Here is a 72,089-nt window from a genome sequence, read left to right on the forward strand (position 1 = left end):
TTAAGTAGTCCCCACCCGGAGATCCGAATGGGGGACTATTTTACCTCCGGAATATTTTACCCAAGAGGACGCCATCATCATTTAACCATACAGTAAAGCTGCATGCCCTCGGGAAAAATTACGGCTGTAGTTTCCTCTTGCTTTCAGCCGTTCGCAGTACCAGCACAGCAAGGCTGTTTTGGTTAGTGATACGAGGCCAGATCAGTCAAGCGTCCAGACTGTTGCCCCTGCAACTACTGAAAAGGCTGCTGCCCCTCTTCAGGAACCACATGTTTGTCTGGCCTCTCAACAGGTACCCCTCCGTTGTGGTTGCACCTACGGTACGGCCATCTGTATCGCTGAGGCACACAAGCCTCCCCACCAACGGCAAGGTCCATGGTTAATGGGGGGAGGACACTTAAAGTAGTAAATAAGTTTTGCGATTTGGGAACCAACATAAGCTTTTCCGAAGAAGAGAAATTTGTTAACTTCAAATATAGATTTAAGTGTCAGGAAGTATTTTCTGAAAGTATTTGTGTGGAAGTGAAACATGGACGATAAACAGTTTAGACAAGGAGAGAACAGAAGACTGCTCAATATTAGACGGGTAGATCATGTAGCTAATTAGAAGGTACTGAATAGAATTGGGGAAAAGAGAAATTTGTCGCACAGCCTGACTAGGAGAAGGGATCGTTTGGTAGAACACATTGTGAGGCATCAAGGGATCACCAATTTAGTACTGGTGGGAAGTGTGGGGGGTAAAAATTGTAGAGGGAGACTAAGAAATGAATACACTAAGCAGATTCAGGAGGACGTAGGTTGCAGTAGTTGAACGAATCATAAACACAAATAATTAAAACGATAGCATACTTCTCAAGATGATGAAGTTCGAAATAGGACGAAAGGAAAAGTGTTTGAAGACGACGGCGTTTAATCAGGTATTGAAGCTGGAGGAAAAATAATTCAAAACAAACGTGCATAGTCGTACTAACCGTTTTTGGAAAACAGGGCACTGATTCAAGCAGTGGTACTGTTCTTCCTATGTGGGAATAATCACAAATTCTGACTGAAAGAGGAGTCTGTCAAGGACATTCTTTATTACCAGCACTGTTGTTAGCAGCCTTAAAACGAAACGAATGGTAATAATAGAAATTTATTAATGGAACTTACCAAAACACCTTCCTTTCTCTCATGAAATTATATTGTTCGACTTTAGCGTGGATTAACAGCAGCTAATGGCAAAACTTTACTTACTAAGTTTAAAAGTAGCTTCGAAAAGCATATATTATGGAAATAATTATGTATACTCGACATATGAAAATGAAAATTGTTCATATTCGCAACGAAGTCACAGAACCAGTTGATAGAGTTTTGTGTTTATAACAGTGAAGGAGTGAGATTGGATGGAAAGTTTGAAGATTTAACAGGAGACTAAATATGGCATGAAGTGCATTTACGCTGCCTGACAAAAAAAGAGCGAATCATCCAGAAGGGAGGAAGAGAATGAAAGCAAACTTCACGAGTTGAAAGGGTATGTGTCGTTATTGAGACGATCACAAATTCGAGCCAAATTTGAAAAGAAAAAGGCAGTACAATCCCTCTTTGCGCACCCTCTGGCCTGAATGAATGCTCTGATTATGTCGGGAAGAGAATCGTGAAGCCGTTGTATCCTTTACTGAGGTAAACTGTCGCACGTACCTGGATAGTGGCTCCGGGACGCAGTCGGTGCCCTAGATGGTCTCACAAATGTTCCATAGAGGACAAATTTGGGGATATTTCTGGACATGGGAATACCTCAGGATCATGCAGTTCATGAAGATACGACTCATGTCGCTGCCATAACGGATGGTCTTCCAGGAAACTGCAGAAACGCAATTTATCGCTGAACACACTGCGGAGTCAATCATCATTCCAGGGTTCCCGGTCACGACACCACTCCGAACGCAGATGTTTGTCTTGTTGTGAGAAACCTTGTCCTGTTGAAAAATAAGACGACGATACACGAGTGGTAACGCATGAGGATGTCCATGAGGTACCGTTGTACTTTCAGGGTTCTCTCAGTCGCTACTGGCCGAGACCTGAGGTCATACCCCACTGCTCTCCACACCATGCTGCCAGAAGTAAATCGCTATGTCTCTCGAAAATATTGGGAGAATGAGACCTATCCCCACGCTGCCGCCATACTTGCTGACGATGGTTATCCAGGTATAGCAGAACCGCAGTTTACCGCTGAATACAATGCGACGCCATTCAGCAGCAGTTCATGCTTTCCGGTCACGGTAGCTGTGGTGTCACAGCCAGACGCCACACTTGCTAGGTGGTAGCTTAAATCGGCCGCGGTCCGTTTAGTACATGTCGGACCCGCGTGTCGCCACTGTGTGATCGCAGACCGAGCGCCACACAAGGCAGGTCTCGAGATACGGACGAGCACTCACCCCAGTTGTACGGACGACATTGCTAGCGACAATACGGACGAAGCCTTCCTCTCATTTGCCGAGAGACAGTTAGAATAGCCTTCTGCTAAGTCCATGGCTACGACCTAGCAAGGCGCCATTAGCCTTACCTAGTTTGAGAGTTATCGTATAAATGTCTCAAGAAGAACGTTGTAAACCAACAAAGAATAAAGTTAAGTATATTCCAGAGCTACGTATTTACTTATAGCAGTCATAACGTATCCTGTTCCAGACTTGACGCCAGTCGGCGTGTGTGTACGCGTGCCTTTCGGCTCCCTTCTCAGTGTGGCGTAGCTGGCTTGTTACGCCACAACAGTAGCACTCCAAAAGTCGGTGTTGTGGTGCTAACGGCATGACACGGTAATTCCCTAGTTCAGCCGCTGGTCTCCGACCAATGATGGGGAATGGCAAATAGAATTGCTTATTCCCGGATGGCTGTCGTAGATGAGAAGGGGCTATGATGTGCCTGCGGCACAGTACGGCGACCCTCCCTTGTGATGGTCAGACGTGGTTGACCGGAATCTTGACGACGAATACGGTTCAAATGGCTCTAAGCACTATGGGACTTAACATCTGAGGTCATCAGTACCCTAGACTTAGAACAACTTAAACCTAACTAACCTAATGGCATCACACACATCCATGCCCGAGGCAGGGTTCGAACCTGCGACCGTAGCACCTTTTTTGTTCCGGACTGAAGCGCCTAGAACCGCTCTACCACAGCGGCCGGCGACGACAAATATGCCTGCCCCCATATTGCCATGCAATACAACATCGGCCATTGTCACAGCCGAATGCCCCACGAACCTCAATTCGACCAGCCGGCCAGAGACCGAAATGAGGCCACTTCCAAAAGCTGACAGGTGCTTGTAACACTGTCTCACTCGAGAACTCTGCTTCTCCTTGGTTTTCACAGTGATCGCTCAATATCTAACATTGTTCACTCCCTAATACATGATACAAGGCCTTGTAAGAACACGAACAACATAACGCACACTCGTGGCCGTTGCAACTGCTACAGAGAATTCCAACTCTAATCATTTACAAACTTGCGGATGACGTGTACGTGTACGAAGTTACACAGACATCCAACCATGACTTATGTGTGCTTCACTTCATTTGTCAAGCAATGAATTACACTAAAAATGGTTTTTTAAGCCAAGCTTCAGATATGTCTGAAACGAAAGATTATAAATCAATATTCGTAATAGTTTTGGTCTATGACACTAAACATTGCCTGTTAATGCGAAAACTACTTGAAAACCAAATGTTGCTTGGCGGCTAATAAAGAATGAATGTTGGGTAAAACAACCAAATTAATCAAGGGTGGGACTGGTGCAAAAGATGTAATTACGACTTACTGAAAATGAAATGACGGAGGACGGGACATTTAATCATGAGATTAGTATATTTATGGAACAAGGTAGTTTTTTGTTTGGCTATGAGTGATAAGAAGACTGAGAATACTACGTTGTTGTTGTTGTTGTGGTCTTCAGTCCAGAGAGTGGTTTGATGCAGCTCTCCATGCTACTCCATCCTGTGCAACCTTCTTCAACCCTGAGTAACTACAGCAACCTACATCCTTCTGAATCTGTTTAGTGCATTCAGGTCTTTGTCTCCCTCTACGATTTTTACCCTCCACGCTTCCCTCCAATACTAAACTGATGGTCCCTTGATGCCTCAGAACGTGTCGTAGCAACTGATGCGTTCTTCTAGTCAAGTTGTGCCACAAATTCCTCTTCGCCCCAATTCTATTCAGTACCTCCTCAACAGTTACGTGATCTACTCATCTAATCTTCAGCACCACATTTAGAAAACCTCTATTCTCTTCTTGTCTAAACTATTTATCGTCCATGTTTCACTTAACTCCATGCAAATACTTTCAGAAAGGACTACCTGATACTTAAATCTGTAACCTATGTTAAGAAATTTCTCTTCTTCAAAAAGACGGCCAGGGTGGTCGGTCGGTTCTAGGCGCTACAGCCTGGAACCGCGCGACCGCTACGGTCGCAGGTTCGAATCCTGCATCGGCCATGGATGCGTGTGATGTCCTTAGGTTAGTTAGGTTTAAGTACTTCTAAGTTCTAGGGGACTGATGACCTCAGAAGTTAAGTCCCATAGTGCTTAGAGCTATTTGAATCTTCTTCAAAAACACTTTCCTTGCTGTTGCCAGTCTACATTTTATAACCTCTCTACTTCGACCATCATCAGTTATTTTGCTCCCAAAATAGCAAAACTCATCTGCTACTTTAAGTGTCTCGTTTCCTAATCTAATTCCCTCAGTATCACTTGATTTGATTCGACTACATCCTATCATCCTCGTTTTGCTTTTGTTGATGTTCATCTTACATCCTCCTTTCAAGACACTGTCCATTCCGTTCAACTGCTCTTCCAGATCTTTTGCTTTCTCTGACAATTACAATGTCGTCGGTAAACCTCAAAGTTTTTATTTCTTCTCCATGTATTTTAATTCCTACTCCAAATTTTTCTATTGTTCCCTTTACTGCTTGCTTAGTATACAGATTGAATAACAGCGAAGATAGGCTACAACCCTGTCTCAACTACTGCTTGCTTTCGTGCTCCCCGGCTCTTATAACTGCCATCTGCTCTCTGTACAAATTGTAAATAGCCTTTCTCTCCCTGTATTTGACCGCTGCCACCTTCAGAATTTGAAGAGAGTATTCCAGTCAACATTGCCAAAAGCTTTTTGTTAGTCTACAAGTGCTAGAAACATATGTTTGCATTTTCTTAATCTATCTTCTAAGATAAGTCGTAGGGTCAGTATTGCCTCACGTGTTCCAACATTTCTACGGAATCCAAACTGATTTTCCCCGAGGTCGGATTTACCAGATTTTCCACTCGTCTGTAAAGAATTCATGTATTTTGCAGCCGTGATTTGTTAATCTGATAGTTCGGTAATTTTCACACCTGTCAACACTTGCTTTATTTGGTATTGGAATTAATATATTCTTCTTGAAATGTGAGGATATTTTGCCTGTCTCATTCATCTTGCTCACCAGATGGTAGAGCTTTGTCAGGGCTTGCTCTCCCAAGGTTATCAGTAGTTCTAATGGAATTTTCTCTCCTCGTGGGGGCTTGTTTCGACTTGCAGTGCTCTGTCAAATTCTTCACACATTATCATATCTCCCATTACATTTTCATCTACGTCCTTTTCCATTTCAGTAATATTGCCCTCAAGTACAGCGCCCTTGTATAGACCCTCTATATACTCCTACCTTTCTGCCTTCCCTTCTTTGCTTAGAACAAGTTTTCCATCTGAGCTCTTGATGTTCGTACAAGTGGTTCTGTTTTCTCCAGATACTACGTATCTGTACAGAAATGACATCAAATAAACGCAAAAGAAACATGCATGGTTACAGCGGAAGACCATAAAATTGGGGAAGTCTCTATCCAACAGTAATGTCAAATAGCTATCGTTAATGATGAAGCCTCGAAATCAGCCGCTTTCATTTCTGTAGCAGCCATTACTGTATCATATACCGAAACCTCACCAATGCAAATGTTTTACCGGTAGACAGTAGCGTTAATTGCAGCTCACTAGTTTCATTCTCACCAACAACCATCTGCCACAGCGGCATCGATCTCCTCTATACCGGAGTCATCATTCACCAGTGGCTGTATTTCATGAAACTGACCACAATGCGGGCAGGTCATCTTGCTGTATGAAATTCTACTCCAGCAAGCAACCGTGTTGTTAAGTTATCTTGTCTAAACCTTCTAGCAGAGCCACACGTCATACGACATATAAAACAAGCAGTACCAAGTTAATTGTGTCCACAAGCAACAAACTTCCACACAGTATTTTATCACATACGACCTGATACAAAGATCGTTAATACAAACATTTAGAAATAACAAGAAATATCTTTCTGACTTCAAAACCCAATAACAAGACTGTCTCATGACGAAAATGTTCAATTCTCAATTTCCTCCTGTTGCACATACTGTACTTAACAGCATAACCTCTGGTTCCCACACTTGCTTGTTACCCCTTGATCCCTTAGATCCTGCACTGATACAACCTCTCACATTTCCAACTAACACTCTCTGTTGTGATTAAGGGTACAGACCCAGACATCATAGCTCAGAATGTTGAAAGGGAACTAAACTCCAATCCTGAATTACAGAGCAAAACACAATGTGCACCTGTAACAATTCTACTCAGATATTTATTGTACATGCATTCTCAAAATCCCCGCAACTGTTGATTACTTCTTTACGCATGAGGATCAAATGTACCATTATGCACAGCGGTTTCCCGATATCAACCCTTTGCTGTTATGAAAAATAGCTTAGAGGCAGTGGCTGCTGCTGCTGTTGATTAACGATCTGAAGAGACTAGACAACTTTCATCAGTCTCTTATTACACCCCAAAATTAAACCGCATGTCCCATCTGTCTGGACATAGAGCTAATCCTACGTGAAAATGCGTGAAAGTTTTCTACATGCACTGGCGGAAAGAAATCACAGCACTAAAAAATAATTAATGTAGCATAATGAAATTTCAGGAATACATGATTCTAGGTAACATATTTAAGTGATGAAAATTGCAAGTTCACCGGTTAATGTAAGCGCGAGACAAGCCTTTGTAAATGTGCAATTCTACTACATTAATAAATGGTGTAAGGCCAGAATACTGATTGAAAGCATGCAAACGTGCATGCACTGCGTTATATAGCTGAAGGATGCAAGTTTGTGGGATGGATTTCCATGCCTGTTGCACTTGGTCGGTCAATACAGGGACGGTTAATGCTGTTTGTGAATGACAATGGAGTTGTCCGATGATGAGCCACATGTGCTCGAATGAGGACATACGTGGTGAACTAGAAGGCCAAGGCAACATGTCGACACTCTGTAGAGCTTAGCTTCAACAGCGGTATGAAGGCGAGCGTTATCCTGTTGGAATACTGTTTATGACTGGCAGCACGACAGGCCGAATCACCAGACTGACGTACAAGTTTGTAGTCTGTGTGCGTGGGAGTACCACAAGAGTGCTCCTGCTGTCATACGAAATCGCACCCCAGGCTATAACTCCAGGTGTAGATCTAGTGTGCTTAGCATCCAGACAGGTTGGTTGCAAGCCCTCAGTCGGCCTCCTTCTAACCAACACACGGCCATCGCTGGCACCGAAAGAGAACCCGCTTCTTCAGGAAACAATAGACCTCCACCCTCCCTCAAATGAGCTCTAGCTTGACACCACTGAAGCCGCAAATGGCGGTTCTTTGGGGTCGGTGGAATGCTCGCTATAAGGCTTCTGGCTCAGAACTACCCTTGAAGTAACCGATCTGTAACAGTTCGTTGTGTCACTGTGGTGCCAACTGCTGCTCAACTGTTGCAGATGCAGTACGTTGAGCCAGAGCCATACGCCGAAAACGATGGTCTTCTCTGTCGTTAGTGCCAAGAGACCGTGTGGAGTCCGGACTTTTGCGACTGTACATTCTCGTGATTGAACATGTACAGTGGCTACACTCCTGCACATTCTGCAGTACCACATAAGGAAGATCCAGCTTATCGTAGCACTTTTACGGTGTTGATAATGGCGTCCTTGTCGCCGGAAATTTATTGTTGACCCACATCAACTCACCATAGCAATGTCAAAGGTAACTAACGCTCACGGCCGTTACAGCGTTTGTTTAAAGCAAACCCGATTTGCATCCTCATAGTGGCGCTACTACCATCACTCTTATGCGACTGGTGTGAGATTTGAAAAGAAAGAGGTCTACCAACTTTCGTTTATGGTGCACAGCTCCTTCTTGGTGTTGCGATTTGTTTGCCGTCTTGGTATTTGCTTAACGTGTATTTTAAGTGGGGCACAGGTATCACCTAGTATTCACCTAGTCAAACCCACAAACAAGCTGGCCGGCTCAACACCCCTCGTCGTTAATCCGCTAAGTGGATTCAGACTGAGCCACACTCCCCGCTCCGAGCCCTGGAAGCGACGCGTCAACGATCTTGGCTATCCTGGGCAGGTAACAGACAATGGCCCACAATTGTGAACCGCTCGCCCTTTACTCATGGGGGATACCAAATCGCCTTCTGAAACAATATTGAGACATTAATATCTGCCTCCAGAGACGTATTGGTAACCAGTCATCCTAGACTAAAAGTGTAAGGCAAAACCCAGTTTTATAAAACTGGAACTGACTATTCCATCCACGCCATCAATACACCCCTCCACACGGAAAACTCCATATGTTTTACCCCACCACAGAAGATAAAGCCCATTTTGTAACGATATTACTCCAAAATATTTATACCAACCTTCCAACAAACCACACTTGCCACTTAATCTGTTTTCACCTGAAGCCCGCCGCCGTAAACACGCACAACCTGAGTAGACTTTATTTTATTTTTTTAATTTTTTTGGAAAGTGAGGGGCTGGAGATGGTCATCAGTCTTCTGACCTGTTTGCGGCCCTCCCTGCACCAACCTATTCATTTCAGAGTAGCGCTTGCACCGTACTTTCTCAGTTACTTGCTGGATGTATTCCAATCTCTGTCTGATCTTCAGTTTTTACGCTTTACAGTTCCCTCTAGTAACATGGGAGTTACTCTTTGATGCCGTAACACATGTCCTATTATCCTATCCCTTCGTCTTTTCAATGTTTTCCACATGTTTCCTTCTTCGCATAATCTGCGGAGAACGTCCTCGTTCCTTATCAGCCCACCTGAATTTCAAAATTCTTCTGTAGCACCGCATCTCAAACGCTTCGATTCTTTTCTGTTCCTGTTTTCCCATAGTCCATGTTTCACTACTGTACAATGCTGTGCTCCAAAACTACATTCTTAGAAATTTCTTTCACAAATTAAGGCCCCTATTCGATGCTAAGAAACTTGTCTTGGCCAGCAATGCCCTCTTTGCCTGTGCTAGTCTGACTTTGAGGTCCTTTTTGCTCCGTCCATCATGGATTGCTGGCTGCGTAGCAGAATTCCTTGACCTATTCTACTTCGTGATCCACGATTCAGATGATAAGTTTCCATTTTGCCTTATTTTGTCTCAAGTCTTCCAGAGCACCGTTAAATTCCGACTCTAATACTGGGTTCCTGTGTCTTTCTTGTTGCTGTTGTGGTCTTCAGTCCTGAGACTGGTTTGATGCAGCTCTCCATGCTACTCTATCCTGTGCAAGCTTTTTCATCTCCCAGTACCTACTGCATCCTACATCCTTCTGAATCTGCTTAGTGTATTCATCTCTTGGTCTCCCTCTACGATTTTTACCCTCCACGCTGCCCTCCAATACTAAATTGGTGATCCCTTGATGCCTCAGAACATGTCCTACCAACCGATCCCTTCTTCTGGTCAAGTTGTGCCACAAACTTCTCTTCTCCCCAATCCTATTCAATACTTCCTCATTAGTTATGTGATCTACCCATCTAATCTTCAGCATTCTTCTATAGCACCACATTTCGAAAGCTTCTATTCTCTTCTTGTCCAAACTATTTATCGTCCATGTTTCACTTCCATACATGGCTACACTCCATACGAATACTTTCAGAAATGACTTCCTGACACTCAAATCTATACTGGATGTTAACAAATTTCTCTTCTTCAGGAACGCTTTCCTTGCCATTGCCAGCCTACATTTGATATCCTCTCTACTTCGACCATCATCATTTATTTTGCTCCCCAAATAGCAAAACTCCTTAACTACTTTAAGTACCACATTTCCTAATCTAATTCCCTCAGCATCACCCGACTTAATTAGACTACATTCCATTATCCTTGTTTTGCTTTTGTTGACGTTCATCTTATATCCTCCTTTCAAGACACTGTCCATTCCATTCAACTGCTCTTCCAAGTCCTTTGCTGTCTCTGACAGAATTACAATGTCATCGGCGAACCTCAAAGTTTTTATTTCTTCTCCATGAATTTTAATACCTACTCCGAATTTTTCTTTTGTTTCCTTTACTGCTTGCTCAATATACAGATTGAACAACATCGGGGAGAGGCTACAACCCTGTCTTACTCCCTTCCCAACCACTGCTTCCCTTTCATGTCCCTCGACTCTTATAACTGCCATCTGGTTTCTGTACAAATTCTGTCTTTCTTACTGACTCTAATTTCTCCCTCTATCAAGTCATCAGCCCCCTCATAGAGGCCTTCAGTATATTATTTCCATCTGTCCGCTCCTTCCTCTGCGTTTAACAGTGGAATTCCCGTTGCCCTCTTAATGTTATCACCCTTGCTTTTAATTTGACGTGTGTTTTAGCTTTTGTGTGTGCTGAGACACTCGTACTGACGATCTCCTCATTTTCGATTTCTTCGCATTGTTCCTGCAGCCATTTTGCCTTAGCTGTCCTGCACTTCCCATTTATTTTTCTTCCTAGGTCTGTTTTATTGTTATATTTCTTTCTTTCCCTGAATATTTTTGTTCTTCCTTCTTTCGTCGTTCAGTTAAACTATTTCTTCCGCTTCATGCGGTTTTTTTCGAAATTACCTTCCTTGTTTCTATGTACAACTGTCGAACATTTTAACTGCCCTCTTTAGAGATATCCCCTCCTTTTCAGCTCAACTGCCTAGTGTGGTATTCCTTATCGCAGTATATACATCTTTAGTCTTCTTCACATGCGTCTCATCATTCCTCAGTACTTCCATATCCCACTCCCTTTCACACTGTCTCTTCAGTACCATTCCGTTAATCTTCAGTTCGTTCTTCATCAGAACTCAGTTATCATCAGTGTCTATATCTGCTTCTGGATACACCTTACAGTACATATCTGACCATGATGTGATCCAGCTGGAATATTCCCTTGCCTCCGGGTATGTTGCAAGTAAAGCTCCTCCTTTTGTGATTCTTGATCAAAATATTCACTATTGTCGTCTAAAATTTATTGTAGAACTCATTTTCTTCTCTCAGTCCTACTGCCTAGCCCATATTCTCCCGTAACCCCGTCATTATATTCCTGCCCCTATAACCAAGTTCCAATCCTCCATGATTATTAGATTTTCATCTGCCTTTGCGTACTTAATTACCTTCAGTCTCCTCAAATTCTTCCTCTGTTTCTTCTTTTTCTACTTGCCTCGTCGGCCTGTGTACCTGAACTATCGTTGTCGGCCTTGGTTTGCTGTCGAATCTGATGAGAACAACCCTGTCACTGAACTCGTGACTGTCCTGCATTGGAGTCTAGTGAAGAAAATACGAGCTTATCGTGTATTGGACCAGATTTGCCACAGGACTTCCTTGCGGATAGAACTCAACGCGTCGCTCTTAACAGAATAAGATCGACAAATACAAAGGTAATTTCCGGAGTACCCCAAGAAAGCGTGATACGACCGGTACTGTTTCTAAGAGTATAAATGATCTAGTAAAAGGCGCCGTATAGTCTTTAAGACTATTCGCAGATCATGCTGTTGTCTATAAAAAAGTAGAAACATCATAAGACAGTATCTGTTTGCAGACTGACTTGCAGAAGATTGATGAGTGATGCCGGCTCTGGTATGGCAGTTGAACCTGATCGTAAATAAACGTGACATATTGCTCATACAGAGGAAAAGAAAGCCAGTACTGCATAACAAGAAGATTGATGAGAAACTGCTGGATCCAGTATATACTATAAAATATCTAGAAGTAACCATCCGGAGCGATTCTGATGTGGAATGATCACATAAAACAGATAGTAGGAAAAGCAGGTGCCAGACAGATTCATTGGAGGAATCGTAACTCATCCATGAAGGAAGTGGCTTATAAGGCGCTTGTTCGACCGATTGTTGAGCTTTGTTGATCGGTATGGGATCCTTATCAAGTAGGAGTGATAGAGGAAATAGAGAAGACCCAACGAAGAGCGGCGCGTTCCTTCAGGGGATCGTTTAATATGCGGGAGGGCGTTACCGAGATGCTGAACAAACTCCAGTGGGAGACGTTGCAAGAGAGGCGTTGTGCATCACGGAGAGGACTACTATGGACATTTCGAGAGAGCACTTTCCGGAAGAGTCGGACAACGCATTGCATCCTCCGATTTACATAGTGCGTAATGACCACGACGAGAAAATTCGAGAAATTAGAAACAATACAGAGGCTTATTGACAACCATTCTCCCCAAAGTGCCATTTGCAATTGGAAGAGGGTAGGAGGAATTAGAGGTACCAGAAGTACCCTCCACCACACTCCATTAGGTGGCTTGCGGAGTATGATGTAGATGAAGCTCAATCTCTGCCTACTTTCATATCCATTTTGTGCTTATGTTGATTTTACCCTGTATTCGGATGACTAGAGATCCCTTTCATCTTCCCACTTTGTAAGTAGGCTGCTTATGTTTTCTTATTGGCAACGTTACGTAGCGCCCTGTATAAAAAATCACTGGCTGTGCTGTGTGCAGTCTGTGTCTAGTTTGCGTTGTTGTCTGCCATTGTAGTGTTGGGCAGCGGCAGCTGGATGTGAACAGCGCGTAGCGTTGTGCAGTTGGAGGTGAGGCGCCAGCAGTGGTGGATGTGGGGGGAGAGATGGCGGAGTTTTGTAATTTGTCATGAACTGCTATATATATTATGACTTTTGATGATATTAAGGTAAATACATTGTTTGTTCTCTATTAATATCTTTCATTTGCTAACTATCCCTATCAGTGGTTAGTGCCTTCCATAGTTTGAATCTTTTATTTAGCTGGCAGTAGTGGCGCTCGCTGTATTGCAGTAGTTCGAGTAACCAAGATTTTTGTGAGGTAAGCGATTTGTGAAATGCATAGGTTAATGTTAGTCAGGGTCATTCTTTTGTAGGGATTTCTGAAAGTCAGATTGCGTTGCGCTAAAAATATTGTGTGTCAGGTTAAGCATAGTCTTGTATAATTTTCCAAAGGGGACGTTTCATATGTCGACCCTTAGCCGAGGATACCTCACTGGAATCTTCTGATTTTTTTCTTGTAGTTTGTGTAGTTAGTGTAGCTATTGTTTATTGCTAGCGCGTAATTTTAGAGAGAATCTCCTTTGTAGTTGCAGTCTTTCATTGTTGTACAGTAAAACAGTTGTGGCATGCATGTAGATTTGCACCAAGTATTTCGCAGCTGCGCTTGCAATTAACTACATATTATTTTCAGCGTTATGTTAATCTGTTCTCTTATTTTTACTCTTCAAATTGTGCTTTTCTGTGTTATCGTGTGAAATATTGTGACAATAATGGCGTGTGAAAAACGTAACACTAGGCTCCAAAGTAAACTGAGAAATAATAGTGACGACGAGTGTAGCTTACCAGCACCGCTGTGTAATGAATTAACAGACATTGAAAGTAGTAATTTGGTAACTGTGCATAAGGAAATGGAGCGGGCGTCAAATAATGGTGTAGACAGTGAAACAGGTAGTGAACAGGGAAGCATTATCGATCGATCGGTCGGCAACAGCTCTCCTCAGGAATCGGGAATGACAGAACACAATATTGCAAATACTGTAGACTCAGGTTTTCGGTTCTCACCGTTTTCTCAAATGAGTCAAGACACATTTTCCGCTTGTCAAAATGTGAATGTTGCCGTTGCAAATTCACTGCCGAAAAGCACTGAGGAACATGTTTCAGACACCAGTGCGCTGTTATTACAATTAATGCAACAAATGGGACAAAAGCTTCAAAAGTTAGACACAATGGAACAAAATCTTCAAAAGTTAGACACAATGGAACAACACCAGAGACAAACACAGCAACAGTTAGACGCAATGGAAGAAAAGCTTCAAAAGTTAGACTCAGTGGAACATACGCTTGAACAAACACGTGAAGATTTAACTACTGAGTTACATAACATTGAATCGAAATGTCAAAAAGTCTGTAATGACGTAAAAACACAAATTTGTGAGCATTTCCAACCTATTTTTTCGCGTCATGAAAATGCATTACAGAATCACGAAGCAGCCATAAAAGAACTGCAAACTATTGTTCATGAAAATCACGACACCTTGCAAGCTAAAATTGACTCAGTTGCATCTACCGATTCGGTTATGCAACTTGCAAAAACTCAAGAAAACTTAAAGGCCACAGTAGATACGATTTCAACACAAATGGACACTCTGAAACTTGGTTCAGAAAAACACACTGAGGAAATAAGTACACTATCGGAGAAAGTAGCAGAACTTTCGGATCAGCTCACTAACTTATCTGCAAAGGTAGATGATGATCTGAATGACACAAGACCTGTAGCCATCACTGACACAGAAGAGTATGAACAAATTAAGAAATTCAAACAAAATCAGAATCAAATTAATACGCAATACAGAAGAGAAATCCGGGAAGTACAAGATCAGTTGGCACAAGTAATACAAAAATTTCATATTTCAGAGGACACTCGCGCTCCAACACGGGAAGAGGAACTTAGAAATACGGAAAAGCCACAAAAAAATAACACAGGGCATTTCGGAAATTATTAAAGAAATTGGCAATGTGCACCGATTTTTGAGATGGAACCGCCGACACGACGTAACAATGACCGATATGCGACTCGCCGACATGATGATTTTGACTATAAGCTGTTCATTACTACACGTAAATTCAAAACATTTAAGAATTCTGGCAACGACATTCATCCACAAGCGTGGCTTCATCTATTCTCTCATTGTTTTCCTCCCAACTGGTCATTAGAACACAGATTAGAATTTATGTGTGGCTACTTAGAGAATGAACCAGCTGTAAGAATGCGATCGGTCATTCACGATTGCCACAGTGAAGGAGAATTTTACCATGCCTTCCTCTCAGCATATTGGTCTCAAGCCACACAAGACCGAGTAAAACATGGCATCATAATGATGAAACATTTCGAACAATCTGAATTTTCCAGTCTTGTGAAATATTTTGAAGATATGTTGCACAAGAATCAATATCTTTCAAACCCATACAGCCCTTCAGAACTCATCCGCATTTGCTTAATCAAATTACCTGAACATTTACGACATATTATTTTAGCAGGACGTTGCAAAGAAGACATTGAGGCTTTTCAGGGACTGTTACAAGAACTGGAAATTGACACTGACAATCGGGGAACGCGGAAACAGGAGCACAACAATTACAGGTCACATCTGTCACAATTCCGCGATGAAAGAAATAATAACTGGACACGACAAGGCTATTCTTACAATGCAAATCGTGACCAAAACAGACACCACCCGTATGACAACCATTGGCAGAATAATAGTTACAGAGAAAGATCGCATTTCCATAGTAATGAATATGACAGAGACAGTAATAGAAACAGACAATATGGTAACCAGAACTATTATTATCAAGGGAGACAGAATAACTTCAGATGCAAGATTCCGGGAGAAATTCTCCACCACAAGACCGACAAAAAAGAAACCATGTAAACTACCGACAAAACGACAGACCTGAATTCAATCAGAACTGGCGAACTTCAAACAGAGCAGGGCCTTCTCGTCAAGGTGAATTTGTAGAAGTTAGGTCTCCTAATCCCAATAACGACGCGCGCCAACAAAGAAACAGACAATGACCCGCACCGCAGGCAAGCACGTGCGCCAGCTGGCTCAGAGAAAAATAACATAGACGCTAACCTTGAGAATAATTCTAGTATTCTTTACCGACGTATACCGCATGACAATTGCATTCAAGTTGAAAATCTGAGTACTATGAAGAGTAAAGGATTGCACCGCATTTCACATGTAAAACCGTTTATTGAAAGATAATCTGCTTTTTAAACTTTGTCTTTGCCATAAAACGTTTCACTTCACGTTACTAGTATGCTTTAGAAACTGTTACCATGCAACAATGTTCGAAGTTAAATATCCAGTCAAGAACCAAGAGAACTTATTTAAAACAGAAATTGCGAATGCATTGTTATTGCAAACAGACGACACAGTTTTATTGTGTGTGTACATTCTTGCTTGTTAGTTGCACGATTACATAACGACTATAAGGCTCACATATTTAGAACATATACTGGTACTGCTAATGAGATTCTAATGCAACATTTTGGTTTACTTGAAAATACATTCTGGATTTAAGGTACTTTCTGTGAGATACCAGATGAGACAGTGGTTAGTTTATGTGACAGCTACACGATTTTATCATGACACTACTAATGAGTGACAATTTACAATGTTGCTTTTGCAGTGTTTCTGTTTTATATCTGCACAGTTTTTCTGCATTATTCTGGAAAGTAAAACATGTTTTAGTAGTAACTTTTGTGGTATAGCTACAATGAGACTGCCTTTTCCGTAGCACAACAATGCGTTACAGCACAGTACTTTCTTCATCATGGCAATAAGCGTAATAACTAAGATATCTATACGCAAAGCGTCTCACTTTTGTTTATCATGAGGTAAGTACATTGACTTCTGCAGAACTTAGCTTTTATTTTTAAAGGTTTTTGATTTACAAAGAAAGTTTTCCGTGATACATTTTATTCCATTGCAATAATCTGTAACACCTGAAGGAATAATTACATTAATCCTCAGGGGGGTACATGCCTACTTTGTGTACCATGTGTTTGGCAAGCACAAGGAGCCCTAGGTAATATGGTATTTGCTTATACAACTTTATACATCGGTACCATATTTCTCTAACACACAAATTACACAGCTATCTGATCATTTAACTGAGAGATAAACATTTTTTTTTACTACATCAGTGACAGATGTTTACGTAATTACACAGTTGGATAACTTCACACTTATGAAATTGTATTTTGTCTGTACTTTGTGAACTGTTCATATTTTTTTTTGGAACCATTGTGATACTGTGAGAGCTTTGAATGACATATTTGGTATGGGATCACGATTTTTAAAGTACGTTTGAGGCAGATGACACTTTTGACATGAGCAGAGAATTTTTTTAGGTTTTGAAATTATTGGAGGAAGCTACGACGATTTTGAGAGTTGACTGAGGTGTTATGACGTTATTATTACGATGACTATGTGTATTATGCTGTTGTGGTATGTTTATGATCAGTAAACTGATGCTATATGAGTTATTTGATTATGCTACATATCTGTTATGATGAAATATTGAAGAAGTGTCGACGAATAAGGTAGGGAATAATGAATAGTGGTTAGGGACTCTGGTTTGTGAAAAAGGTTGTTGGAAACCAAGAATCGTACTTTAAGAGTTATGAAATGTGTGTATATGCGTGAATGTATCACAATGCTGGCAACAATTTTTTGGACGCTGTTATATTTACAGGATTTTGTTTCTACACATTTGTAACGCAAATTTTCGACAGGTGAAATTTTTATATAGACTGTCACTGTAGCGAAAACTGCTGTCGTAAATATTTCGGTAAGAAAGGTAAGTGACCGTGACGTAATTCGTTGTGAGCAGCCAGGTGTGCCAGCCGCCTTGAGAAAAAGCCATTAGGTGGTAGAAAAAAAAGGGGAAGCCAATAACCTCGCTATTGACATTCCTTTGTAGAGAGCATCGCAAAAACGACATGGTCGAACTTGAAAACATATGATTACGCTGTGGAGCTCTTAGTTTATGATATTTAGTAAAATGCCTAATGAAATGATGAGAAACATTTTACATCTATTGTCTTTCTAGTTGAGAGAATTTTTTGCCTTTGGAGACGCCATTTGCCTAGTGGATGACGTTTCATATGTTGCTTTATATATAATTGCTCATTTTGTTTAATATCTAGTTTCTAGCTGCACTGCACCATTGGTTAAAATAAAATTTTATAGATGTACTAATATAGATATTTTATGCCTACAGATCCAGTAAAAAATAACTTTATGATTGATGTACTCCAAAAAAATGTGGGAGCACAAAAATACATTTCCACTTCACAGGAATTGCATACTTAATTTTTGTCAGTGACTCGGTAACTTGTCTGCCTGAGCAAGTTACAGTGATGCATCACTATAGTGTTAAGATGTGACATAGGTATTAGCCATGGCCATTTTTAGTGTAATATTCTTTCTGCTTGAGCTTTGTCATGTTTAGGTATAAGTTATTTCATTTTCTGCTGCTGTTTGCCAGGCATAATGTTACTGAATTTGACTTTGTATTACGCTGTTAAGCCAGTTTTACTACGCATTTATTTTTCTTGTTTGCTGCACAGTGCCTTATATTAGTTGTAAGATTGCAATTGCTTTGCCAGTTTGAATTTTTTGTCGTTGCTGTTTGTGTTAATTGTTTTGTGCTGCTGCATTGCCTCATCCCTTAGTTTAGCATCTGAGCTCAGTAGATTTAAGTTAGCTTAAGAGGGGGTAGACTATATAAGAAACTGATTATGGACAACAGGGAAAAATGCATTGAGAAGTTATATGAAAAAGATTTGGGCCAAAATGAGTATTGTACACTGAGAAATAATTATTTTGAAAGAAATATGAATAGAATACAGAAAGCAGGTATAGATAGCACTTTTTGAAATAATGAAGAACGAAGGGAGATCTCCGAGAAGTAAAGAAAGTTTTGTTTGCAAAATACTGCAGTAAAAGAAACCCTGTCTTTTCCTTGTGTTATCCCACTATGTGTTTGTGTTCCCTTGTGTATTTGTGTTTTTCCTGTCTTTGTGTGTTTAGCTGATGTTGTTATGTTGTAGAATTTTTCTAATAATATGTTATTTACTTTGTAAAGATGTTTAGACATTATCAATTCTGTTTTGTTTCAATGCTCATGTGTGAAGTTGATGTTTCGAAAGTTATTCTGATCTTTTATGTATGTACTCATGTCATAATTCCTGTAACACTGACGTATATGTTATTTCGATTCTTTTGTAAAGCCTGTACTACAAATGTTATCTGTATTGTTATGTTTTTAATGATGTGTTTTGTACCTTTGTTATTGTGTTCTTATGTTATAAAATTGTACTTGACACCAATTCATCAAATTAATTAACTTGTAAGTTACATTTCACTGCACACATTTCTGTTGGTCATATTATATGGACAATATGTGAAAAGTAGGAACTGATAGTGTTTGCACATGTGTTAATAATTCAGCAAGGGACTGTATAACAGCATTGCTGGTTCTAAGGACATTTCAAACAAATTTTTTGTGAGTGGACATGTGGTGGTTTATGGACTTGCTATATTCTCCGCAAGACTCTTCGATGGTTATTGTGCACCTGCACAGTCGCAACAGATGGCTGCTGGCCGTCTCTACAAGGACTACAGTGGGTATGCACCTTTGATGACCCACCAGTACCGTTATTTCTACAAGGACTGCAGTGGGTCTGCACCTTTCATGACCCACCAATACCATTATTTCTACAAGGACTGCAGTGGGTCTGCACCTCTGGTGGCCCACCAATACCGTAATCTCTACCAGGGCTACAGTGGGTCTGCTCTGTGATGACCTACCTACCAATATTCTTCAAAACTTCGACTGACTCTGCTGTGGGATTGCTCTGTTGTGGCCTATTACCTGTCAGCATGTCAAGAGTCAGCACTGTCTTTCCGTTGGAAGGACAACACTACTTCTTCAAGACTGCATGGAAATCTACTATTTCCGTGTGCATTTTCTTTTACTACTCAGACTTTGAAAAAAAAAAACACTGTAATTTCACTGTGAAGAATGATTAGGACTGTCTTTATGGACTGTGAGAAAATTTTAGCTTTTGACCATCATTGTATTAATAAGTGTGTGCATTGGATATCTTTGTTATTGTAATTATGAAAAATTTTATCAGATCATTATTGGCCAGTGCCCAAAACAATTTGTAAAATTTTTTGTGGGGAGCATGGGGGTTATGTAAGTAGGCTGTTTATGTTTTCTTATTGGCAACGTTACGTAGCGCCCTGTATAAAAAATCACTGGCTGTGCTGTGTGCAGTCTGTGTCTAGTTTGCGTTGTTGTCTGCCATTGTAGTGTTGGGCAGCGGCAGCTGGATGTGAACAGCGCGTAGCGTTGTGCAGTTGGAGGTGAGCCGCCAGCAGTGGTGGATGTGGGGAGAGAGATGGCGGAGTTTTGTAATTTGTCATGAACTGCTATATATATTATGACTTTTGATGATATTAAGGTAAATACATTGTTTGTTCTCTATTAATATCTTTCATTTGCTAACTATCCCTATCAGTAGTTAGTGCCTTCCATAGTTTGAATCTTTTATTTAGATGGCAGTAGTGGCGCTCGCTGTATTGCAGTAGTTCGAGTAACCAAGATTTTTGTGAGGTAAGCGATTTGTGAAATGCATAGGTTAATGTTAGTCAGGGCCATTCTTTTGTAGGGATTTCTGAAAGTCAGATTGCGTTGCGCTAAAAATATTGTGTGTCAGGTTAAGCACAGTCTTGTACAATTTTTCGAAGGGGACGTTTCGACTTGACTTCACTGACCTCCACTATATATACTCTAAGCCTTCACATTTCTCTGTTGAGATTTTCTAGCTTTCCTACTACTTCCAAACTTCTGATATTCCATATCCCGAAACATAGAATGTTATCCTTTAGTTGGTTGCCCCCTCTTCTTCTCATGGTCACCTCTTCCTTGACTGTTCCCTCCTGGAGATCCGAATGGGGGTTAATCTGGAATCTTTTCCATTGGAGAGACCATCATGATGCTTATTTAATTACTGGTCGTATGTTCTGTTGATACATATCATGCGTCTTTAATGCCGTGGTCTCCACTGCCTTCTGTATCCTCATGCTGATCATTGCTGATTGTTTCGCCATTTGGCTCAGTCTCCCACTGTTTAAGCAGTGGTTGTTTTTTTACCAGTCAAAGACGCTAATCCTAGATCACGGATTAAAATGTCCAGCGCCTGTGAGAATACCCTTGTGTAATCACACCTACACCGCAGATTCCTTCTTTCGAAGCATTACGTGGTAACCAGCACAATTGTTACTGCCTAGAAAATTTCCTATTGATATTACATCATTTCTTCATACAGATTTTTTATTATCACATTTTCAGTTTATTGTTCATCACTTGTTCGCTGATCCTTCGATGCACGCTAACAGACTAACTAGATTAGCGTACAGTCACTGGAATCAATCAGAACGTCGAATACGTAGAAGTATCACCACTGAAGTATCACTGGAATAACCAGATACGTCTGGTTGTGGGGAAGCTATTTTATAGGCTTGTATGAACCAGAACGAAGTGTATTCCAACCACTTACAAAATACCTACTGGTCAAGTCGTAAGAGTTGTCCGGTAGTTAGCGAACACCACCTAGATGGATTACGAACATTTAAACAACAGATGCATATTTAGGCACGGACTCTTTTTGTTAGTGCCTCACAAAAATGCTCAACAACCGTAAAGCGAGACGTTATTATAAGAAATGTGCTTTAAGTCATAAAACATTGTACAAAAAATACTGAGAAGGTACCATTAAGCACAGGTTCAACGTCTCGATCATAATGGTAAAAACAGAGAAAAAAAACAACGCCCTGTCGCAGCTGTTTTCCGATGCACCATCACTGAGTGGAAGGGAAAAGAGATGAAATCTATTATTAGTTTACTGTGTTATCTCCAATACGCACCACACAGTGGTTTGCTGTAGATGCATGTGCAGGAAATAGTAAGGATCTTGGTTTATTTTTTTTTTATTTTGCGAGTTATTTACAGCTAATACCGTCTATCGCTTCTCCATCTCTGTACTTTACGGTCCTGCCAATCTCCTATTGGAGATTCCAAAAGTCCAGAGTTTCGTTGACATATCACACACCGGCAAGATAAGTGACACAAATCAAAAAACGGCAGTTTTAGTTTTGTATCACTGAAAAATATGTGTGATATGCCTCAGCTTGCACGAAAAGTATAATGGAATTTGATGCCAACAATACTTACATGATATTTAAAGGAAGTTTATACTATTTCAATGGAAGCTGTATAGAATTCTTTAAGTCGTTATTCCTAAATATTGGATTTCTCAGTTGTGTTCCTGTTCTTGCCGGAGTGACATGCATCATCCATTATGTTCCTCTCAACTTCCATATTTTTCCTATTTCTTCATTTACGAAGTCGTCTAACCTTGAGATTCCAGCACTTCGTCTCCAGTAATCTATTTCTATGGCTAATAGCTAATTTTTCTTTGTTCCTTATATCCCAAACTTCCCACCCATATGTATAACGATATTTCCTTGTCCAAAGTTATTTTTAATATCTTCTACAATCTGTTCGTTCGCTTGTATAGCTATACTTAATATTTAAAAGAATAGCATCTAATACTAAAATCCCAAATATCTAAATCACGCTGATCGTTACATCTACTATAATATAGTCAGTTATGTTTGTCTTTGATATATTGAAAGAGAGCGAACAGTCCATTTAACATTCGCAGACTTAGTAAGTGGCGCTACGTGAGAAGTGGCTGGGCATGAGGAATAATGGCGTGTTAATACCCTACATTAATGCAGTTACATCTTTATACCAACAGCTCAGTGAAACTGGGTAATGTTCCATCAGAGAATTCCAAATTAGCGAAGGGGTTCGAGAAACTTGCCCACTGCCTCCTCTGTTGTTTAACATTTATTTGGTAGCAGTATTAAAGACACTGAAAAATAAATGTAAGCCGAAGGCAATTTCTGCGGCAGTCAATGAACTATCCTCTCTGCTAGTCGCTGATGAATAGGCAATAATTGCCAAAGGTAGTGAGAGCTACAGCAGTATGGTGAAGAAGCTGATTGAAGAATATGACAAGCGGTTTTAAAAATGAACACAAAGAGTCAGATTAACAATGTTAATTACTTGGAGTTGTTCACATATACAAACTAAAAATGTAATACGTTCACAAGAAATGTATGCGTAGTTGCGAATATTAACCATCTTTGGCTGTACTTTGGAATGATAACAATGAAAATTTGTGCTGGACAGGGACTCGAACCCGGATCTCTCGCTTTTGCTAGCGCTTGCCATAACAGCTCCGTCCAGCTGAGCACCAGTCACGGCCAGTCCCAAACTTCCAATCGTCGTCGTCCATGTGTCACAACCTGCACTCATACATTACATATATTCCGAGGAAGGACATATTTATTGCGAATCGAGGGCCTGGTATTAGCGAATAAATACGAAATATCAGTACCTGTGTTATTAAGAAGCACAATGCAAAGTTATTTCGGACGTGCATGCATGTCCAATGGAACAGGCACTGCAACTACTACGGCCATCAACAAATACAGGAAAAGTATTCACAGCTACGAATATCAACCAACATCGACTGTACATTGGAATGACGACAATGACGGACAGGGACTCTACCCCGAATTTCCTGTTTTATGCGGACTGTTGCCTTCACAGCTTCGCCCATCCGTGCACAAGTTACGGCCAGACCCGGAAGGAACATTGCTTCGCTCTTCTTGATAACACAAGCACTGCTATCTCGCAAGACGTTCTTATCAACTATGGATCATTGTGATTAAGCACCATAAGTGAAGGTTGTCTCACCTAGGGCTCCGAGGCGGTAGTTGACAGTGACCGCAGCGATACCTTCTTCTATGAGGAGGTCTGGCCCATACTGAGAGATGGTGCCACTGCCAACAAAGTAGGCGCCTCCCGGCATCCAGACGTACACTGCGGGCGGCTCAGTGGTGTTGAGGGGCACGTACAAGTTGAGGACGAGGCAGTCCTCGTCGCCGGGGTCTCTCGCCGTTGGGACATCCGGAAGCGGCACCTGTGTGCAGGCCGACCCCTCCTCCAGGGCGTCGCGAACGCCCGACCATCTCGCGGCCGGCTGCGGCGCCTGCAGGACATAAAATGTAGTTCCTCACTTGCAAAGCCTAGTCTCAGTGCTGCATAAACTGACATATAATGGTCGGGTAAGAGACATAAATATATCAGTTTCATCCCTATGAATGACGATTTGATCTGTCATCAATGGCCACATAGGCGCAAATTAAACTAAATGCGAATAAGTGCCAAGTAATTATAGTGTCCCATCGGAAATTAATTAGTTCTTAATTCCGTGAATGATTGTTTCCTAGTTTCATCAACGATATCCGAATATCACATCAGTAAACAGTGAAGAACCTGAATGTACACTACTGTGTGGAAAAAAAGAAACACTTAGAAGCAATGGTCTACAACACTCCACAATAAGAGGACGTGTAGAACAGTGTAACCATAACAACTGACTTAAAAGGCAGAGAGGTGGCGTGCACGTAGGCCTATCAGCGCCCTCTTGTATGAGCGGACAAGTCAGTCTTACGCAGCGCCCCGTTGGTGCGGAGCCGTCGTGCCCAGTGGAAACGTGGAATCAACTGCCACAATGCCTCGCTGTCATGACGGGATGGAATATTGGTATGCTGAGTGCATTCGGACTGGAGGCCGGTCTGTCGTTCCACGACACTGAGGCTCGTACAAGGCACCAGTTTCAACAGAGAGGCGTATGTGGGGCCTGTGCAGAGGCAATACACAGCACCTAAAGGCTACTGGGTGACACAATATCACACTCCTGGAAATAGAAATAAGAACACCGTGAATTCATTGTCCCAGGAAGGGGAAACTTTATTGACACATTCCTGGGGTCACATACATCACATGATCACACTGACAGAACCACAGGCACATAGACACAGGCAACAGAGCATGCACAATGTCGGCACTAGTACAGTGTATATCCAACTTTCGCAGCAATGCAGGCTGCTATTCTCCCATGGAGACGATCGTAGAGATGCTGGATGTAGTCCTGTGGAACGGCTTGCCATGCCATTTCCACCTGGCGCCTCAGTTGGACCAGCGTTCGTGCTGGACGTGCAGACCGCGTGAGACGACGCTTCATCCAGTCCCAAACATGCTCAATGGGGGACAGATCCGATCTTGCTGGCCAGGATAGTTGACTTACACCTTCTAGAGCACGTTGGGTGGCACGGGATACATGCGGACGTGCATTGTCCTGTTGGAACAGCAAGTTCCCTTGCCGGTCTAGGAATGGTAGAACGATGGGTTCGATGACGGTTTGGATGTACCGTGCACTATTCAGTGTCCCCTCGACGATCACCAGTGGTGTACGGCCAGTGTAGGAGATCGCTCCCCACACCATGATGCCGGGTGTTGGCCCTGTGTGCCTCGGTCGTATGCAGTCCTGATTGTGGCGCTCACCTGCACGGCGCCAAACACGCATACGACCATCATTGGCACCAAGGCAGAAGCGACTCTCATCGCTGAAGACGACACGTCTCCATTCGTCCCTCCATTCACGCCTGTCGCGACACCACTGGAGGCGGGCTGCACGATGTTGGGGGGTTTGAGCGGAAGAAGGCCTAACGGTTTGTGGGACCGTAGCCCAGCTTCATGGAGACGGTTGCGAATGGTCCTCGCCGATACCCCAGGAGCAACAGTGTCCCTAATTTGCTGGGAAGTGGCGGTGCGGTCCCCTACGGCACTGCGTAGGATCCTACGGTCTTGGCGTGCATCCGTGCGTCACTGCGGTCCGGTCCCAGGTCGACGGGCACGTGCACCTTCCGCCGACCACTGGCGACAACATCGATGTACTGTGGAGACCTCACGTTCCACGTGTTGAGCAATTCGGCGGTACGTCCACCCGGCCTCCCGCATGCCCACTATACGCCCTCGCTCAAAGTCCGTCAACTGCACATACGGTTCACGTCCACGCTGTCGCGGCATGCTACCAGTGTTAAACACTGCGATGGAGATCCGTATGCCACGGAAAACTGGCTGACACTGACGGCGGCGGTGCACAAATGCTGCGCAGCTAGCGCCATTCGACGGCCAACACCGCGGTTCCTGGTGTGTCCGCTGTGCCGTGCGTGTGATCATTGCTTGTACAGCCCTCTCGCAGTGTCCGGAGCAAGTATGGTGGGTCTGACACACCGGTGTCTATGTGTTCTTTTTTCCATTTCCATATGTGTCACCACAGCGCCGGCCAAGATGGCCGAGCGGTTCTAGGCTCTACAGTCTGGAACCGCAAGACCGCTACGTCGCAGGTTCGAATCCTGACTCGGGCATGGATGTGTGTGATGTCCTTAGGTTAGTTAGGTTTAAGTAGTTCTAAGTTCCAGGGGACTGATGACCTCAGTTAAATCCCGTAGTGCTCAGAGCCATTTGAACCATCACAACAGCGCGAGATGACCTCCATATTGTCTGCTTGGCCTTAATGGATAAAACAGCTTCGTTAACAGTGTTGGCGCGACGTTGGATCACTGCAGCGGATCTGGATATGATTGCGTCGACATTTGACTCCGTAATTTGCAGACTGGACTGGTGTCAGGCATGCAATTGCGTCAGCTTCCATTGACTGGAACCGACCAAAGCTACTGACTACAATGGGCACGTGAGAGCCGACACTGCAGTGCTGAGTGGCAAAAATGTGTTGGTTTTGGATGACTTCCGCTGCGGCTTGTCTTACCGTGATGACCGAGACTGTGCTGCTCCTGCAAGCCGTTCGACTTGCCATATTTCAGCAGTACAACGCCTGGCAGCAAGTGGCGAGGAATCTGCAAGCCTTCTTCGAGGAACGACGGGTACCACTGCTTCCCTCACCTGCCCAGCCCTGACCTGCCGTCCAGCGAACATGTCTGATATATTGTCGGTCGGCAACTTCTTCGTTCAGGTCCCCCAGCAGCCATCGTTGATGCTTTGTGGACGCGCCTACAAACCGCGTGACAGAGTATTACCCAGCAGCATGTTTCAGGCGCTTTTTGAATCCATACCACGACGCCGAGGGCTCAGACTTTAGCATACGGTTGCGCTCCTCCGTGCTGAATTTCCAAGTCACAGTGCATGTACAGATCTGTAATGCTAACCATGTGCGTAGTGTCGTGTCTTTAATAGGTGGAATAAATTTCATTTTGATCACATCTCTCGGTCGTTGTGTTTCACTTTTCCCAAAAAATAGTGTAGCTTTGGATAGGCACCTCAACTGCGCAAAAAGTACTGTTGCCAAGTGCGGGAAGTCTTCTGGTTACCCGTATTTCTTTCAGAAGATTCGGAACATATTTCCACAAGATCTGAAACGTAAACTTGGACAATGACTCTTTCTACCGAAACAACACCAGTGAGATATGATTTAACATGTGTGAGTAGTGAAAGCTCTGGACGGATAGAACTAACACTATGCTTGTGTGCGTTACGTCTGCAACATCTATTTGTTCATGTCAGTATTTCACACCGCCAGTTAGTATCGCTGAGGTTGGAAAGATACTTGACTACCAAACGGAGTGTTTGCTTCATAGGCTCCTCACTGTGCATGCACGCCAGTACTTGGCATCGGAGATCAATTACATATCATCTCGTCATAGTCACAACCCAACATTTCACTTATCTACTATGCTAGTTGTGCCCATTCATGAAACAAAAGCTTCTTCTTTGTTACTGATGTCCGCCTCTAGACAAAGCTACCCTGCACCCTGCGCACAGTTCAGCGCCCTGTTACATTTGAGAAAAACTGAAGCACTTCATTTTGTCGGTCTCATTATCCATAAAAATTAATGTATGGCCATTTTTCATCTTTCAAACAGAAGTGTAAATGCTTATGTCTTCTCCCAGTTACACGTATTTCTCTTTTCGTTTCTCAATCACTCATGCCAAAATCCACCCCCTCTTTTTATTACCCGTGTTACACAACGTTCTTGTCTCTCACTCGCTCACTCCCTCCCTTTACCCCTCCCCTCTGACATCCATTGTTGCGTGTGCCACTAATTTTACTTAGAAATGCAAATCTTAAATATAACCTAAAATTATTCTTCATAAACAACTTCTATTCCTAGAAAAATTTCTATTTAATAGCCGGTAGCCTACAAAACGAATGTAGTTGCATGAGTAAGACTAAAAAATTTGTTCATTAATGTTCGCACTAAACATGTATTCATCTCCTGAAAACTGACTCGTTCCATATCATTTCGGTAAAAGAATCAAGTGGCCTATGGTAAAAGAATTACTCTACTCGTCTTTGTTGCTCTAGATTTCATGGTCAATATAAGCTGCTTTTTTCTTCGACTGTAGCTAGTACCTTTTTCAGTGGTTGTGTTACACTTAATTCTAATTGTTGTATACTACATCGACTATCAGACTTACTAAACACGAGTGTAGTAATGAACACAGCGTATTTGTAATGACCGTTTGGATGTAAGAGCCGACCGAAGTGGCTGAGCGATTCTAAGCGGTACAGTCTGGAACCGCGCGACCGCTACGGTCGCAGGTTCGAATCCTGCCTCGGGCATAGGTTCAAAATGGCTCTGAGCACTATGGGACTTAACATCTATGGTCATCAGTCCCCTAGAACTTAGAACTACTTAAACCTAACTAACCTAAGGACACAACACCCAGCCATCAGGAGGCAGAGAAAATCCCTGACCCCGCCGGGAATCGAACCCGGGAACCCGGGCGTGGGAAGCGAGAACGCTACCGCACGACCACGAGATGCGGCGCCTCGGGCATGGATGTGTGTGATGTCCTTAGGTTAGTTAGGTTTAAGTAGTTCTAAGTTCTAGGGGACTGATGACCACAGCAGTTAAGTCCCATAGTGCTCAGAGCCATTTAAACCATTTTGATGTAAGAGGGGGGGGGGGGATGGTCCTGGTCTTGCCAGGATAAATAAATACATAAATAAATAAATAAAAATATTAATAAATATTTGTGTATGAGTGTCTACAGAACTTCTGCTCGAAAACATTTATGAAAATCAGTAAGTTCAGTAACAGTGGATGAGCAAATTAGTGCGAACATGTTATTTGATATGTGTCTTCCCCGTCAGTACTATGGTTTTTCCGTTTAGTTTCACGGGAGATTATGTAGTTTCATGATGATCTTTTTGTAGTAGGATGCTAATCTCAGAGCACGTGTATCGCTGCTGCTTGTATCCTCTTTTGACTGATGCAGAAGAGATAGCCGTCTTTCGTTTCTGGGCGCCATACAAAGACTCACGATATGTATCTTCCAGGGAGCCACTACTCGATATTCTGAACTGTAACTTTACCTCTGAATAAATAAGTGAGGTCTTTATGTAAATACCGCCTTCCGCATTTTTTGTATTAATTAAATCCCATATATTTTCCTGTTGCAGACAAATTTACGGGTGGATAGACGAGGAAAGGAAAATGTGGAAAATACTGGAAGGAAGAAGAGACAGCATAGGATGTGAGTTAAGACACTTGAGAGAGCTGTAAAGATTGGCAAATTGAGTACGTTAGGTGAAAGTGCTAATCTGAGATAAAGAGGTTGGACAGGAGAGGATTTCGTGGCTGCCCGCATTAAACAAGTCAGAAGACTAGTGAAAGAAAAGCTATAGCAGTTGAGTAAACAAATGAGAAAGTATATAAATTCAAGTGGGGCCTATGTCCTAAACGACCGCCTCTAACTGAACATATTCGTTAACGATGCAAATTTTCAGTACCATTTTGGTACTTTCTTGTATCATATCACGTATCCAATATTTTCCAGTGGAAAAGGACATGTCACTACCGAGCTGTTGCTCAGCTGATGAACTTTGGCGAAGTTTGTGGCAAAGTAAGGGCATAGTTTTGTGTAGACTGAAGCGATGAGTGAAACTTTGTACCAAGGCCGGGAATAGAAGCCGGATCTTCTGTTTACTAAGCAGGTGCGCTAGCCACTAAGCCACGTTGGCATAGAGGTTCGCACCACTGCACGGATTATCCTGGCACGCCTCCGTCCTCGATCCAATCCTCACTGGCGCCTCAGTGTAAATTCAGCAGTACACGCTAACAGAACTGTTCATATGTAGGGGGAATTTAAAGTACAGTGAGGTGACACTGAGAATTTGGATCGAGGAGGGAGGGGTCCCAGGGTAATACGTGCAGTGGAGCGAACCTCTGTGGCTTAATGGCTAGCGCAGCTGCCTAGTAAGCAGAAGACCTGACTTCGATTCCCGGCCTTGGTATAAATTTTCAGTCGCTGCTTCAGTCTATACCAGGGGTTCCCAACAAAATTTTCTCGAGGACCCCCTCATCGGGCATGATTGGTACTTTGTCATATCACAGTATCAAGTACCTAAAAAAGCCAAATGAAGAGTCTTTTTATACGTCTTCTATTTTTGGTACTTAAAAAAACATTGACATATTCACTATCGAAAAAATATTGAGCAGCCAAAACAAAAAATCTGTTATCATATATTTAATATATTTTTTATTCTAATAGCATCTTGCGGACCCTCTGGAATAGCGTTCCTTAGCTAAGCGAAAAATTCTGTAAATCCTTTCTAGTACATTCTTCACACGATATAAATACAAAAAATTCCGCGTAACAGAAATACAATGCGCAACGATCAAGTCGTAAAGCAAAATACTGAGAAGAAATTACAAAATTAATACAGGTGTACTGGTTTTCATGGCTTTTGGCAATGAAAGTAAAATCATCAGGATGACTAAACTGCGCCATTTGCCTCTTCTTCTTCTCCAACGAAACGTCATTTTCGACTCTTCTGGAATCGACAGGTGGCTGAATAGTGGGGAAAACCAGTGTCGTGTTCTCATTTGAAACAATGTTCCTTGTAAGAGGTCCATGACCAAGGATTTTATTGCTAGCGCACTCGAGCAGATGTAATTTCGATGTATCGCTCACGCGTTGTCTGCGATATGTAAGCTATAAGAGAATCTCAGACCAGAGAGCAGTGTTGGCTGCAGTGAGACCAGTGGTAGCAGTGGTAGTAGTGGTAGTAGGTAGCAGTCTGGTGTATGGAGTTGGCTAGGCCGGTCGTGGGGAGCGATGGCGGTGCCTGAGCGATGTAGTATAGGGTAAAAGCAGCCGCGTGCATATGTGGTTTGTTAAACTAAATTTGTACTGTTGTTATATCAAGTCCCATGCAACTGTTTCAAAAAATCTTTTAATAATAATCTTTTTTTATAAAATTAACTTTTTGACAATCATTCATCTGAATTTAAAGAATTTACTAATTTCTGCAATCCATGGTCATCCCGATTAACGTAAGGAAAAATCAGTTGTTTCTTTTTATACATGACAAATTTTGCGGCCAGCATTGCACTGGGCTGTGCCAGAAAAATTTCTTATAGGAGCAGATGTATACGCGTTATCCGGTGACTTCATTGAGGTAAGAATTTTCCATTTATTCAGTATGATCTTTCAGGGCCATGACGCAGCACTGCTGACGTCCAAATTTATCAGTTTAGATTCACAGTCAGTTAATTATTGAAAGGTTATATATGAATCACATTTTTTATTGGGAGATTAGTCACGTTATTGTTGCGACGTTACGGAATAGTAAGATGTTGGGAAGTTACACTGGATGTGAATGTGTGACATATTTTTTTTGTTGGTAGGTTACATCCTTAGCGTGTTTTCCTGCAGAAAATGTCACGAGACCAACCGGAGTATAATGCGTCACGTGAAAAATAGCATTTAAGTGGAAAGGAAATTAACTTTGTTGTTGTCGATTATGTGAAATTGTCATCCTTTTTAATATGTATATGTTGATTTAATACAGATGTTTTCGGATCAAATTCCTGTTTATCACAAAATCGTAATCGACTGTTAGTATCGTAGCATGAGAGACTCAAGATCAAGGTACCATCGGCTGAGTAAAATTAAAGTGGTCGTTAGTTGATCTTCGAGTTAATAACGTCTCCAGCCTTTTACATAGAAGCCGGCCGCGGTGGCCGAGTATTTCTACGCCCTTCAGTCCGGAACCACGCGGCTGCTGCCGTCGCAGGTTCGAATCCTGTCTCGGGCAGGGATGTGTGTGATCTCCTTAGGTTAGTTAGGTTTAAGTAGTTCTAAGTCTAGCTGACTGATCACCTCAGATGGCTTGGAGCCATTTGAACCATTTCTTTTACGTAGATGTCTGAATGGGAATAGTGTTTAATCGGTAGAATTTCTGATCACTATCTCGTTTGAAGTAGCTATCCGTTGGAAGAATGTTGTCTATTGGGAGAGGGTACTGTTCCTTTTCTTGTGTTTGATGGGTTGCACGTTATTTGAACTGATAAAGCGTCAATTGCAAAGTGATGAAACGGAAGCTACTGTCGTTGTTTACCACGTAGTTCAGTGGTTGTGTAACTTAATTAATGTAGAAAAAAGTCATATTACTCTCTTCTCTGATGGTATCGAAGAACTCTAGAAAAACTAGTGACAAAGTTATTTTCAACTTAATGAAAGTGGTGCATCGGTTATCCACGAACTAATGTAACAAATTTCTAGTGATGGTTATTGTTCACCAACGTCTGAAGCAGATGAGATTTGTTACTAAAATTTGTAATTGACAGGGATAACGTTTGGGTGGCAATTGACTTCTTTATGGCAGAAAAGGCCAAGTTTTTATGATTGGAGAACACAGTGGGGCTGAAAGGCAACGAACGGGAATAACAGAGAAGGAAAATAAATTTTAATGTACATTCTAATGGCTCGGAGCACTATGGGACTCAACTTCTGAAGTCATCAGTCCCCTAGAACGTAGAACTACTTAAACCTAACCAGCCTAAGGACATCACACGCATCCATGGCCGAGGTAGGATTCGAACCTGCGACCGTAGCGGTCTCGCGGTTCCAGACTGTGGCGCCTAGAACCGCACGGCCATTCCGGCCGGCTAATGTACATTCTAGTTAGAGCTCAAACTATGCAGAAAGAACAAAAAAAAGAAAAAGAAAAGAAAGGCTACAAGAAAGCACTGACAACTATTTAAGTCAGAGACAGAAAAAGTGTTTACTTGGATAATGTGATATGCTGTTAACTGTGCACTTATAATTAACTCTGAGATTAAGAAAAAAAAGACAAGCAGCATGAAAAGAATTCGGCAGAAGAAAAGAAAAGAGTGTTAATTATATTTCTTGTTAATAAGGGAATATTGTTAACAACTGATCAGAAATTAGCGCGAGTTCTCTCTGACAAAGAAGGGATAACATTACAGGATTTTTGTTACGTTTTGATTCAGATTTATTCCATAATACCTGATTTTCGTAATGTTCAGTCAAATTTAAAAAGAGGATTTATTTGCTACTAAACTATGGTGTTGTAAACAGAAAAGTTTTTCATTGGGAAGTAAGGCCTGTATCTTTTACTAGTATACAGTTAGCCACATTTAAGCCTACCATAAATCCGACTATTGTGCAAAAATTCACAACATTAATGTTCCTAATACTCCTGTTTCTTAAAAAATTACACAATCGGCGCCATATACGCGGATTAAATCAGTGGTTCAGGAATTTTCGAATAAATTTTTTCTATTTGATAACAAAAAAAAATTGCGTCATTAGACTGCCGATTTCGGTCAACGATGACCATCTTCAGATCTGTTTTACATCTCCTAGGATAAGGAAGCCATAATGGCATTTGTATTTCTTTACGATGCCACTATGGCTTCATTATATTAGGACATGTCAGATACCACCCAATCCAGATACCCCAACGTATTTACGAGAGACGCCGAAAATAGACAGGCAGAATCGTAATGTTCGAGTAGATCAAAGTGTAAATTATAGGTACGGAAAACGATTTGTTAGGCGAACAGCTCTTTTCTGTGAAACAGGCGTAGAAGGTGATAAAACGAGAGACAAAGAAGGAAGATGTAAGGCTTAGAGAAACAGGCGGTGCTCGTCTTTCGGAGATTCAAACGTTCTCTCACGCCTTATGTAATGGGGTCATCACTGATGTAGCGGAATCAACGGAAGCTGTTGCGCCTAGTAATCGACAATCTGTCGAGAATCTGAAATTGCTCTCAAAGGATTTTACGTCAGCTGCAGACATCCATCAGAAACTAGAAGACATGCATAAATATCTTGAAAATAATCTTCGTCTAAATAAACTAGAGGACCTCAACACGTTGAAAGTAGACCTGCGTCACCTTACTCAAATGGCACACCCAGAATATGACTCTGTGATTTTTCCGATCTCTGAAGTGATTGACAAAATTCAATTGAAAGTGAACAACCTGCCAACTAACTTATGACAATCCTGAGACAAGGATTCACCAGGAGAAAAAAGCTTCTTGACCTGGAACGAACTTCCAGACTTTGTCGTAGCGCGTGGTCAGACCTGTTTTATTATCTCCCACTGCCTGTGGAAATCTCGTGTGTTTACTCGACATTCTTGACATATGCAGACATTAAAAATAAATGCTGTGCACTATGCGCGAGTAATGACTGAAATAAGTAAGTTAGTAGAAGATTGGGAGACAATGTTCCTCAGTTTTCAATTCACGTAAGGAAAATTGTAAGTGATCCAAATGAAAAACAGTACTTTTCAAAAAATTTCTATTCAAGAAAAAAAGTTCCAAACTTTGTGAAGAACATGCTGCAACAGTAACTCTAAAGCCTCACACCGTAAACTAACACTAACGAGCATTTACGTGCAATGTTCACACAACGTTAAACCATATATTAACAGGCAGAGAAATGCGACACATTATGTACAGCGTTCGTCACATATCTGCTTTACAGCGAAGGACGCTAGCACAAAATCCGCGCCATGGTAAAGTCGTGTGGATGGATGAGCGTGGAATACAAACGCAGGACGCAATTAATGAATTAAACCTCTATGTGCTGAACAGGGCGGACTGTCCAGCCGCGTACGAAAACAATGTTGATACCGAACCAACAATTGTATCACCTTGTCAAATCGGTTTGAAGATAACGAAATCAACTCCAGAAGAACCTCTCAGCTTGCTGCTGGAAGCGACCACCGTGCGATCATGATAGATTTGTTGGTTCTGGCTTACAACAAAGGAGTATGGGATAGGAACATATTCAATTTCGTTAAAAATTTTAAAAGTCTAACCGGGAAAAATTAAGTGCAAAAATTGATCGTCAAATATCAGAAGATCCTGACCACGGCGTAACTTGCATAGCATATCGACACTTACAACTGCCTTACAAAAAGCACAAAATGTGTGTATTACAGTATAGAAAACTCCTAGACATTGTGGTACATCTTAGACTGCGGAGCTTACAGAGCTGAAGAAAACATATACAACAACTGTGCAAATTTTATCAGAGTGCTTTGGGACATGACGAGAGAGAGAGAGAGAGAGAGAGAGAGAGAGAGAGAGAGAGAGGCTAGACTGCTGTTGTACAGATCAATGAAATCCGAATACGCAACTCTCATAGATAGTACGTAGAAAAGTCATTGGGAATAATACGTTCAAAGGCAACTAGTAATAGATGCATGAGCGACTCCCTATAGAATAGAAACAGAAAAATTAAAAGCACCAAGTGTATGGCGTGAACAGGGAGGGACTGTTACAGCAGGTTGGAGAGGCTCCGCTGAATATCTGCTGCAGTCGCTTCTTCCGGAAGACAACAGTGAAAATGATGTCGTTCTTCAAAGAGAGGCATGAGAAAGTATGTATGTCCCCACATGAAATCCCAGAACTCGTTCTACCATTTGTACAAGAAGAAATTGCATTTGTTATCAATCAGCTAAGGAATGGAAAGACCATGGCCCCGATTACAATCATAACGAAACGCTGAAAGCAACTATGAGCAAAACTGTCCACATTCATCACACACTTATTAAATGAATCACCAAAACAAGGAAGAATTCCTGTGGTGTGGAAGTATATGCAAAATGTAATAATCCAGAAGTGCATGGATAGACTTCCAATGGTCCCTAAGAGGTACAGACCAATCAGTCTTTTTAGCGCCTTCGGAAAAGCATAGGAGCGCTTGATGTGCAACAGATTACAGACTCAAAGGGAGCTACATGCCCTCTAACGGAGCGAGTTCGGCTTCATAAAGAGCAGATCTATAGATGACGCAGCTAGCTCTGTTCTCATCATTGTGGACAACTGTAGCAGCTAGTATGTTGTAGGCATCAGGGTTGACATTGCGGACGCATTAGTCCGGTTATAATGGTCCACAATGTTTGCCCGCCTGAGACACGTACAGGCCCCAAAACGTTTGTATTAGAGCCTCCCACATTGCTGTGAAGGACTTATTGTGGAGTGGGGCACAACATCCAGTAAACTAGTGAGGCGAATCACTAAGGGTTGTGCACAGGGATCTATATGTGAACCAATTTTTTGGGAGCTTACTCTTGAGACATTGCTAACAATGAATGAAAACGCTTAATTATTAGGAATATTGACGATGACATGTTATGGCCATAGAGAACTCAAGAGCCTGTCTGGAAGCAGATGGGAGTAATGTGCTTGCACAGAGACAAAAATGGTGCTCAGATAATAAATTAGAAATCGTACCAAAATAAGACCACCTACGTGCTGCTCAAAAGCAGCCTCTCTCACCCGCAGAATCCTACTATCAGAATTGGGGGGAACTCCGGTGATACGCAGTGACGTTTGTAAGTATTTTGGGATACAGGAGGCATGTAAAATAATGTGAAAAATGGTAGCAATGGGATGGATGGTTGTGTTTGACGGTCCACAGTGCAGGTAAGGCACGTGTCGCGCTGGGCTACGCGCGTTCACTACGGACTAAGCACCAGTGCAGGTTATAGTGATTAAAATTCTCCTGGGTATTATACCGCGTCATTGCTAAAAACTAACAACAATAATAAACTAAAACCGACGTTTCGGCCGAATTGCAACGGCCTTCCTCAGGACACGACTGGTTTTGCATGGGGATAGGTGCTTCTATTTATTACAGACTATCGATTTCTGACGTCACTGTTGTAAAACTAATCGGCCCTCAAATACACTCCTGGAAATTGAAATAAGAACACCGTGAATTCATTGTCCCAGGAAGGGGAAACTTTATTGACACATTCCTGGGGTCAGATACATCACATGATCACACTGACAGAACCACAGGCACATAGACACAGGCAACAGAGCATGCACAATGTCGGCATTAGTACAGTGTATATCCACCTTTCGCAGCAATGCAGGCTGCTATTCTCCCATGGAGACGATCGTAGAGAAGCTGGATGTAGTCCTGTGGAACGGCTTGCCATGCAATTTTCACCTGGCGCCTCAGTTGGACCAGCGTTCGTGCTGGACGTGCAGACCGCGTGAGACGACGCTTCATCCAGTCACTATGACATCGACCATATAGGATGGGGCCCCTCCACGCCCACACCAACGTGGTGGCCAAACCAAAAGTTCTACTGTCACCTCCGTAAACATGTTAGTTTTTGAATCAGGCGTCACAGGATGCGGGCTGTGATGTTGTCCATGCGTTTGGATAAGATTACTCATTAACATGGTCCATCAGGAGATAGAAGTGGTCGAAAACGATTGAAGGGTAGCGGTTGTAAGGGCAGAGGAAAAAAAGTGCCAAGGCAAGAGCCAAGGGAAAAAATCCTCTGCGACAGTAGGACGGGTAGTAAGGGCAGTAGCGGCTTGCTATCTGCGACAGTGCATGCAAGGTGTGGTTATGTTAGTTCGAGGTATCGTGCATCGTTACCTTTGTCGTTGTTGGAGCTTGTTGCGGTGCTTGCTGCCGTTGCTGCGTCCCTGCAACAGTTCAAGGTCGTTGTAGATTAGTGGGCGATCGGTCATAGATCGGCTCACAGGCGGTGTAGGGGATGTGTGTGGCTGGTTTGCGTGCTGTGTACAGTACGGTTTCCCTGCGGTTGCCTGTTTTTCGGCTAGTCGCACATCTGGGTTTCCAGTAATAACTGTGTTGCAGGGGCTCGCCAGTACTGTCGTGTTAGCGTTCTATGGACCATAGATGTTTAGTTCCTAGCCAGTAATGTCTTTGGTCTGTTATGCTTCCATCTATGGTTGTGGTCATGACACCGGCCGTTGAAGCCTACGTTCTTATACCAGTGCAAGTCGTTTGCGAGTAGTGCACAGTTGGTATTTGCATTCAGAGGCGAGGTCGATGTGCAGTGAAAGACCTAACAGAGCTCCAAAGAGGGCAGATTGTGGGGGCCAGACTAGCTGAAGCATCAGCAACCAAGATAGTCAACTTGCAAGTGCAACTGTTGCAGCAGTCATGACTGCCTACACAAAACATGAAAAGACATCATCGTGTAAACGTAATAGTGGGAGCAAATCAAATCTAAATGACAGAGATCGTCGTACGCTAACACGAATTGTGTCAAAACAACACAAAATTATGGCGGGTAAACTGGTTGCAGAGCTCAGTAGCCACCCCGTATCTATTAATACTGTCCGCCGACAACTCCAAAAAGGGAGTATTCATGGACGGAGTGCTATATCGAAACCATTAGCGATGAAAACCAACGCAAAGAAGCGTAAAGCATGGTGTCAGGAGCATAAATCCTGGTAGCTGAACGGTGGAAACACGTCATATGGTCCGACGAGTCAACGTTTTCGTCATTTCCAATGTAGGGCCGGGTTTAGTTCTGGAGAACGCGAAAAGAAGCCTACAATCCTGATTGCTTGATTCCAATGGCTAACGGTGTGGGCAGCTATATCATGATATTCTGCTGGTCCCATCATTACTCTCAAAGGCTGCGTTGCAGCCAAAGATTATGTGAACATTTCAGTTGATCAGGTGCACTCCATGATTCAAATGTTGTTCCCCAACAATGACGCCATATTTCAGGACGATGACGAAACCATTCGCACAGCCAGGACAGTACAATCGTGGTATGAGTATGCAACTGAACTGCAGCGTCTTCCCTGGCCAGCACAGTCCCCGGACTTGAACATTATCTCTTGTGGGCGGTATTGGAGCGCAGACATTGGAGCAGATTTCCGCCTCCCTGGTCACTACAGGAGTTACAAGAGTGGCATAACATTCCACAGGGAACTATACAGTTATTATACGCCAGTATTCCAAGAAGAATCGCAGCTGTATTACGGGCAGATTGGGGTCCAAACCCTTATTAATAAACCATTCCCGAGCAGATACAGGTGTTCACATTATTTTGCCTATCCCCTGTACACATGAACCAGAACTACTACTTTCACACACAATGTATTTCATATATGTCAGAAAGATACTAACGTTATGCATAAATTTCCAAGACTGGACCCCACTTACTTTAAGATCCCTGTAATTCACTTACACTCTATCATGATACATTCCTCACTGCTATATAGAATTTCTCGTCACCCTATTGAGACAAAAACTGTGCTGAATCACTGCAAGTCAACGCTAAGGCACACACAAGGCCGTGTGCTGTTGAGGCTATAGGAAAACATCTATAGAGGCGCTATTAGTCATACTAGGCTTATGCCAAATATATGCTGCTCTCGGACGCAGAGGCTCTATTCTGGCTTTGCAAAGAGAAATCATGGGTCAGGAAATAACAACCAAACAAGTGCTAAAAGCATTGAAAGTGGCAAAGAGACTGGAAAAATGTCACAGCAGTACAACGAGAAACCAGTCAAAAGTTCCAAATTTTACTTTTTTTATTCACTCGATGACTAGTTTCGGGCCAAGACCCATTTTCAAATCATCTTAACATAGTAAAAAATGGCATTTCCGAAGGTGTGAAAACAACGTCAAACTTCTGCAACTTACAGTTTCAGCGCATACAGCGCATACTTAGAGAATAAGAGAAACCTAACTGTAAGTGATTAGGGGGAAGTGAATAATATGAGTGAGTGAGTGACAGTTGCTGAGGACAACCAGAAGCAGTGGATATGTGACCACAGTGTAGCAGCTATGGGAGAAACGGAGGAGTGAATGGGGTCTTATATGTGACTTATAAAGGTCTCCCAGCAAGAGCAGGCTGGAGTGAGGTTGGTGGGGTGAATCCGTTGGGGTCCACTATTTGACTTCACTGGGACTGTGGATGATGGCTCTAACTCACCAGTGGCCCCAGCTCAGAACTGACAGGTGCTGGAATCTAGACTGTTTGAGGATAATATGGGTTTCCGGAACTCAGACCTAGAGATGTAGCATGCTGTCCACAGCAGTTGGGGACTCACTTGCGTAAAAGTAAGTAAAGGTAGTATGGATTATAGCTGTGGAATTCTGCAACAGGAGCTTCCTGAAGAATATACTTTTCCTAACATTGATGTTTTCCTGTGGTTAAGATAGGTAACTACCAGTAAGCCATCTGCCGTAATAGTAGCATCATTGTTTAAGGGTTTTCGATGGTTGTTTTCTTTTTTATTTAACAGTTTGTAAATTTTCTATTTCCTTTATAATTAATTTCACTAATTATTGAAAATTTTGAAATTGCAAATCTTAAAATAAATGTTAATATCAGCTGTATAAATCTTCCTCAAGCTATGTGAAATTATGGCCTGCATAGGTTTCCCATTGGTAGGTGTCGAAATTGTAAGCAATAATAAACAAATAAATTTATAATTGCACGACCTTGCATTGTGAGGTCATGTGGTCAAGGTTAGTTATCCATGGGTGGTGCCATAATGACGTTATAGTAAAGAGGCTGTGGCTTGCTGAAACATGGAGGGCAACTTTTTAAGGTTACAAGCAACTTGTTACAATTGTAGTGGAATTTATAATAATTTTGGAGAAACTTTTTACTGTTCTGGGGCATCTTCTTGCTGTTTGGAGGACTTTATTGGCTGCAAGAGGGAGGAAAACTTGTTACAGTTTCACTGTAATATGGGGCAACTTGTTGGAGTTTTGCTGTAACAGGTAGGGCAGCCCCAGCAGCTGGGGTAGATGACGCCTTCCAGTAGTTCACACCCTCTGTAGTTGACCGCCAGTGCACGTACACATTGTCAGATTCTGGAGTTACTATGCAATTTTAAGATCCAGTAGGTGAAATGCACTGTCAGGTTGTAGAACATATACTGCCAAGTTAAAGCACATACGTTGCCACTTTCTGGTTTTAGAATACTTTTCAGTTTTGAATGCCTATTTGTTTGTGTCACGTGCCGCTGCCTTGCCCATCTAGCACTAAGAGCAGAAAATGACAAGCGTTCTGTAATGCAAGATAAAATTAAAATAACCTAGTACGGAAAACTTACAGAAAGATATAACTGCCATTTAAATGCGTAATACACTTTATTACACAATCTAGATTTCAGTCTTAAGTCATTATCAAGTGGTACAAATGTCAAAAATCATCTGACCTGTGTGGATTTTTAACATTTGTGACACTTGATGATGGCCTTAGACTGAAACCTACGTAGAGTAATAAAGTACATCACACAGTCAAATGGTGATTATACCTTCCTGTAAGTTAATATGACTGTGGCTACATATGAAGGAAAAATCACTCTAGAATGGAGTCACTATGATGTTAAGTTGACTTTGAAACTGAGTAGTTGAAAACATAGTAACACTTGTTTCTTACCAAAGCAAATGTGTGTTACTACTATTGTGTGACAGCACATGCTTGATAAAGTTGATATCCTAACATGAGAGTTACTGTCAGGTCTGTTATTTTCAGCAGAACATTGCAAAGTTTTGTACTACAAGATAAAATTAATACCCTAGTATGGAGTCGCTGTAAAGCGTGGATTATTTTGAACATGTAGCAGCCATAGTTTTATACCTGTGCCAACTGTCTTATTAATGTTCAGTGTGCTCTTTCATCGAAGTGTCATGTACTTTACACTATCAGACAGCAGAAGGTAACAAAAATTTTCAACAGAAAGACGAAGTTAATACTCAAGTATGGGATCACTATAATTTTTGTCTGACCTTGATATCGGTTTTAGAGACGAGATTGTGAGGAATTTAGATGAAGGAATAACATTGTTTACTTTGGAAATTCTCATTGACAAGTGCACTTTAAGCTGTGGCTTAGATCATCAGTATTTTTGACGAATGTAATGTGTGGTACAAAAATCGAACTATGCTTATATGCTAACCTGTAATTTATTTCTGTAGGGCAAATACGCGAGCAGCGTGTGCTGTGCTTGCAAAATGTGGTACAACAGTCGAACATTCGCCGTTGACAAGTGTGCTTAACCCATCAGTTTCATCAATAGTGTTAGTAGCCAGACTATGAGTATTTTTTAAATCTTATTGAACATGTAAGTTATGACAGCAGTGGCCCTTGTGTTTGTTCGAAAACTTGCATATTTTCGAAACATTACAATTTTGTTTTGCTGCAAAGGTCGAATTTTTGTTCGCAAAGAGATATGTAATTATATCTTAATATTTCGATAAGAAACGTGTAAAGTGTGTGTGTGTGTGTGTGTGTGTGTGTGTGTGTGTGTGTATGCATGTGTGTTTTCTGTACTCAAAATCGTTACTTATTATGGTAAATAATTTTAATTCATTGGCAAAGATTGTATTTTAGAGACTTATACTATTCATCTGTATTTTATTCCACCACCATCTTTGATCGTGTTGTACTGCATGTAAACTTTACATATTATGTAGTTTTGTGTAGTTCTCCTTGCGTAATACAGTAGGATGTAGTTCAAGGTTGTATCACAAAAAGTATCCCGTTAACATACCTTTATTCCACCCGAAAACATGCTTGGTCATTTTATTTGTCTTTCTTCAAGTTGTGCGTTTTTACACTGTTTACAGTGCGTATTTTTATTAGATATTTGGTAATATTTAACAGCTGATTGTGGGAAATACAGTCTGTTAATGTTTTAGAGAGTCTTAGTATCTTAGTTCCGACTGGTAAATATTGCAGCTTTCTACGAAATTCGTTTATGTACTTAACCTCAGTTAGACATGAATCATTTGCAATAAATGCAACAACTGCCAAACAACATCATCGATGATTATACTTTTCTGACCTTACTACAGTAGATGTTGAAAGTGACCACCATTCATTTGTTGGCACTTTTGGGCCTTGATCAGCAAGCTGCAGAAGGTGGATCGAAACTTGACTGCTGGAACCGTTGCAATCTAATTCGAAATGTTCTGCTGCAGTTTTTGAAGTCTATGAGGGTTGTTGCGATACACATCACACTTGATGGCTCCTCACATAAAGTAATCGCACGTTGACAGATCAGGTGGCCTGGCTGATCAGCTATGGCGGTGACCAGACCAACATCTCTTAATATCTCTTTCAGGCGTGAAGACTGTGTAAATTTGCTCCAGTGTTCGGCCGGCTGAATGGACAGTTGCTCCATCCTTTTGGAAGTAACAGTAGGTCAGGGGGTGTGGATATATGCATATACTGACATCCAATCGTATTCACACGTCCAGGCTACTGTTATTTGCCTCATTCTGTATAAACACTGATTAGTTGGGAATGGAATTTTGATCCATCTTCCTAGACGACAGTGAAAGAGAGAATCTAACCATTCTGTTTCCTCAGTACAGAAAACATTAGCTCTTGAATACTAAAATCAGGCGATTAATAAGGAAATCGAAGACATGGGCTTCCTTTATCACGTACAAACTATAGTCTATATTAACAACCATTAGAGAATTTATCGGAACATTTCATTTCTACCTAGAATCAATGACATTGCTAGCGAATATGTGTAGCTAGCAGAAGTCTTAAGGTCATTAGCACGCACCTCTCATATGCTTGTGACCACAAGAAACAGGTACAAACATATTATTGAGGTTGCACATTATTCTTGGATGAAGAGAATATGGACTGCAAAATTTCCCTAGAGCTCTACACACTTAAACGTGGGTTACGATGAGAAAAGGACTAAAAGTAGGTTCGTCAGACATCAGGACGCTGGTTTCGTTAATTCTAGACACTGAAATCAGTATGTAAAGTTCTGCCTTAGCTAGCTGCATTACTTTTATTATACCAGAACCGGTTTCCCGTTTGTGTTATTTAGAACATACTCCTGAACCGAGAGATCATCGTAAACTACAACGCACTTTTTCACCACGCATAGTGGTACGTCTTTCGGCAGTTGTGTCTACCCAAACGTAGAAAGGAAATTTAGACTGTAGGTGTGAGCTGTAGATCTGTGATCGTAGACATGGCGCATCTACTTTATAATACATAATCTCTGTCCTTGAAAGAACAATACACACAACGGTCACTGTTGCACTGACCGCTCAGGATGATTCTGCCGATATTAGAAACGAGGTAACAACAACAGACAAGCATGTTAGAGGGAACATATCTGTGCAAAGCTTCATCGGATTTTCCCTGTGGTTCCCATTTCGCGAATGATCGGATCTTACTTTCCAAATAGCCGTATTAATGATGTCGGTGTCCAGTGTTCAGCCCAGTTACACTGGTACCAGTTGATCCAGAAATGCGCTAACGTTCAGCGAGATGCCCACCTAGAACCGGAGATCTCCCAGTGGAGGCGTGGCGTAGGGGGCTCCTCTGAAGGCGGCGTACGGCGTGCCCAGCTTGCTGATGACCACGCTGCCTCTCAGCAAGCCCTGCTTCACTGTCACCAGCACGTCCTGAGCCTGTCAAAACGAGACACCACAACTTTAATGGCACATTTTACTTCTAGCTTCCTTGGTCTTAACCCTTTGGTACATACACTCCTGGAAATTGAAATAAGAACACCGTGAATTCATTGTCCCAGGAAGGGGAAACTTTATTGACACATTCCTGGGGTCAGATACATCACATGATCACACTGACAGAACCACAGGCACATAGACACAGGCAACAGAGCATGCACAATGTCGGCACTAGTACAGTGTATATCCACCTTTCGCAGCAATGCAGGCTGCTATTCTCCCATGGAGACGATCGTAGAGATTCTGGATGTAGTCCTGTGGAACGGCTTGCCATGCCATTTCCACCTGGCGCCTCAGTTGGACCAGCGTTCGTGCTGGACGTGCAGACCGCGTGAGACGACGCTTCATCCAGTCCCAAACATGCTCAATGGGGGACAGATCCGGAGATCTTGCTGGCCAGGGTAGTTGACTTACACCTTTTAGAGCACGTTGGGTGGCACGGGATACATGCGGACGTGCATTGTCCTGTTGGAACAGCAAGTTCCCTTGCCGGTCTAGGAATGGTAGAACGATGGGTTCGATGACGGTTTGGATGTACCGTGCACTATTCAGTGTTCCCTCGACGATCACCAGTGGTGTACGGCCAGTGTAGGAGATCGCTCCCCACACCATGATGCCGGGTGTTGGCCCTGTGTGCCTCGGTCGTATGCAGTCCTGATTGTGGCGCTCACCTGCACGGCGCCAAACACGCATACGACCATCATTGGCACCAAGGCAGAAGCGACTCTCATCGCTGAAGACGACACGTCTCCATTCGTCCCTCCATTCACGCCTGTCGCGACACCACTGGAGGCGGGCTGCACGATGTTGGGGCGTGAGCGGAAGACGGCCTAACGGTGTGCGGGACCGTAGCCCAGCTTCATGGAGACGGTTGCGAATGGTCCTCGCCGATACCCCAGGAGCAACAGTGTCCCTAATTTGCTGGGAAGTGGCGGTGCTGTCCCCTACGGCACTGCGTAGGATCCTACGGTCTTGGCGTGCATCCGTGCGTCGCTGCGGTCCGGTCCCAGGTCGACGGGCACGTGCACCTTCCGCCGACCACTGGCGACAACATCGATGTACTGTGGAGTCCTCACGCCCCACGTGTTGAGCAATTCGGCGGTACGTCCACCCGGCCTCCCGCATGCCCACTATACGCCCTTGCTCAAAGTCCGTCAACTGCACATACGGTTCACGTCCACGCTGTCGCGGCATGCTACCAGTGTTAAACACTGCGATGGAGATCCGTATGCCACGGCAAACTGGCTGACACTGACGGCGGCGGTGCACAAATGCTGCGCAGCTAGCGCCATTCGACGGCCAACACCGCGGTTCCTGGTGTGTCCGCTGTGCCGTGCGTGTGATCATTGCTTGTACAGCCCTCTCGCAGTGTCCGGAGCAAGTATGGTGGGTCTGACACACCGGTGTCAATGTGTTCTTTTTTCCATTTCCAGGAGTGTATAATTGCGTAGGCTTCCGCGGCCAGAGTCAGTCGACATAAGACCCAGAAGAAGGCCGCTGCAACCGTGGCCGAAACATTGGTTTTTCTCCAGCAGCAGTAGTTTTTTACATTATGACACGCTAGCATACCTAGAAAACTTTTATGTCGCCTTTGGTACATGTTTTTCACTGGAGTGGATAGTTTTAAATGCCAATTGTCTGGCGTTTTCACTCAGTCATGAGGCTGCAAATGCATTTAGGGCACAAAACTTGTAAGGAGTGCCCACAGCACTGGGTTGTGTGCACTTGCAGTCTCAGGACTTACTGAAAACGCCAAACATGCGACTATTAACAACTGTCCAGTGCAGTGGACGTTGTGCGGCACAAGACTAATAATGCCAAGCAAGACACGTGTTAAACGTTTTAGCATTTAGGTAAACGAGGAACGCTTCAGTACCGAGGCATACACATTAACTGACATACAGGGTGAAAAGTATTTAAACAGACAAACTCTGGGAGATTGTAGGGGACATCAAAACAAATATTTTTCCCTAATGTCATTTTCTCCTATGAGGAGTATTTAAACTGGTAGAGGAAGATTTTTCTGGCGACAAGTTAATTAAACCAACAAACATTTCTCCAATTTTTTTTGTGGCCAAGAGACAACATATTAACACAACCCAATTTCAATTACAGTAGATTTTCAAAAATGCCTCCATTGACACGTAAACAAAGGTTACACCGTCGGATCATGTTCTGTCTGACACGGGCAAAAACCCCAGGAGTATCCTGAGCTGTTCCTGCTGCTGCTACTATCGAGGCAACTAGATCCTCTTCTGATGCAACAGGAGTTGGGTAAACAAGGTTGCGCATCTCTCCCCTCACAAAAAAGTCCAGAGGGGACATATCTGGGGATCGAGCAGGCCATGGTACAGGACCACCTCTGCCAATGCACGTTTCTGGGAACCGTCGGTCCAGGAATCGACGCGCACGACGACTGAAATGTGCCGGTGCCCCGTCATGTTGGAACCACATACGTTGTCTTGTAGGGAGTGGAAAGTCTTCCAGAAATTCTGGCAATGCTCTGGGGAGAAAATTGTAATAGCACCTGGCATTTAATGGCCTGGGTAGCAGATACGGCCCAATTAAACAGTCCCCAACAACGCCGACCCACACATTAACGAAGAACCGCACTTGATGATCGCTAGTAACTGTGGAATGCGTGTTAACCTCACTCCAAACATACGAATTATGCATGTTGAAGACTCCATCACCCCCGAACGTTGCTTCATCGGTAAGCAACACAGAGGATGGAAATGTAGTATGCATTTCACACTGTTCTAGGTACCACTGCAAAAGCTGTGCTCTGGGTGGATGATCAACTGGTTCCAGGTTATGGACATGCTGTAAGTGAAATGGACGTAACAATTGCTCTCGAAGGACTGTTTTTACATTCGTCTGATTCGTCCCTCTGTTACGTACAATTGCGCGAGTGCTGATTGAAGGATCCCGCTCCACGTGCTGTAAGACAGCTTCCTCAGATTGCAGCGTTCTTACCGTGCGATAGCGCCCCTGTCCAGGTAATTTGCTAAATTACCCGGTCTCACGCAGACGTTGGTAAACAGCAGAAAAGGTCGTATGATGCGGGATACGGCGATTAGCATATTGTTGTTGATAAAATCGCTGTGCAGCTCGTCCGTTGTGGTGCGCTACGTAGTACGCACCAACCAATCAGTGTACTCACTCCAGGTGTATCGCTCCATTATAGTTCAATTCTTTTATCTTGGCGGATCGCGCATGCCCGCCCAGACGCGGGAGATTGCTGCGTTGCCAGATGCAAACGACGCACGCGCCAAGACAAGTAGCGCCATAGTATAGTATAGCTCGCAAACTTACGTTTAGGGGGGAGCGCGCAGTTTATGAAGTGAAGCCACCACGGCCGCATTAACCCTTTCGCCGCTACAGAGACGTGCTCCCCGCATTCCGTGCTGTGCGGGATTTTGTCATCACTGCACTGCTCACCTGTGCAGACACATGGTGTCCGACTGCTTTGACACACTTATCATTCGATTTCACAAAAACTATTTGGCCCAAAAATTTGATTTTTACACATCTTCTTGACTGAAACCTTCCCCCCACAAATGACTTAATTTTCTTTCGTTGTTCAACATAGTTTTTGTGCAGCATTAAATGTAGTAAACCATTGCACGAAATTTTGAAAAGTTTGCAGAGGTAAAAGTCCATAGCGTATACTTTCCGTATGGTACCAAAACCGACGAATTTGTGGTCAAATTTGTTACAATTGGATGTCCCCTCCGAAGAGGAACTAATTTTAATTAGAATTTCTTTTGGCTCTGTGTGTCGTTTTCAAGAGATTTAAATGTCCCCAGTTAAAATGAACACCCTTTATAACATAAACAGTATTTATAAATTGGGAAATATTCCATCTTTAGCGACTGTAATAAAACTTTTATTTATCGCATAGTTATTCGCTTTTTCTAAAACGTTCTGATTAAAACAAAGTTGGCGAAGTGCACAAAATTGAATTATGGATGTAATAAAACATAGAAACTAAAATATATTGTCAGTGAGGCGCAGTGTGCAAACAATTTGTGTTTGTCACAACAGACAGCAAATACTTGCCAAAACATAGACCAGTCGACGAAAACATTGAATGTGATGTTGCCAAAGCAGTGAAGCAAAGAATTGCGTCAGACAATGAAGTAGCTTGGCAACGTACGAGCCGAAATTCTGCTCTAAATAACACTTTTAATACTGTCGCAAAAGAATACATCTCAATATGAATAGTAAGACAGCGACTGCAGAAGAGAAGATATACCAACAAAACAGATAACATTAATACTGTAGGTGTGCCTTTTCATTGTTTTTAATTGCTGTAAAAAGAAACATTGGAGGACAAAATTAGAAAAACCGAAAACTTATTATGATTTTAATGAAGAGACAAAGCACCAGAAATTTCAAAAAATTACATTCAAACGAATAAAATTCATGAAGTAAGGCACTTCGATATTGTTTTTAAATAAACAAAATATTAAGCACGAAACTAAATTTGAACTCAGAACCTTTCGCTCATCACCCAAACACGTTAACCATTACAACACAACTCGTCTTTCACCAAAGCTCCTGGAGGACTCTAAATTATCATGCAAAATACCGACAAACACTGTTGGTATGACTACGAATTACTCACTTTTCGTCGAAGTACAATAGGAAACAAACAATTACCGCTGTTCTTTATTGCGAAAAGCTGTTCGTGAGAATGATACAAACACCTTTCCTTGCTATCGCCTGAATTAGGAGTCTTATTGTTTGTTTGGTTTAATTAATTAATAGAATGTGAAGCAATTGGTATAAAGAATGTTTTTTCCAAACTTTCTATGAAAGAAAGTCTGCTATCAAGACATTACTTTTGTTCAATTACTTTATTTATGAGTGAATGTTTCTAAAACTGAAGACACTCGTCTGTGCTCTGCACTGCAGTCGAGCTCTGGCAACGTCATCATTTCCTGTTCATTGGCTGACTGTGTTTTATGACGTCAGATGCGCAGAACGAACCTAAACTCGGCCGCCATCGTAAATGACGCGCACTGTAGTAAACAGAGACAATGCACTACTCCACTGGTGGACAGCAGTTGCCTACAAATGAAGAGCATAATACACCCTCTAACAGCTGAACAGCGTAATACAGACTCCACCAGTTTAAATAATCCTCTTAGGAAAAAAATACACTAGGGAAAATTATTTGTTTTGATGTCCCCTAGAATCTCCCAGAGTTTGTCGGTTTAAATACCTTTCACCCTTTATAATATCTACAGAATAACTTGGTGAAACGTGGGATAAACTCACTCAAATACACTGCCGGTAAAAAACTAGTACACCCTTTTAGAGGTTTCCAGTCCACTCAAGATTTATTGTTGCAACAGTGCCTATGGAGTACTTTAAATGATTACATTTGCAGATCAAGCGTTTCTGAGGTGCTGCGTATCGACCCATGCTGGAACACCCGTACTACTACGTGGTGTAGTCTCCACATGCGGCAGTGCAGGCACTGACTCTGGCATCCAGTAAATCATACGAACAGCAAATACTGTCCTGGGGCAGGTTATTCGATACCTGCTCGACCTGTTCAAGTAATTCTGTAGGAGCTGTTAGTCGACTGGTCGCACAAGCCACTTCTCAACCCACAATAATACCACACGTGCTAGAATGGAGACAATTTCGTTGGTCGTTCTGGCCAGGGTAGTTGCTGCACGTCTTGCGGCGCACGTTCAGTTTCACGGTCAGTGTGTGGGCGAGCATTATCCTGCTGGAATAACACATTACCATCCCGGTGCGAGAACGGCAAAAGAACAGGTCTAATCACATTCTGCACGTATCGAGCGTTGGTTAGCATACCCTCTGGAAATACCGAAGGTGTAGCTTATCGGACCCCAAACCGTAAGATTTGGGATGGGGCCAGTACGGTTTGGAGGAATGCACTCCGCGATTCGGCGCTCACGAAGTATACGTCGTACGCGGAAATGACCATCACTTGAGTGCAGGTAGAATCTGCTTCAGTGGCAGAAGATCACCTATGTCAACTTTCAAGTGATCCTCTGACGGCACCAGTCGAGCCGTGCACGTCGATGCTGTGGCGTGAGTGGAAAACTGGTTAAAGGTGTGCATGCCCGTAGTTCCAGTTCTAAACTACTAGCCATTAAAATTGTTACACCAAGAAGAAATACAGATGATAAACGGGTATTCATTGGACAAATATTATACTAGAACTGACATGTGATTATATTTTCACGCAATTTGGGTGCATAGATCCTGAGAAATCAGTACCTAGAACAACCACCTCTGGCCGTAATAACGACCTTGATACGCCTAGGCATTGAGTCAGAGATTCGATGGCGTGCACAGGTACAGCTGCCCTTGCAGCTTCAACACGATAACACAGTTCATCAAGAGTAGTGACTGGCGTATTGTGACGAGCCAGTTGCTCTGCCACCATTGACCAGACGTTTTCAGTTGGTGAGAGATCTGGAGAATGTGGTGGCCAGGGCAGCAGTCGAACATTTTCTGTATCTAGAAAGGCCCGTACAGGACATGCAATATGCGGTCGTGCATTATCCTGCTGAAATGTAGGGTTTCGCAGGGATCGAATGAAGGGTAGAGTCATGGGTCGTAACACATGTGAAATGAAACGTCCACTGTTCAAAGTGCCGTCAGTGCGTACAAGAGGTGACCGAGACGTGTAACCAATGGCACCCCATACCATCACGCCGGGTGATACGCCAGTATGGCGATGACGAATACAAGCTTTCAATGTGCGTTCACCGCAATGTCGCCAAACACGGATGCGTCCATCATGATGCTGTAAACAGAACCTGGATTCACCCGAAAAAATGACGTTTTGCCATTCGTGCACCCAGGTTCGTCGTTGAGTACACCATCGCAGGCGCTCCCGTCTGCGATGCAGCGTCAAGGGTAACCGCAGCTGATAGTCCATGCTGCTGTGAACGTCGTAGAACTGTTCGTGCAGATGGTTGTTGTCTTGTAAACGTCCCCATCTGTTGACTAAGGGATCCAGACTTGGCTGTACGATCCGTTACAGCCATGCGGATAAGGTGGCTGTCATCTCGACTGCTAGTGATACGAGGCCGTTGGGATCCAGCACGGCGTTCCGAATTACCCTCCTGAACCCACCGATTCCATATTCTGCTAACAGTCATTGGATCTCGACCAACCCGAGCAGCAATGTCGCGATACGATAAACCGCAATCGCGATAGGCAACAATCCGACCTTTATCAAGTCTGAAACGTGATGGTACGCATTTCTCCTCCTTACACGAGGCATCACAACAACGTTTCACCATGCAACGCCGGTCAGCTGCTGTTTGTGTATGAGAAACCGGTTGGAAACTTTCGTCATGTCAGCACGTTGTAGGTGTTGCCACCGGCGCCAACCTTGTGTGAGTGCTCTGAAAAGCTAATGATTTGCATATCACAACATCTTGTTCCTGTAGGTTAAATTTCGCGTCTGTACCACGTCATCTTCGTTCTGTAGCAATTTTAATGGCCAGTAGTGTAATGGCTGGTTCGGAACGGTTCGTGTTGCCACGGCTAGGCTCGTAAGCCCTCTTGTCTGTGATGTGGTAGCTCTACGATCTGCCACTGTTGCCCTTACAATACGATGATCCTGGCGGGCGTCTGTGCTGCGTGGACGTCCGGAACCACGTCTAAGGGTATGAGATTATTCATGTGACCACTAAACACAGAATCATTGCACAACTGAGGCAGCACTTTCAACTGTGTGGCATTTCTCTGAAAGGCCCATTCCCCTTGCAGAAGACACAGTTCGACACCTTTCAAACTTTCTCACTTGGCTATACGAAGCACGTGTGCGTCTCCGTAGCCTGCTTATTTCTCCCGTCTGCACAGCACTGAGCCTTCTGACTGTACGCGTTCCCAAATACAGGGAAGACGCAAATGGCGCCCTGGAAACTTCGTCACCACGCTATCTGTTGGCGGAAGACGCAGAAACCGTTATCAGTACACCTACTATACCTCAGGTGGCATATGCCGTCATCAGATCAAGATCGACGGCGCCTTTCCAGGTGTTCTAATTTTTTTTCCAGGAGCGTATACACTACCAATCATTAATTTCAGTAAAACATGACTGCTATCTAGTATTTCAAATATGAACGTAAAAAACCTTATTACTCAAAAAAATATAATTATATACCCTTAAACACATATAATACAAACAGAAAAATTAGATTTTACTTTCATCGAAGTATCCTCCCTTCGATTTAATAATCGTCTCACGAATTTGAGGCATGTGGTCAATATGCAGTCCGAGTCTATATGATACCACACGTTCTTAACGACATTCCAGAGATGTTCCTTGCTTCTTACGTGAACTCTCCGGATACGTCTGTCCGCTTCGTCCCAGACCATTTCAGTAAGATTACTATTAAGGATTTGGGACGGCCACGCCATATCTTTCAATCCCTTCTGTTTTTTCCTTTGATGCAATGTACTTCTTACAGAACGCCGAACGTTGTTTCGGGTCATTATCATCTCGAAATTTGAACCCTTTCCACATTAACCGCAATCTACATGGTATCGAACGACAATGAAGTACTCGTCTGGGGTGGTAATGCTTCTGCTCTATACACTCTTCTAGTTTCACAATGTTGACATCTCCTGGAAAACGCCCCCAAACCATTATAGAACCACTGCTGTGTTTAACTGTAGGTGGAATGCACTGCTGGGCCATTCTTTCTCCTTTAGATAGCCGAGAAAATGCCCTCCAAGGATTCATGAAATTTTCCTGGCGTCAAGAGTGTTCCAAGTGTGGTGTCACCGCCAGACACCACACTTGCTAGGTGGTAGCTTAAATCGGCCGCGGTCCATGTAGTACATGTCGGACCCGCGTGTCGCCACTGTGATCGCAGACCTAGCGCCACCACCTAGGCAGGTCTCGTGATACGAGAGTGGACTCGACCCCAGTTGTACGAGAACCTAGCTACCGCCCAGTTGTACGCGAACCTAGCTATCGCCCAGTTGTACGAAGCCTTTCTCTCTCATTAGCCGAGAGACAGAATAGCCATCAGCTAAGTTAATGGCAACGAACTAGCAAGGAGCCATTTGTATCAGTGCCTATAGCTTACGAGTATTCAAGAGAGATGTATTCCAAGGAATAAAGAAAAGATAAGTAAAAAGCATCTACATACTTTTCTTCTTATTCATTCATAAGTTCTCATGTTCCAGACTTCACGCCCGTCTGCTTATTGCCGTGCGTGCACTATCGGCTACAGCGTTAGTTTAGCTTTCTTTTTCAGCAATCAACTTCACGGTGTCGGTCCAGCTACCGACACTACACCAAGTGGTTTTGGGATTGCAGCCGGATGACGTCGACTTCATGCCACGATATTTCGGTTGACAACCTTTCAGCCATCTTCAGGTGAATGTTTTGCTCTGGACATTGCTAGTTCACATCGCTAACTTCATGCTAAAATTTGGCGCGGAGACGCGTGGGTAAAGGCACTCGTTACGGTAATGCCCTCCTCGATTTTAGGTCCCTCTTCGAATACTGCTCCATATGTGGCGCACAGGCGCATTACGGTGATACTACATGCGATTACGTTGATAATACATGAGCGCTCGTTGTCGGAATGAGGACGTGCGGTGTTAAAACTCAGATGGCAAATTAATAAAATTAATTGTCATTAGAAGTGTCACTAGCCATAAAATGTTCCCTTTCCGTAGACATTAGAGAAATCACCGGGTCCCACGCCTTATCCAGGTGAAAGCCGCCATCACTATTAATAAAATCTTCTGCCTTCCGTGTTTCCATCAAATTCTTCTTAACTATATATCTGAAGGATCTCCTCGAAGACAAGATTTCCGTGGCAGAATAATCCATAGAAAATCCTGTAGAAATACAGTGTTCGGCTAAGTCTAACATACTGGGCTGCGAAAGCGAGTGTGGAGAACACGTTCAACGCACCTGTTAGGTGCTGTGCGTTTTGTCTGATCAATGATCAACGTCACAGTGGCAAGGTATTACACAGGTTTCAGCCTTCCACAATCACAGATTGTCCGTTACTGAGCCGAGGAGAGCAGAAGTGTTCGTAGGTGGCCGGAAGGTAACTTTCACATAATAAGGTATTTCCTTAGGTTTCTTCCTAATTTCGAAGAAATTTCGTCAAAGGGTAGCTTGAATTGTTGTCAAAACGTCCTGGGTCTCGGGTACGAACCGAGACACTTCCTACATTTTGAATAAAAATAATCAGCAGCCGAAGACCTCCAGCATAAGAAGTCACCATGGTTCTGCTAACGGCCTTGTCTAAGAGACCAAAGGAGCGGAGAGAGTTTCAGGGCAGTCTCTTGTTCTTGGGCTGGGAAACTTCGCTATCAGGCGAAAGAATAAACAATGATCAACTGCATGAGGGTGCGGAGGACAATGGAAACACCTGCGTTGAAGACATGTAAGGTGTAATCACAGGACAAGTGACCTGTAACTGAAAAAGTGTCATAATGACCTCTCCATCGGCAAAAGATTACGGAACAGTGTCCCATTCGGATCTCCGGGAGGGGACTGGTAAGGAGGAAGTGAACATGAGAATAAGATGGAACAACCAACGAAAGGGTAACATTCTGCGAGTCGGAGCGTGGAATGTAATAAGCCTGAACGTGATAGGAAGGCTAGAAAATCTCAAAATGGAAATGCAGAGACTCAATCGAGATACAGAAGTGGTCAGAGAAGTAAAATGGAAAGAATAATAAGGATTTCTGGTTAGGCAAATATAGGGTGATAACAACAGCAGCAGAAAAAGTATAACGCCAGTATAATTTGTCATGAATAGGAAGTCTGGGTAGAGAATGAGTTACTATGTACAGTTCAGTGACGGGGTTGTTTCCATAAAATTCGACAGACAACAACGGCCACAACAATATTTCATGTGTACATGCCGATTTCGTAAGCAGGAAATGAAGAGACAGAGAAAATAAACGAGGATATTGTACGGGTAATTCGGTACGTAAAGGTAGATGGTAATCTAAGAATCACGGGGGTTGGAACGCGGTAGTAGGAGAAAGAATTCAAGAAGGGTGACAGGAAAATATGGGCATGCCAGAAGGAATGAGATAGGAGGAAGGCTAATCGAACTCTGCAATAATTTTCAGATGGTAACAGCGAATACTCTGTTCTAGAATCACAAGAGCAGCATGTGTAATTGGAAAGGGGGCAAAGACATGAAAAGATTCCAACTGGATTACATAATGGGCAGTGTCAGATCCAGAAATGAGACATTGAAATGTATGATGTACCCAGGAGCAGACAGAGACTAAAATCACAATTTAATAATAATGAACAGTAGGCTGAAGTTCAAGATAATCGTCCGGATGAATCTATGTGCAAGGTAATGGGATACTGAGCCTGCCCGGCTAGTTGCGGAGTCTAACTCGCTGTTTCTCGAGCGGGATGGCGTGCCGGTCCCCGGCACGAACCTGCTCGGCGGATTAGTGTCGAAGTCCGGTGTGCCAGCCAGCCTGTGGATGGTTTTTAAGGAGGTTTTCCATCTGCCTGGGCGAATGCGGGCTGGTTCCCGCTACTCCACCTCAGTTACACTATGTCGGCGAATGATGCGCCAACACTGTCTCCACGTATGCTTATACCATAATTAGTCTACCATGCAAACATTTGGGGTTACACTCGTCTGGTATGGGACGTTCCTGGGGGGTCCACTTTGGGTCGAACCGCACAATAACCCTGGGTTCGGTGAGGGGCAGCGGTGGGGTGGGTAGACTGCTGTAGCCTGTTGTGGGGTTGTGAACCACAGAGGGCTACGGCGGGGACGAAGTCTCACCGTCGTTTCTAGGTCCATAGTTCAATACACAATACACACAGTACGAGATGCATTCAAGTTCTAATGCCTCCGATTTTTTTTCTCTGGACTGGAAAGAGATAGAAACATGCGCATTATTTTAAAATGAGGCCGCGTTCATTCTCAATACGTCCCAGAGATGGCAGCACCGTATGGCAGATGGAATTTTACTGCCAGCGGCGAGAATGAGAACTGTTTTAAATACTTAAAATGGCGACGTTTTCCGTACTTGAACAGCGTGCAATCATTCGTTTTCTGAATTTGCGTGGTGTGAAACCAATTGAAATTCATCGACAGTTGAAGGAGACATGTGGTGATGGAGTTATTGATGTGTCGAAAGTGCGTTCGTGGGTGCGACAGTTTAATGAAGGCAGAACATCGTATGACAACAAACCGAAACAACCTCGGGCTCGCACAAGCCAGTCTGACGACATGATCAAGAAAGTGGAGAGAATTGTTTTGGGGGATCGCCGAATGACTGTTGAACAGATCGCCTCCAGAGTTGCCATTTCTGTGGGTTCTGTGCACACAATCCTGCATGACGACCTGAAAATGCGAAAAGTGTCATCCAAGTGGGAGCCACGAATGCTGATGGACGACCACTTGGCTGCCCGTGTGGCATGTTGCCAAGCAATGTTGACGTGCAACGACAGCGTGAATGGGTCTTTCTTTTCGTCGGTTGTGACGATGGATGAGACGTGGATGCCATTTTTCAATCCAGAAACAAAGCGCCAGTCAGCTCAATGGAAGCACACAGATTCACCGCCACCAAAAAAATTTCGGGTAACCGCCAGTGCTGAAAAAATGATGGTGTCCATGTTCTGGGACAGCGAGGGCGTAATCCTCACCCATTGCGTTCCAAAGGGCACTACGGTAACAGGTGCATCCTACGAAAATGTTTTGAAGAACAAATTCCTTCCCGCACTGCAACAAAAACGTTCGGGAAGGGCTGCGCGTGTGCTGTTTCACCAAGACAACGCACCCGCACATCGAGCTAACGTTACGCAACAGTTTCTTCGTGATAACAACTTTGAAGTGATTCCTCATGCTCCCTACTCACCTGACCTGGCTCCTAGTGACTTTTGGCTTTTTCCAAGAATGAAAGACACTCTTCGTGGCCGTACATTCACCAGCCGTGCTGCTATTGCCTCAGCGATTTTCCAGTGGTCAAAACAGACTCCTAAAGCAGCCTTCGCCGCTGCCATAGAATCATGGCGTCAGCTTTGTGAAAAATGTGTACGTCTGCAGGGCGATTACGTCGAGAAGTAATGCGAGTTTCATCGATTTCGGGTGAGTAGTTAATTAGACAAAAAAATCGGAGGCCTTAGAACTTGAATGCACCTCGTATAATGGGATACTGAAGTACTGAGAACCGATGAAACTCGCTTGAAGTTCTCTAAGTGTGTGGACATTACGATAAGCAATATCACAGTAGGAAAGAGCAATCGCGGATGCTGGACAAGCAACAGGAAGGTAACTGCCAAGAAACCTTGGCTAACAGAGGAAATACTTCAACTGATAGATGAAAGAATTAAGGATGAGTACAAAAATCTTCAGGGGAAGACTGGAATACTGCAATATGTATCACTTAGGAATGAAATAAACAGGAAGTACAGGAAAACCAAGGTGAAATGGGTGCAGAAAAAATGTGAAGAATCGAGAAAAAAAATGATTGTTAGAAGGGTTGACACAGGAAAGGTTGACACAGCTTATAGGAAAGTCAAAACGATCTTCGATGAAATTAAAAGTAAGGACGGCAAAATTAAGTGTGCATTGGGAATTCCATTGCTGAACACAGAAGAGAGTGCGGATAGATGGAAAGAGACACTGAAGGCCTCTATGACAGATAACTGTATAGAAGAAGAAATTGGAGACGATATCGACGACATAGGAGACCCAATATTAGTGTCTATGACGTGTCGAGAGGCGCGTTAGCTCTGCCCGCGGCTGGAGATTCATGCTTGGCTTCGTGTAGTGCTGGAGTCGCGAGACAGCTCCGAGCACCGCTGGGGCTATGGTGTGACGGGGAGCACAGCGGACAAGTCAGTTGCCGCGAGTGGAACGAACAGAATCTTCTGGAGGCCAGCTCCGTCGCCATGGCGTAAGCGGAGGACAAGCCTGTGGTGCCTCGACAGGAGCCTAAATGACGCATCGAGCGAGGTGTCCCTAACGTCGGGCTGGACCCGAAGGAGTTGGAATGAGTCAGTTGCTGCACGGAGACGAACGAGACACCCTCTTCAAGCTGGTACGCCATGGAGCTGCCAACTGGACATCGCTGACGTTCAGCATGGGGTATGGCTGCAGTGTGGCCAAGAACTGCCCTGTGGAGCGGCTAGCGTCTTTCCGTGGGACAGAGGACAGTGATTCCATATGAGGAGGAGACGGGGGCTTCTGCATTTCGAGGGGAGCGCTCCTTACTTGCTTTAGTAGCCGACAGTTACATCATGGACGTCAAGTGATACAATATACGAGGGCTGTTCGGAAAGTAAGGAACGAGCGGTCGCGAAATGGTAATCACGGTGAAGATTCGATTGCGCTTTGAACATATGTGTTGGGCAGTATGCCAGCAGATAGCGTCACGTAACTCCTTTCAGTTCTGAGCGCACAACGAGTGCGTGAAAATGCCTAGAAATTAGTGTGTCCCACAATGCCGAGATAATTCGACCAGTTTCACGCGACCCCACATAACGTAACGGTCATGCATTTCCTTCTTCATGACAGTTCCCGCGTGCATACTGCAGGGGAATGGAGATGCTCCTGTAGTGTTTTCGATGGGAAGTGTTTGATCACCACCCAATCATCCGGGCCTTGTCTCGTTGTGATTTTCATCTCTGGTCGGGTTAACCGCTGCCTATTAAGACAACATTTTGGCATAGACAACGAGCTGCAGTCCAGCGTAGAAAATTGTCGGACTTCCTTTCTGTACTGGAAAGCTGGTGCAACGCTATGACACATGTCTAAGTTGGAGCAGCGGCTATATAGAGAAGTAGCTGGAAGGTATAGCTGTTGCAAATAAAAGAATTTTTATTTTCACTGTGGTTTCTATTTTGCGACCTATCGTCCTTTACTTTCCTAATAGCTCTCGTACTGAACAGTTACAGTATCAACCCAACTGTTACAGGCATCCTGATGCTGTCCGAGAAGGCACCGGTACCCAGCTGCAGCCGCCGTGTCACACCGCCCCACAATGTCAATGGTATCCGCCTTGTCGCCCGTCGCAGGCAGGGAGAAAACCGCTACTGTTCTTAGAATCCGAAAAGCGGCTACTGCTCTTACAACTCGACCCAACTATCGCATAGGTTTTTTCCCCTTGGCACTCACCCCCCCCCCCCCTGCCCCCCTCACCCGGCCAGCTTTCGACCCAATCTATCTCAAGATGAGAGAGTATTAATGATTAATCATAACCAGATGTACGGAAACATTGCAGTACACACATCCTTCGAGACCTCACTTAGTGAAAACTAAACAATACGCTGAGGTGGCAGTAGAACTTTAGTGTTGGCCATCATGCCGGTGTGGCCGTGAAGGGGCTCCACTCCCTCCCTATACACATGAAAAATCCATGGTTACAGTGCGATGTGTTATGATTGTTTTGTGATGGCACACCGAGCGCGCGAATATGTTCTCTAAAAGTGAGAACCAACTTGATTTCGTTAACAACACCCCATGAGTGTGGTTGATTTGTACGTTTTCTGGTAGAGAAGATGATGTAGCCTTTAGGAGTCTGTGAGCGTGATATTGTTTTGGTTTGAGTGAATCATTATTATGTTTCATTTTAGAGAAGCATGCATTGTGATGTACGGTATGCATAGGCGGTTCTGTAGACAGCGGACAGTAGCTTCTCGTTGTGCCTAGTTGTTGTTGGGAGTAACCCTAGATCAATCCTTAGCTGCATGTTTTGTGGATGGTCTTAATTCTGTTAATAGTTGCCTTACTGTCCTACAATTAATTGTTGAACCTACATTTATTGTATTTTCCTGTGGACAATGACCATATATTGTTTTTATTACTGATGTTGCCTCACTGTCTTGAGGATAGTTTCATTTGAATCCTGTTTCACTGAATTCTTTTACTTTACTCAGACAGTAATTTAAGTGTTGTACTCTTGACTGAGCACCGTATTCAGAAATAACTTGTGCTACATGTTACGTTGTGTTTAACTGTTACTGTTCTGCTGAGCCTGCTGTTGTGGCCGAGCGGTTCTAGGCGCTTCAGTTCGGAACCGTGCTGCTGCTGCGGTCGTGATTCGAATCCTGCCTCGAGCATGGATATGTGTGATGTCCTTAGGTTAGTTAGGTTTAAGTAGTTCTAAGTCTAGGGGACCGATGACCGCAGATGTTAAGTCCCATATTGCTTAGAGCCATTTGAACCATTTGTTCTGCTGACCAGAAGATTTTATGGTTAATAAATTGGTTGTTGAATTGAGCCCAAGCAAACACAACCCTCGGCCCGTACATAGCTCCACGCAAATCCTACGCTACAAGTCAGGGTTTAAATGAGATTTGGAAGATTTGATGTCAAATATGGTGGAAACAACAGATAACATTCCTTCGTAATTTCTAAAACCAATGAAGGCATTGTCAAGAGGTACGTAGCATCAGTGAGACTCGCGACTTACCATCTGACTTCCGAGAAATATCAACGATAACATTACGAAGGTAGCAAGGACAGCTACGTGCCGGAACCATCGCACAATCAGCGTAACGGCTCATTTATCGAAGCTGCTGGCAAGAATAATACAATAACAGGAAAGAAAAATGAAGATCAGTCAGATGATCATCAGTTTGGCTTTGTGAAAGGTAAAGGCACCAGAGAGGCCGATCTGACTACGAACTTAATAACGGAAGCAACAATGAAGAAACATGAAAACACACTCTTCGGATTTGTCTGTCTAGAAAAAATGTTAAAGAAAGCAAAATGTTCGAAATTCTGAGTAAAATAGGCATAAGTTATAGGAAAAGCCGGTAATAAGCAGTATATACAAGACTCAAATGGGAAAAATAGGACTGGAAGACCAGCAACGAAGTGCTCAGTAAATACGGTGTAACACTGTGATGCAGTCTTTCGCCTCTACCGTTCAATCTATACGTCCAAGAAGCATTTATGGAAATAAAAGAAAGATTCAAGAGTGATATTAAAATTTAGAATGAAATGATATCAATGATAAAATTCGCTGATGACATTGCTATCCTCAGCGAAAGTGAAGACGAACTACGATAACTGTTGAATGGAATGAACGGTATGACTACAGAAAATAGAAGAGAGTAAACGGAAGAAAACCAAAAGTAATGAGAAGTAGCAGAAACGAGAATTGGTAGAAGCTCAACATCAAAGTTGATGATCACGAAGGAGACGAAGTTAAGGAATTCTGCCAAACTGAAAGCAACCCGTGACGGACAGAGAAAGGAGGAACGAAAAGAAGACAAGAAAAGTCGAAGCGGCATTCCTGGCCAAGCGAAGTGCACAGGCATCAAACATAGGCCTTAATTTGAGGAATTACTTTCTAAGAATGTACGTTTGGAGCACAGCATTGTATGATAGTGAAACACGGACTGTGGGAAAACCAGAACAGAATAGATGCACTTGAAATGTGTTACTACAGAAGAATGTTGGAAATTAGGTGATTCGATATGGAATGAGGAGGTTCTTCGCAGAATCCGCGAGGAAAGGAATATGTGAAAAACACTGACAAGAAGAAGATACAGGATGACAGGACATCTCTTTCGACACCAGGGAATAACTCCCATGGTACAAAAGGGTAAATGATATAGAGGAAGATAGAGACGGAAATATACCCATCAAATAATTGAGGACATAGGCTGCAAGTGCTGCTCTGAAATGAAGAGGTTGGCAAAGGAAAGGAATTCTCGGCGAGTCCTTTCAGACCAGTGAGAATAGTGATGTTAATAAAAAATGTGTAACTCCCTCAACTTTTTATAGTAATTCTTAACAGGAAAAATAAATTTTATGTATGGATCCACAAAAATTATACAGCTAGAATAAAACTTTTTAAATAATTATTTTATGTAATTTAAAACGAAATACAAATTGCCCTTAATAGAACCAAATACGCAAACATAACAAACAATCCTACGTTTACAAGTTTGAACAAATAAGACTGTGGCAAAAAGCAATTAGCATAACATTCTTGTACAAACTGCTGCTAAATATTCCTACATGCATAACGATATTGAAAACAGTATTAATAAAAACAATAGTTAAGCTGATGTTACATTAAGGGTTGTACCTCAAAATTGGTCACTGAGTACCGCGACGGGAATACAGTTGAATGTGCTAAAGATGAGCGGTGCTCAAGTTGCCAACAGAACATCAAAGCGCTGAAGTCCAGGAACGAGGCCGTATTATATTTAAACCTCCACTTGCTCACCGAAAAGGCCGATTCAGTGAACCTTGCAATATGTGATCAGATGACAAAACTGCTTGAAACATGTTGCCTGACCATCGGAGAAATATGTACCGACCGTACTGCTTACATATAATTTCAGCATTTTCAAGCAGTTGGCCCTGCTCTTGCCTGGCATCACTCTTCTCACGACTGTTGGATAGTGACTGCCTCCCACGAATCTTACTGTCCTGATGGCTTAGTTGTGTCAGGGGCACCGGAATATGGCATGGCTGTGCGGCAAACGGGGATTTAAGAAGTTATATGTGTGATGTCTGTTCTTTGGAACATGTCAGAAAGAACAGAGACAATTCTGATCCTGCACCTGTTATCAAATCAAGACACGAAGGAATTACATGTAGCTGCTAGTGCGCATTGATTTCCATTAATGGCGAAAATTTATGCTGTATCGGGATTCGAACTCGGGTCTGTTGCTTAATAGGTAGATGCACTCACCACTGAGCCATCCGGACACAGTGGTCATCGCTGCTGCCCAGACTACCCTAGCACGTCTCCCGTCAGACCCAAATTCTCAACTTACCCACACACTACTGACGTAGTGCCCCTGCCCATTACCCTCATTACTCGCGGCTTTCCTCCGGTTCCCGTAAGAGCTCGACCGTCGTGGGCAGTTGCACTAAAAGAATCACTGGTCAGTCTCGACTTAACCCTTTCGTGGTTGATGGGTCATATATGCCCCACTAACGTTGAGCGCCAGTTCGAGTGTCGGGATATTTGTCACCCAGCTCTGCATGGTGCTGCCATCTAGGGACGACTGTACTGAACCTGAGAAAAAATCGGGACTGTACTGCAAAGGCAATAGAGCAGGCGGTGAGCAGACATTATTTGTAAAGTTATTTAACGGTTTGAAATATAATGTGATGCTGTTTTATTCCTCTTCACACTGAAAATAATACAGTTAAAGCTTGCTATTAATGAATTATCATTACTATTTTGCAGATACTGAAAGACAGTGAGATTCTCCATTATCTTTTCTCGCTGCCAGATGATCCTGAGGACTCGGAAGCTGAAGCTGATTATCTTGAAGAGGACAATACTTCCGATGCAGAATCATCTAGAAGTGGTATGCCACATGAGGTATCAGAAAATCGAACAGCAGGTGGTAGTTCAGACATTTCACAAACAACAAATAACACTGACAGTAGAATTGCAAATGTCTTTCCTGATATTTTCGCTGATGAGAACTCTTATGAAAAGGCTGAACATGCATGTGTTATAAACACTGAAGAGACAGGAGATCAACATGTAAGTGATTCTGAAAGTGACTGGGGTGATGGTAGAACATGTGTTGAAAACACTGTGGTTCTGTCTATGGAGCCAAAATCGAAAGTAGACTTCAGTGTAACAGACAGTGAATGCGTTTATTTTGAGAAACTTTTTTGCAAAAACATTATGGAGCACATATGATTTCAAACAAATTTATATGCTGCCCAGAAGAAGTGTCAAATGGAAAGAAATAACTGTTCCTGAACTGAAGGCATTCATAGGCATGCTCATAATAATGGGTATCCATCAACTACCAGCAGCTGACAGTTACTGGAGTTCAGATCCAATGTTGAAAGTGAGTTCAGTTTCAAACGTCGTGACACTGCCAAGATACAAGAAAATCGTACAGAACCTGCACTGCAATGACAACAGTGTTATTCTTCCTCCAAAAACAGATCCAAACTATGACAAACTTTATAAAATTAGACCCATTATTACAGCACTAAACAAAAACTGTTTAGCAATATATGAGCTACTTCTACATTAACAGTAGACGAATCAATGGTGGCATTCAAGGGAGGTATGTCTCTCAAACAGTATATGCCCATGAAGCCAACAAAGAGGGGCTACAAAATTTGGTGACTTGCCGACACGAAAAGCAGTTTTGTTTCAAATTTTGAAGTGTACACTGGTAAATAGAGCACCCCAATACAAGACTTCAAGAATTATCAGATGTGGGAACGATTAGTTCTGGAACTGTGTCAACCATTTTTTTACACAGGCAGTATCATTGTTTTCGATAATTTCTTCACAACTTACAAGTTGATGAAAGGACTGAGGAACAAAGGCCTCTATAGTTGTGGAACTGTAAGAGGAAAGAGGAAAGGACTACCAGGAATATTAGAAAACAAAAAAAGTGATCTCAAACGTGGAGAGTTTCAGTTTGCAGTAAAGTGTGGTGTAGCTGCTGTGAAATGGTAGGACAACAAAGCAGTTTGCCTTCTTTCCACATACAACAATCCAAAAGATGTCAAATTTATTGAAAGAAAACTGAAAGATGGCTCTAAGGTAACTGTATCCTGTCCTGAAGTGGAAGGTCATTACAATAACACAATGGGCGGCGCTGACCGATTTGATCAGCCACGTGAAAGACATATGGTAGGCAGACGATCCATAAAATGGTGGCATATACTATTCAATTTTTTTCTTGATCTGGCTATTATCAAGTCTTCATGGTTCATGGGACATAGGTGTCCCACTTCCTGTTGTGAAAAAATGGAGAACCTAAGAAATATTTTGGTGGTGAAAATATAATAATGGGACTGAAAAGAAACCGTTATCACCTTAATATTTAAAAAAACTGTAAAAAATTAATTTCATCCATGAAAGGGTTAATTGTATGAGTGGCGACTGTTCTTTCGCATAAGATGAGAATTTGGGTATGGCGGGAGGGGTGTTAGGGTAATCCGTACAGGTGTGATAATCAATGTGTTCACATGGCTCAGTGACCGGAACATCTGCTTATTAATCAGGAGACCTGGGTTCGAATTCCGGTCTGGCACAAAGTTTCAACTTCGCCCATTGATAAAAATCAGTGTTCAAAAACAGGTCCACGTCGTAATTCCTCTGTATCTTGAATTTAAGATACAGAGTTAAGATACAGAGTTATTCAACGGTAGCCTTACTGAACAGCACGGAAATACCCTATGTATGCGGTAGTAGTAGGAGTGACTAACTTGCACAGTATCGGATGGGAAACATACGATACTGGCTATAAGGACGAACATTCTTGCGGATTAATACTGCCTCAAACAACTAGTCCGACAACTCAGTCGTGAAAGAAATATTTTAGGCCCCCTGGCTACAAACGGAGTCAGTATTTTCGAGATTTTTACAATGACAGAAGGATTGGCGACTATGGTTCTATTGCATTAATAATGGTTACCAATGGCAAAGGGCTCATCAAGAATACTTGGTTGAGCTGACCGGCTGTCACTGAAAACTTGTTTAAAGGAGGAACTGAGAATTTTTAGTACAAACTGCTACACTCGCTGCAACAGAGAGTACTGGGAAATGCAGAAAATTTAAAACCAGCTCATAAGAAGGGCCATCCATGAAGACTAATGTCAGATACTGGTCAAAGATCTGTCAATTTTGGAAGTTTACCTCATATATAAATTCACTGAACGGATCTAAACTTCCCACAGCATCTTAGGTGGGTCTGTATGATTATGATATTGAAAACAGTAGAGCATTCCGTAGCACTCGAAGAGAGTGATGTATCAGTCTGTAAGTAAAGGAACTTTCTCAGTTGGAGAGATTGAGTTGTAAAAGCCAGAGAGTTTATTTACACCAAGCTCAACGTAAAGTGTAATGGACATTGCACTGCAACAACTATTTTAGATGTAACGGCAAGTCTCAGCGTGTTATGTTTTTACAACATGAACGTTTTGATTATGTATAAAGATTAGTGTTAGGTGGTTTGTTCTGAATCTATTTTTGTAATAAATATACAAATAGGCTTGCTTACCACAACGGCCGAGACCACCACAGAGAAAAGGAACCAAGCCAAACGCGCGGACATGTCAGTTGGTTTCAGCTCTTTCCACGGATAAGATTGACAGCGTCAGCATCGAACTCTTATAGTGAGTCTCCCCACTCCAAGTCCTTTAATATCGGCTTGTCCACTAATCTCAGAATGTCAAGAGTTTTATAAAACTGCTCCATTTACTGATTTCGACCAAACTGTTCCAAGCGTGATATGATAAACGTGCCTGTGGATAACAGACAGATAACACTCGCTTTCTTTCATTCCCACGAGGTGTGATCACCCGCTGTGACTATTGTCTCACGTCACAACTTACATTCTTGCGATGAGAATATCTTGATGGGCGTTTTCCGTCGGTTCACCGTACAACAGTTGACTACTGCATTCATAGGGGAATGGTATTATGTCACCAGGGGAAATAGTGATGTGTCGTAATTTTATAAACAAAACTCAGCCTAGATCATAATTTTACTGATGTGACAAGTTTCGGCTAAATTTGGGCATGTTCATATTTACATTGAATTAATGGAAAGAAGAAACAAAAAAAGCTATTACCTATCATACAAAATATTTGAAAGTAGTAAGTGAAAGGAAACGCAGATTTACCAGGTTACCTAAAATATGCATAGTAGTTCCGCTGATATGTGTCATCAACACTGAGTCAGACTGAATGGCTCAGTAATTTTATACGAAATGGAAATAACGACGGAACAATGTCGTTACTATCCAAAAGATTAACTATAAACTATATACAGGATAGTCGGAAATTCCCGTTACAGACTTCTAGGACTTGTAGAGGGGAGTTAGTACATCGTATTTTGAATAGTAACCTATGTCCGGAAACGTCACCTAACGAGACTACAGAGCGTCAAAGTTATAGGCGCGGGCGTCTGTAAATGTACGTATACACGGGGTGATTTCGTGATGTTGTTACAGACTTTCTAGGGTGATGGAGAACGATAATTGTATTAATTTGAAGTAAGGATCCCTGTACCGAGTGGAAAGTTATCAACGAGAACCGTTCTGACAGCTCTGACAGTTGAATACATGTACCGGTTCTTGTGTTGCGAAGAGTGTAGGGCTGGTAAGTTTCAGTGGTGGTAGTGTGGACAAAAACTAGAAAAAATATCCGGTAAACGTGGTCTCTAAAGCGCGTACCTTAATAGCTATGAACACTTACTCAGTAGAGGAGATGTGTTTCACATTAGCGAAGATGAACGAATGGTCATAGCTCCTCAGGTATCCAATTTAGAGCCCACTTTTATTGGACATTTTTTCTAGTTTATGTCCGCACTACCACCACTGAAAGTTATCAGCCCTACACTCTTCGCAACACAGGAACCGGTTGCTATCAGAACGGTTTTCGATTATAGCTTTCGACTCGTTCGTTTCAGGTACAGGGATCCTTACTTCAAATTAATACATTTATCGTTCTCCATCATCCTACAAAGTCTGTAACATCATCACCGAATCACCCCGTGTGTACGTACATTTACAGACGCCCGCGCCTATAACTTTGACGATCTGTAGTCTCGTTGGATGATATTTTCGGACACGGGTTCCTATTCAAAATACGATGTACTCACTCCCCTCTACAAGTCCTAGAAGTTTGTAACGGGAATTTCCGACCAAACTGTATATGCCGATGTACACATTTGTATTATCTGTACTTCTATTACAAAAACAACTTATGAACAATATAACCTACTGGCCATTAAAATTGCTACACCAAGAAGAAATGCAGATGATAAACGGGTATTCATTGGACAAATATATTATACTAGAACTGACATGTGATTACATTTTCACGCAATTTGGGTGCATAGATCCTGAGAAATCAGTATCCAGAACAACCACCTCTGGCCGTAATAACGGCCATGATACGCCTAGGCATTGAGTCAAACAGAACTTGGATGGAGTGTACAGGTACAGTTGCCCATGCAGCTTCTGCACGATACCACAGTTCATCAAGAGTAGTGACTGGCGTATTGTGACGAGCCAGTTGCTCGGCCACCATTGACCAGACGTTTTCAATTGGTGAGAGATCTGGAGAATGTGCTGGCCAGGGCAGCCAGCAGTCGAACATTTTCTGTATCCAGAAAGGCCCGTACAGGACCTGCTGAAATGTAGGGTTTCGCAGGGATCGAATGAAGGGTAGAGCCACGGGTCGTAACACATCTGAAATGTAGCGTCCACTGTTAAAAGTGCCCTCAATGCGAACAAGAGGTGACCGAGACGTGTAACCAATGGCACCCCATACCATCACGCCGGGTGATATTCCAGTATGGCGATGACGAATACACGCTTCCAATGTACGTTCACCGCGATGTCGCCAAACACGGATGCGACCATCATGATGCTGTAAACAGAACCTGGATTCATCCGGAAAAATGACGTTTTGCCATTCGTGCACCCACGTTCGTCGTTGAGTACACCATCGCAGGCGCTCCTGTCTGATGCAGCGTCTAGGGTAACCGCAGCCATGGTCTCCGATCTGATAGTCGATGCTGCTTCAAACGTCGTCGAACTGTTCGTGCAGATGGTTGTTGTCTTGCAAACGTCGCCATCTGATGACTCAGGGATCGAGACGTGGCTGCACGATCCGTTACAGCCATGTGCATAAGAGGCCTGTCATCTCGACTGCTAGTGATACGAGGCCGTTGAGATCCAGCACGACGATAAACCGCAAACACGATAGGCTACAATCCGACCTGTGTCAAAGTCGGAATCGTGATGGTACGCATTTCTCCTCCTAACACGAGCCATCAGAACAACGTTTCACTAGGCAACGCCGGTCAACTGCTGGTTGTGTATGAGAAATCGGTTGGAAACTTTCCTCATGACAGTACGTTGTAGGTGTCGCCACCGGCGCCAACCTTGTGTAAATTCTCTGAAACGCTAATCATTTGCATATCACAGCATCTTCTTCCTGTCAGTTAAATTTCGCGTCTGTAGCACGTCATCTTCGTGGTGTAGCAGTTTTAATGGCCAGTAGTGTATGGTAAAACAGCCTTCATAATGGCATGTCGTTTTACGGCATGGTAGTTAGGTTGTCAGTCTCAGCTATTATGCACATAGGCGTAATCACGAAACTGTTACGCAAATTGTTAGATTAACATTTACTAAAACAATTCTGATCCCGTACAATAAAAGACAATATGTGAACTTCCATAATACGTAGTAACTTGTGATATTTTCACTGTACCGTATGCATTGATGTAGTTTTAACGTCCTCCAGTAGAGCATGCATAACAAAGTGTAATAATTGTTTACTTCCGAAAAGTCTGGCAGGCGCAGACTCAATTGTAGTGTTATCGGTGGAGTGAACTGGTGTCCTCATGTTGCCTTTGTCCTACGTGAGCGACCTGACGTGAACACAGCGTGTCACAGGATCGTGTGAATATTCCAACGACCAAGCACTAAGTGGTGTGATGCCTCTCTGTCCTACCTGGGCAGCATAGTCTTAACGAGAATTAGCGGCGAAGCACTGGGCGGATGTGCCAGCCACTGTGAAATACTTATCAACCAACTTTAAGAAAACTATTTGGTGAAAAAATTTGATTCTTTTGCATCTTACAACCTGGTATCTTCGCTCAGTAAACGACTGAATTTCTTTTCGATATTCGTCATAGTTACTTTGTTGCTCAAAATTAAGCAAATCATTGCATGAGATTTTAAGTGTTTGCGAAGGTATAAAAGACATTGCATAGAGTAAGCGTATGTTTCATGTTAGGTTATACATTGCTGCATATGAAATTTATCCGACATATCAAAATTATATTTAAATCAGAGAGCAGAGAGATATTTAACTCCGTTCTCGATGTATTGGTTTGCTTGTCTGAAGGAGAGTCGTGTACGGTGCACCCAGTTCTGTCCATGTGCAGGGTGAATCATATGGTTGTGTCGCTTATTGTATTTCATAAATGGTTCAAAATATCGAAACGAGGTTATTCTTCTTTTGTTTAAATGGTAGCACACAAAGAGATGTGTATTTTGCCATATGTTTCATGTTTAAACTTTTTCTGTCGATTGATGTACGGAACCAACTGTAGGTTTTTTCGATAGAACGATGAACTTACATTAACAGCATTTAATAGCTCGTTAAAGAAGAATACTGTGGGACTGCACACAGAAATATTTATAATAATGTATTTGGGCTGCTTAGCTTTAAACGAAACATGTTTGTTGCTATATTACATGATTTAATCGGAGAGTAACTATATCTTTTAATAATTTCGGTTCTCTTCGACACCGTTATTTATAACTGTATGTAATGATATCAGCTGCCTAACTTGTCTGTCCAGTAATGTTACTTGAATTGTCTTTATACAGAGGTACTGCATCTAGTACTCTATTTCATTTTCTTTTATCCTGTGATCTCAAGTACCAGATATGATAGCTCGTCCCCATTTTCAGGATTCACACGTCCTGTAGAACAATGTAGCATACTATATGAGCAGTTCCACTGATCAAAGACTGATTAGTAGTTATTTAGGGCCACAAGTAGCTTAAATGAGTCCACTTCAACTGTAATGATACAAAGCTAACTCGCCACTTCAATGCCAAAATGCAGAATGTACTTTTGATTAACCTGCATGCGCAGGGTGGATAACCGTTAAAAATAGTTTCACATGACATCAGTGTCTCCTTCGATCGACCTGCGTGTGGTTAAATGCTATTTGGAGTTAGCAGAAAAAGCTCTCCTGCACAAAATACGTGAGGGGACATGTACAAGGGGACTTACCCTCTGTCATGCACTTCATTGTAGTTGGCGATATATAGTTGTAGACTTAAACAATGTTCTTGAACAGAACTGATCCAAATTTCAGACATGGCAATTTGAAATACAGACCGCAAATTACGTCCACTTCCTATGAAAATATTGAACCAACTGATCACATCTTCTTTGCGCCGGGCGTCGCACGATATCCCGTGCTTGTACGCTCACGTAGATCAATTCAACTGCTGGCGGCCGTTTGATATTTCCGCGCCGTGCTGAGTTCACAACAGTTTGGGCTGTCCACATCCGCACTCATGCGCAGCACGAACATCTTATAGGAACAAAGGGCTCTTTGGTAAAACTCAGAATATCGTTAGTACTTTTATCGATAAACACAGTGTCTTGTGTTAATGCCTTTGTAAATATCAAAACACAATGGTGTCTTTCAAAATAGCAAAGTCACGTAGCATGCAATTTTATTTAATGGGCCTATACACTACGGTGGTAAGAAAACGTTATTAAATTTGTAGGTGGTTCAGGGAATACAGAATGCGAATTTAATTCACAGTGGTGCCACATCTGGCAGAAGCAATGCCTCTAACGCGATTGGCTTTCGAGACGATAAGCTTGTATGACAGATACAGGAACATCATTCTTAGCTGCCTCATCTCTACGTTAGGGATGATCAGTCATAGAGGCTGGTGAGTGCTGGTGTGCCAGTCATGACTGTGGTACCGCATGTCGATACCATCCCATGGGTGACATCTGGTTTCGGAGGACAGAGCGGATCAGGTTGTGGAAAGGGGCCACGGTCAATTACTGTTAGTTATGCAGGAACACACATAACTTTATTCCTCAAACCAAAGCACAGTTTTCTCTTTAAAACGATAAAGATCAATTCACGGCTGAGTGTAACTTCTCCAGAATAAGTTTAAATGATTGCTTTTAAAACACCAGGATTTAGAGTAACGGCTGAAGACCGTA

General features: G+C 42.8%; 1 protein-coding gene across 1 annotated transcript; it reads right to left on the reverse strand.

Moving 5' to 3' along the window:
* Window positions 1–23,668: 23,668 nt before the first annotated feature.
* On the reverse strand, window positions 23,669–43,797 carry LOC124775852 (acetylcholinesterase-like). The gene is made up of 2 exons (XM_047250686.1): window positions 43,783–43,797; window positions 23,669–23,992 (listed from the first exon to the last, which is right to left on the reverse strand). Exons 1-2 carry the CDS (start codon window positions 43,795–43,797, stop codon window positions 23,669–23,671), a joined length of 339 nt encoding a protein of 112 aa, XP_047106642.1.
* Between the last annotated feature and the right edge of the window lie 28,292 nt (window positions 43,798–72,089).

The sequence above is a fragment of the Schistocerca piceifrons genome, chromosome 2 (assembly GCF_021461385.2).
Source record: "Schistocerca piceifrons isolate TAMUIC-IGC-003096 chromosome 2, iqSchPice1.1, whole genome shotgun sequence".
Lineage (NCBI taxonomy): Eukaryota > Metazoa > Arthropoda > Insecta > Orthoptera > Acrididae > Schistocerca > Schistocerca piceifrons.